The sequence below is a fragment of the Harpia harpyja genome, chromosome 22 (genome assembly GCF_026419915.1).
Source record: "Harpia harpyja isolate bHarHar1 chromosome 22, bHarHar1 primary haplotype, whole genome shotgun sequence".
NCBI classification, from domain to species: Eukaryota; Metazoa; Chordata; class Aves; order Accipitriformes; family Accipitridae; genus Harpia; species Harpia harpyja.
In genome coordinates, this window is record NC_068961.1 from 15,736,787 (window position 1) to 15,807,567 (window position 70,781).

Consider the following 70,781-nt stretch of genomic DNA (forward strand, 5'->3'; position numbering starts at 1 on the left):
TCACACACACCAACAGGAACAGAAATTTACCCATTCAGCTCATAAAGGGTTTTCTCCCCCTTTATATGATGAGATAAGCTGGGAAACATTTCACAGCTTTCCTCTCTGAGAGCTCCATGGCTCAAGCCAGCTCTTCATCCTGATGTTGTCAACACGGAAGAAGGCCAATATAAGAATCCCTTCTTTCCTCCAATTAGTGTTAATGAACCAAGAGGGAAGCAAGCTAGCCCTTCTACCCAAAAAAGCCTGAGCTTCCCACTTGGGAAGGAGTAAAGGTTCTGTGAGTCTGGAACAGAGGATCTCTTCTACCATTTAATAAGTTAAAACATGCCTTCCCACATTTTTCCAAACCCTTAACCAAGTTGACAGTCCCTTCACATTGGTTTGGAAAGTGTTCAAACCCCAAGATGAAGCATCTTCTTACATGACATTTTTATAATTCATATTAAAATGTATGTTTACTTCAACCGGAATGTAAATAAAGTTAATGCATGTGGATCTTGAATAAAAGCAGAGATGGGGCTAAGCAATCACTCTGAGTACAGTCATGTCTTTGAGGAGTGATTAAAAGTAAACTTATGGGAAGCAAAACGAAGGAGGGGAAGGCAAACTCAGGGAGGAAAAGGGACTGAACTGAAAACTATGGACAAGGAAACAATTCCAGAGAAACTTCTCCCTGTCTGGAAAATTTTGCATTTCTATGTTTGAACATGTTTAATTTCACCATCAAACTAGAGAACGAGAATGATATAGAGCTACTACCCAAACCCTAAAGGAAGAAACTATCGTTTGAACCGAAAAAGTGATACTCTGGCACAGTGGAAGGGACAGCTGACCAAACCAGATAAAAAGTAAACACTTACATGACGGAAAGCAAACAAAGCTCTGCTCCAAATAGAGCGGCTGAGAACTTCAGGTGATGGAATACGGGAAAGGTGGCACCAGCTAAATACCAGACAGAACTGAGAGTCCCCGCACTCACTTCATGAGCGGGGTGCTGGATTCGCCAGGGCTGGTTTCACTTGTGCTACACGGGTCCCCAGGGCAGGTACGGTTATGTCCGGCACGTCCTGGATGCGCAGCGGCGCACGGGTAGAATCTGGTTATTTGAAGACATGGGATGTCTCCGCTCCCACCGGGCTGCCAAATGGCGGTCAGTCCCGCCAGGCGGCAAAGCCGGCACACCGAGCTGGCCACAGGGCTCTCGCGCTTCCCAGGATCAGCCCGGTCAGGGCTTGCCGTGAGCCCCGAGGGCAGCCTGAGGGAAGACCGGTGTCCACACGGCGCCGAAGTCGACTCGGCACCGCAGCCTGAAGGGGAACTAAACCCAGGTGTGGCGGCTGAGGGAAGCGGGCCGATGCCAGAGAAAAGAGGGTTAGCGCAAACTTCGGGGAGATGCCCCAAAGCAATCCACACAGGAGGCCGCCATGATGGCCAGCCTGCCCCGCGCCAGGTGCTCGCACGCCCTCAGCCCACCCTGCAGCAGCCGCCAGCGGGCGGTGCAGGCGGCGGGGCGGGCCGGCGGCGGACATGGGGAGGGGTGAGGCGCCGGCCGCGGCCGGGGCGAGGCGGGGCCTGCTGCCCGCCCGTTCGCCCGCTCTGTGGCGCCGGCCGGGGCGGTCGGTGAGGCGCGGGGAGCGGACGGAGGTGAGTGAAGGGCGGCGGGAGGCGCGGGGGCAGCCGCCTCGCTCCCTCCCGGGGCTCGGCTGCCAGCGCTCGGCGGCCTGACGGGGAGGGCAGCGGGGCGTCCGGCTGCGGCGGGCGGGCTGGGCTTTTCCGTGGCCGCGTTGTCTCTCCCGCGGCTCCGTGGTCCGTTTGCCTGCGGTCTAGGCAGCGTGGGGAGCGGGCGGTGGCGGCGTGCCCCGGCCGGTCAGGGTGTCCGCGGGGATCAGCTGCTGGGCAGGTAGAGTGCGGTGCTGATGGTTTCAAAAAAAAAAACAAAAAAAACAATCCCCCCAACTGCGTTTCTGCTCATTTCTGGCGTGTTTTGAGGGCGTTTGTTTTGATGCGTGGTGTGTGTTAACAGTCCCGCTGCCTCTGCGTGTGGCTGCTGGCTTTCCGGCTTTTATGGCACCAAATAGCTTCCTTGGAAGTCATATTTTTTATTTTGCATTTGTGTCTGTTGCGTATCGCGCTATACAAACCCAGGTAGGAATTACGATATAAAAATGAAGACTGGAGGAGTGCTGAACGCTGCCACATTTTTTAAAGTACTTGTAACAGGAAGCAGGGCAAAACTTGGCGTAAATCTTCTGGACCCTACAGAAACTACTTATTGCATAACCGGCATCAAACAGGAGCTCTTTTTTAACTGTTTGCACGATGACAAAGGCAAGGCTTTGGGTGGAAGAGACGCCTGCAGAAGTATCGGTATCAAACCTAGCGAGGAGCTGCTCTGACAGACCTGGACCTGTGCTGGTCACAGCCCAGGTGGTGCTTGGCAGCAGCCTGGGGAGCCACAGCTTGGTAGGAATGAGCTATCCATTATTCCAAAAAATCCATTATCCTACTGAGCTGAATCAAGGTTCTGGTTTGTTTCCAACAGCAACTCTTAAGTTTTCAGAGCTTTCATCAGGGACTCGAGCAAGACGCTGGATGTGTGGTGTTTTTCTTCTTCATAAATTCGACAGCTGTGCGCTTGTTTGACTTGGACCATTTGTATGTGCTTGGATTCTCAGAAAATGGGCTGGGGTTACTAAATGAACACTTTTCATATAGATTGTGAAATTGGAGTGCTGTAAAAGCTGAGAAATTGGCATAAAACTCCTGCACAAAAATTGTTTTATAATGCAGAATCCTTAATTCAGATATTTTAATGAGAAATACCCATTACTTTTTTTTGTAAACAATATTACTGATTTCCCCCCCCCCCAGAATAATACATTAATTTTTTTAATACTTTGCATCACTGTATTTTTGATACATACAGTTTTATCTGCATGAGCCCATCTGGTCCTTTTAAATGCCCCTTAACTGTACTTTGAAAATGTTAGTGGAAAAGTAATAACTTACTTTGGATTAAATAAGAAATATTCCACATTGAAGTCCACATTACTTTATATTGACAGGTATCAGGAGTTGAAATGACATAGCAAAGTCTTCAAAACGCTGACTGCAAGATGAGCTCCTTCCACTTGATGCTCAAAGGAGGTACTGTTTTCAATTGATTTGAATACTAGTAAGATCACTCCTTTCAAGGCAGTTCCGTTGCTCTCATTGCCTCCAGTTTGAGGTGAGGTGGAAGTGTGTGGGTAGGTAGCTCTTCACTGTACTAGAATGAACTGGTGGTGGCCAGTTATGTAGAGCTCCAGATATCCATCTTTTTTGGGGGTTGGTTTTTTTTATTCCTCATGTGCTTTAGTGAAAGTTGAGCCAGTACCTGTAACAAACGCTTTGTTCAGATTTAGAGCGGTTAATACTTTTGTCTCAAAGTTCAACTGGAATTTAGCTTTTAAAGATGTAACTATTGTAGGCTTCTTTGTGAATATTCTTCTTTGATTTCTGAGACTTTGTTTTGATGTAGCTTGAACAGAATGTCTTATATAATGGGTTTTCCTTAAAGGTATGACTGTTCTGTGGTCCTGCAACTTGCAGGATTGTCTGGAAAGGAGGCATTTAAGGACTAAAGTTTGTGGTCATCACTTCAGTGTCAGAATACCACAGTGCATAGCCCGATCCTCTTCTAGAGGGTGCTTGTGCATCGTTGTGTGTGACTCAGCGTTCATGCATGCCCCTGTAAAATGATCAGCTGCATTTTGTTTATATATTGAGCATGTTAGACAGAAAAGTTGGGACCTCAGGGAAGTGGTAGACTGGAAAGAAGGTATAGTCTGTTAGAAATTTTATCTTGCTTTGCTGTCATGGTTTAACCCCGGTAGGCAGCTTAACAGCTTACTCCTGTTGACAGGAGTAAGTGCAACAAGGAGCAAGGTGTGAGTTGTATGAATTGTTGTGGTGGGTTGAATCTTGTCTTGGTTGTTCTTTGGAACAAGTGGTCATACATGGGTTTGGTTCTCCCCCTCCCCAATTTCAATTAAACTGTATTAAAGTTTTACTTTAAAAGTTAATGCAGTTCTTTCATATAGGTATGCCACTAAATTGGGGCACTTCACACCACTGCTATTATGTTGTTTGCAGAGATGATAATGAGTTGCCTTTGAACCACGATTTCTGTGTTCTTCTGTATGGCTGAAAGGCTAAGGATCTGTTGGTCCCTTGCTGTAATGAGTCCCCATAGACAGTGATCAGTACTGAAGGCCACTTAAATTAACAGTGACAACGTTACTGATGCACAATTGAGGGGCTTAGATGCTTTCTATGCCACTGTCTTGAGTGTTTTTTCATCGTGTTGGCCTTTGCAAAGATCTGTCATGTCCAGGTATTTATAAATTATTTACAAGTGAAATCTTTTAAAGATTGGAGACAGAAAATTTGGAAAACAAAGATACAGTTATGTGTTTTGCCCAGCTTCCTGAAGGACAAGTTTGCTAATTCCGCTGCATGCAGACTTAGGGACCCAATATGTCTCTAAACCTGTTCTTATGGCAGTTAAAGTTGGCAGTGTGCCTAAGGCAAGTAAAAGGGCAAGTTCTGTGAAGATGGACATCCTGCAAAGAACAAAATGTCAGTATCTTAAATTAGGTCCACATGTTTTCTATTTCTGTTTTCAAGATGGTAATTTTAGAAATTTGAAGGAGCAGTAGTAAGTTGTATTTTAACTATGGGACGATAAATATTAGGAAAGTAACTTGGAAATGAAACCTTTTCTTTTTTAGTAGCTCGAACCACAAACATGATGGGTTGGTGGTGTGGGGTTTTGTTTGTTTGTTGTTGGTTTGTGGTTTGGTTTTTTTTTTTCCCGTAAAAGACTTCACGTACATTTTTCCTTTAAGCCCAGCAAGCTTTGAGCTGAAACAGTTTACCAAACTAAGTTTGTAGCCAGTGTCATCAGTGATATTGCTATTCTCGCTACATAAGTGAGATTTTTGAGCTTCTGTGGTTGTATCACAGGGGCGTTTCATATTGCTGAGACTGGGATAGAAGGCACTACGAGGCTTAAGTTGTTAGGTATGTGAACAAACATCTGCTTTTTAAACAAAGTTTGCTGTTTCACATTTGTGGATTTTGGATGGAGTTTCTCTGTGTATTCCGCTTAAGAAAAAGCGTAAAAACCTTGTGTGGTTGCTTGAAACCATACTGACCAGAATAGAAATGCTCCATATACTGTGAGGTGTTGCAACTGCAAAAGCTAGAGGCTTCTTCCCTTCTTTCCAGAGTTTTTAAGCTTTACCACTGCAATATTTGAAGGGGAGGTATGTGTGAATTTTGAAATAAAGTTGAGCTTTAGCATACAATATTAGAAAGACATCCACCCTTGGTCCTGGAGACCAGTAATGGGTGCAAAATATAAAGCTTAACCTGTTGGTTGGATTGCTTAGTTATTCTTATCTTGCCCTAAATTTAAGTATTCTTTGTTTGTTTTTAGTAGTTAAATCTGTCTAACAAAGTGGCTACTTATGTCTGGGTTTTTTGCTTGCTTGACACCTGTGTAATGTTTTCTTGGTTTTGACAGAAACTTCCTTTTCCAAAGGTCTTTGCTAGAATTCTTGGTCAATCTTTACTGCAAGTTTTGTTGTTGCTCTTTTAAGTCATCTCTCTAGTGTAGGCAGAGGGATGCTCTTGCTTTTACATTTAGGATGTCTGTAGAAAATTTGGGTTTGTATGTGTATGCTGCTGTCCAAATGATGTGTTCTGTAAAATCTTTTTTCCCCTTCTCTACTCTTTACAGGTAAACTGAAACTCCAAGAATGATGATCAGCTCATTGGCAAGTTACAGGAAAACCACATACAAAGCAACTAAATAAAGACTATGGTATGAGTGCTTTGTCAGATAAACCGTCCAAAAGTAGTACATACTTGGAGGCTGTTGTATTAAAGTGTTGAACTCTGCTCTGTGTGTCCCTCTGCTACCCCAACACTTCTGCGTATGAAATGTTTCAAAAGAAGGAGCTGGTGTGGCTTATTTGTTGCTGAAGTGAACTACATTGGATATAAAAGTAAGTCAAGGCCATGTGTGTTTTTCAGGGAATACCATCTCTTCTTCCAGCCATTTCTAGCTGGGTAGAAGGCAAATATTAACTAGGACCTGTGCAATGAACGTTTGGTAATGGGGCTGCTACATGGGAAACCAGATTGCTTTAGAGTGAGAGGCAGCAGCACGCAAAATAGTCAGGAACTGAGGAAAGGCAAGACAGCTAAATGCAGACCTTAACCTACAAGGAGCTGTCAGAAGGGAAAGAGGTTAAGTGTTTGCCAGCTGGCTAATGGTAGAAGGCTTGGCAAGGGCTCTGATGACATCTTGCCATGAAAAAGCAGGCACATCTGAGAGGGGAGCAGGACTTGGTTAAGATTTAAAGGTTTCATGGAAGCCACTTGCGGGCCACGAGGGCAGTGGGTGTCTGTTCAGTCATGTCTTTGTTGGAGAAAGCTGCAAAGAAGACCTGAGATGTGAAGTGAAACTACAATTTTTGAACACTTTGTTTTGTGTCTGACCACAGCAATTCATATTAGCTGCAATTTCCACACACATTTGATTTTCGATGCCAATTTAAGTGCCAGATCACACTGGAGTTACAGCACGCTTGTTCTCCTGTGAAGAACTACAAGTTCATCTGGTCTTAAAAGCAGTGCTGCCTCAACTGTACAAGAACAGTTCAAAGAATGAAACGTCATACATCTCTATGATTGTGTGTCTCATAAACATGTGGAAAGAGGAGTAGCTTAATCAAGCTTGGTTTCTAAATTAAACGGTATAGCTTAAATCACTGTATGCTAGCATAACTTGTCTGTGCTAGAAGGTTGGGGGGGTTTTTTTGGGCTTCACTATGCTGGCGAAAGAAAATCACACTTTATGCAAGAGTTATTCCAGTAGAAACTTGGAAAAATTCCAGTAGAAAGCTGAAAAGTGAGTAGCCTTCTGTGGAGGCCAATAGCTGCTGTAGATGAAATCTTCGAAGGCTGGGGTTAAATTACCAAACTTATTTTTTCCCTCCCCAAGGTGACTAATACTTGTCCTGATTTTTTTAGAGGAGTAATGCAGGGTGCAGAGGACAGTGTAGCTTGAACACTCTTATCACACTAATGGAAAAAAATTCTTCTTTGCAGCAAAAGATGACATCTACATTTTTGCTGATTGGTCATCTCATTCTACTCATACCTCTGTTCAGTGCTGGTAAGTTAAATATGTTGTTGAAATCACCATTTTAAAAAAGAAAACCTTCAAGAGATGAGTTGTGTGTATTTAGTAGAAAAGAGTTACTGAGAACAAATAGTGGATTTAGAGTTTGGTTTTGCTTCAGTGTATTGAAGGTATGCTGAATCCCTCTTCTTGGATTGAAGTTGCACTGGGGATGGAATGGACAAATGGACATAAATATTTTTAAACCTAGCCACATAAATTGACAGTACTGAGGCTTTGATTAGCCTCTCCCTGATTCCAGTGAAGAAAGTCCAAAGAGATTGGCTACATTAACTTAAAGTTAGCTGTTGAACGCCTTCTTTAAGAGACGTCCTGTAGCTCTGGTCCTGAAAGCAGTAGGGCTTGGTTTCCTTTACAATTAATTAGTAATATTTTTAATGGTAGATCTAATTTTTCAGTAAAGTTTAGGACTACATAAATTAATGATGCTTGTCTTGCTGCTCTTGGCATAAGCAGTCCAATACTAATGTCTCTTAATTAGTTTAAGCTCCGTAGGGAAATCTTTAAATTAGGTGATAGGAAGGTGGTGGGACTGGAAAGATTACTGAAGACTTTTTATTTTGAAATTGAATACATTAGCTTTGTATTTATACAGTCATTCAGCAAGATTTGTAAAATCAGTTCCGTCAGATGTTTTGCAGTTTCATAGGAATTCAGTGTTGCACATGTATGCAAAAGTTTGGAAGCTTTTAAAATCTGCTTTATAGCCAAATGGCCTGCTCTGTTTGTGCTAAACTGGTGTTCTCCAAGTAGTTTTTGCTTGCAGATTTGGGTTCTTGGTGACTTTTTGCAGTATCTGCCCTTCTTTCTCTGGTTTTTTTTTTTGCTGATGTTCAAAAAATGGCTTGCTAGGCTCTATGATTGTGTCTTGTCAACTTGTTACACAGCCATAATTATAAAAATTCTGTTTATGCTTGCCTTTTATGTGATGTTCAGAATAATGTTCATAATTTAAAGGGCCTTCTGGATAAAGATGACCGAAATTGCAAATGTAGTAAGGAAATAACACATGATAGTCAGGACTTCTTAACCTAAATACTGTGCCTCTCCAAATTTCATTTGTATTATGACATGTTGGTTCACAGACTTCTTTGATGTGTTGAGGTCTTGATCTCATTCCATACTGCCTTGTGCTTCAGGTCAAAAAACATCTTCCCCCCCCCCCCCCCCCCCCTTTTTCTTCCGAATTTGTTTTTGGCCCCACAGTCATAATGGCCAGAGTCCTGTTAGGAGCTCTGCACTGCTACTCTTTGTACCATGCTTTTCATAGATAGTATCCACATTAAGAATCTGGTAATTCTGCAGAAGTACTAACAAGCTCAGATAACAAGGACACGACAGGCGAGTTGTGAAGCTCGTGTTGCCTGGTGGATCCCGTGTATCTTCTTATACCCTGGTTTGCACTGAAGCTATTAGACTTGTATGTGCTTGTTGCTGACTACCTTAATAGAGTGAAGTTGTGGCTTAAGCTTTGTAAAACGTATAGTTTAGATCCTCAACCAGAAGGTGCTAAACAAACAAAAAATGGTAGCCTTGAGATGTTTTAATGGTAAATTGTTACAGAAAGTTTATTTTCTAATTCTGTGTACTTGGAATGGATATTAATACTTCTAAAACATGAAAGCATACAGATTAAGTGTTGATTTTTTTTTTCTTTTTTTTAATAGAAGAATGCGTTATATGTGATTACTTTGTACTTGTTGGAGAGCCTACAGCTATTAGTTGCCCAATAATTACATTGCCAGTACTTCACTCTGATTACAATCTGACGTGGTATAAAAACGGTACTGCTACACCAGTAACCACAGAGAGAGACGCCAGGATTCATCAGCGAGAGGGCTTGCTTTGGTTTATTCCTGCAATGCTGGAAGATTCTGGACTTTATGAATGTCATGTAAGGTAAGGAAGGCAGGAGGGAGACAACTGGGTTGCTAACGCTTAAAAGTGTGGTAATGTATTTGTGGAACTTGAATGTACAGTATTTTTTGTTTTAGGTAGAGAGCTTAGATCAGTTAAAAGCACTGTTTTGACCATGCTTTTTGTTTCTGTGCGCTGCCTTTTTTTTCTTTTCTTCCACACATGTAGCATTGCAAAAGTGGTTCATACAGAAGACTCTTTATCTTAAAGCATGATAAACTTAACAATGGTCTGTGTGGGTTGTTCGTTTGGTTTGTTTGTTTGTTTTGGATGAATTGTAAGGTCACAGGGAAAGGTCTTAACTGCTTCAGCTTGTCTTGTGTTCAAATTGCTATTTGATACTGACAGAAGAACATTTTGGTTTCTTCATTGGACATGGTTAAACAGAAGAAGGATCTAAGAGGAGCAAACTCTACGTGTTATGCAGTATCACCACGCGCAGACTTTCTGGAGAGCTGAGCAATTTTTTGGGAATCCTTTTAGGAATTTACAAATTAAAAGGCAGAAACCCATTCTTCTGTTTTATTTTAAAACGTGGCCAGATGTTACTGGTCAAAAATGAGAATGCATGTGAAGAGCAAAGCGATGTGCCAGACAGCTTTAGAGACAGTGAAAGTAATGTGTCCCCAGTACTGCTCAAAAGATCTGAGTGCATAGAGAAGAAGAAGAAAAAAGGAATAGATTCTTTTCACTTCTTTGGTACTTTAAAGTTCTTGCCATATTTACAGCTCAGACTAGTGCACTGATCTTAACCACTGCAGGTGGTCCAATCCGATTTATAATGGCTGAAATTCATTATGTGCTGAACAGGAAGTTAATTTTGGGAAGGCACACAGAAATTGTTCTTTTCCTCATGGCCTTGCCACAGCACACTGAGAACAGCCAATGCAGGCTTTCGGGTGACCCAAAATTTTAGTAGTGTGTAGTTATGTGTACTGGTGCGCATAGAGCACACTGGTTATGCTGAAGGGGTTTGGGTTGTGAATGTAGTAACAGTGATCAGCAAAAACTTCCAGTGTAGGCACAGGTCGCAGGCCAGAATCAATAATGAAGCTAAAATTGGAAGTCAGAAGAAATGTAATCCTTTCAAAGCTACCCAGTTAAATAATTTATTTCATTCTTTCCTGCTATGTTTCTAGTTACTCTAGCTATGAGATGTGTTCCCGTGGGCACCTCACATCCCTGGCTTGCATAATGTCAGCAGGACAAAAAACTTGCTAAAGTTCAGTTGTGTTAACTGTGGGCTACATTTTGTGCATCAGTCACTTAAACCTTAATTACAGAGCTTGTCAAGGTGTAGTGTATAGAAGTAGAAGCCAGGACTGTCAAAACATGCAGTTCACTCTCCTGGAAACTTCTCCCTTAGCATAGTATTGAGAAATGAAGAGTTGAACAATGAATTAGTAGAGAGTATTCCTTTGCTTCTGGCATAGGCTTCTGGTTTCTAGTGCCATCTCTTCTCTGCAGAGCTACTGTACCACCGGTTCTTGTGAGCTCTTGGTGTGAAGTGGTTTCACATCGGTATTGCACCTTGACGTATATGTTATTCAAAAGCTCTGTGTCTCCTCTGCTAAGAGTTACAGCCTGTTTTTCTTGATACATCCCTCCAAGGAACACTGAGATGAACCTGTCTTCTGTTCATTTGGCACCGAGGGTGTTCCAGGGCAGATATGTTTTGGGTTACCCTGCAGTGTTGTGTGTTGGCAAACGTAGCGCTGAAAATGGCAAGGCTGGGTTGGTGCCGTGGGCTCCGTAGAGTGTCAGCTCTGAGAAGTCCTGGCATCCCCGCTGGTGCTTCTAGAGCAGACCTCACTTCTGCTCACAACACAAAATCAGAGCTTATTCCCATCTCAGTCTGGAACAGGGGGTGAGGAGCTGGGGGGTGGTGTTTGGGAGCTGGGGGGCTGTAGCAGGGGTGTTAAAAACAAGCCTGGTGGAGATGCTGAAGTCCCTCTCCATAAACTCCCTGACTTGCTGGAAACAGGCAACCTTATTGTTAATGACCTGACTTGTCTGCTGTTCTAATTACAGGAGCCTTAACCACTCTAACAAAAAAACTATAAATTTAACAGTTTTTAAGAATGATAATGGTCTGTGTTTTAATGGAAAAATGAAGTTTGAACAAAAAGTGATGAGCACAAATACTGGCAAGATTATATGTCCTGATCTAGAACATTTTAAAGATGAAGACAATAATCAACCTGAAGTACACTGGTATAAGGTATTGTGCACATGTATTTCAGTTATACAAGATAAGAAATATTCTGTTTAAAATGTGTTATGAAGTAACTGTGAAAAGCAGCTTTTGGAAAGGAAGGTTTCTTTTCTCTACAGTTTAATGCATCTATCTTGCTACACTATCAGGAAGGCGTAGGGAGCTATGGGAGGCGTATTTTAAAAAAACAATTCTCCATTTTTGGATTGCAAGTTTTTTCATAGTCAAAAACATGTGTTTTAGTTTGCTGATTTGTGAAAATCTAGTTTGTCCTTTGATTATTTTAGGTAGATAAGTTTAAAAACTTGTATGTTTCCTTAAATACAAGGCTCTGCATAATTATTTCAATTTTGCAGAATATTAGGCTTGTCCTATCTCATGATCATAGTGTGGTATTCTTGTGCCTCTTGCTCTGATTCTGCCAAAATACTCTGTAGACTATGCAAGCTTAGAGACATGTATTTTGTCCGTGTTAAGGTAAAATTGTAAAGTAGTTCCAACTCTTAATTCTGATGCAAGTACCTACATGGGCCTGTACGTGTAAAATAATCTTGGTGCTGCACCTATACATCATCTTTTGAGATGAAGTGATTCTAACCTGCTTATAAGTCAGGGAAGAGAAGGAAGTTTGTCACTCTACTTGCATTGCCACAGAAACAGTAATACACCCAACAGCACAAGGCGCTGCTACAGCAGCTCTCATTCATCTCAGTGAAGTAGGAATGCAGGCATGTATTCTCATAAACTCTGGTACGTGCGTAATGACTCCTATTACACCTGAGATAGGTAATTGTCAAGCTATTAAATGAAGGCAGTGAACTAGAACACAGCATTTGAAAACTTAAAGAATTGGCTGTAGTGATTTTTGAAAAGTGCAAATGCAGCAGGATGTCATCAGGCTTCATGTTAGAGCGTAGTGATGCTTGGATAAGAACCCACATCATGACTTCCAAAAAAATCAGTATTTGGCAAGTATTTTAATGATCAGTAGAGTTCAGTAACTTATTTAATTATGAGATTATTAGTTCCCTTAAATCACAGGTACTTTTGATATGTTTAGGAGTGTAAGCCTGGATTTCTTGAAGACAAGCGACTTCTTTTGGCAGAGGGTGAAAATGCTGTCTTGATTCACAATGTAAGTCTAGAAGACAGAGGAAACTACACGTGCCGTATGGTATACACATATATGGGAAAACAATATAATGTTTCACGAACCATGAGTCTAGAGGTTAAAGGTGAGTGCACTGAGGTTATTCTCTTCTCTTTTTGGCTCTGCTGTAAATATTTGTATGTAGGCATAAGCTATTTGGCATGTTACTTTTCAGCTCTGTGAAATGAGAATTGCAAATCTTCTTTTAATTTTTTTTTCCTGAATGTAAAATTAAAATACAATAATGCATGTTGCTACCCTTGAGCATTGCTTCTGAGGAAGGATTGTCATGGGGAAATGAGAAATGTGGGGTTAGGAATGAGAATTAGAAGGAAGCAGTGGTTACTGGGGTGGGGTGGGTTGTTTTTTCTAAAACAAATAATGCACCATTAAATTAAATAGATTTTTTTAAAACAGAGGAATTTTTGCTGAGACCATCACAGCAAAACACCTGCTTGTGGCCCTGTTGGTGAACTTGCTTATGAAGTTCACTAGAACCTCAATTGATGGGAAAAGATATGTGACAATCTCTATAAATACTATAAAGTTAAGCAGCCGGTCCTTTCTAGAGGAATGCTTACTGTTGGCACTTGGTTGTGCTTTTCTGCACACAGGACTCATAACTGCATGTCTCACTCTCCCAGTACTGTTATTTACTGCTGTGATCATTATGATTGCGTGTTTGTAGGCAGCATTGCTGATGACCTGACCAGTACTATGGTAATAGTCCTATCAGAAAAGTTGGCTGGGGGTAGAATGTCCATCTTTTTAGACTAAATCAAAATTCTGACTTTAGATAGGTGACACAAGAATAGTGGGTTGTTAGCAGCGAGTCTGTACATCGTGAAGAATGATACAATTCCAGCCCCATTTAAGTGCGTGCTTGTTTACTCTTTTACTTAAATAGATAATCACCTGATCTAGGAGGTCATTGATACAATCCCTCCTTCTCTTCCTTATCCATCTCTCTGACAAAGTTAATCGCAATTTTGGGTTTGTTTTTGTTTTCTAGTTTTGTATTACTTTTATATCAACTGCCAGTAAATGTGAGTTGTGGTTTTTTGTTTTTTGGGTTTTTTAAAGTCTTTTTAAGGTAAGCTAAAGCCTTTTGTTAACTTGGAAGCTAAAGTAGAATAATTTGGGTAGCGTACAGCAGATCTTATGAGATACTTTCCATTGTAAATTTGAAACTGGTAGTAAGTGTGGCACTACAATAGCACCAAACAAACAAAACCATTGTAAAACTATCAATTGAAGTAAGTTGTGGAACTCTTCTTGCCTTTAAGATTTTATTTTTCTCTTTCCTTCTTTTAGAAGGACCACTGCAGATGAGACCAGAGTTTATTTATCCGAAGAACAATACAATTGAAGTAGAACTTGGTAAGTAGTGACTATTTAAGAAATCATTAACATTGAATAAAACAAATAAGCTCCTGGTCTTTCTGAAATAACACGTGAATAGTTCCATTGACTTCAGCAAGACTGGGAGATAGGCACGTGGATTGAGGATATCTTGAAGACAGATAAGATGATAGAACATGATTCCCACAAGTAATTTGCAGGGGGAATAACTGTGTGCCTAAGATTGGAGTCTCTTGACCAGCAGTGTCAGGTGGGATGCATTTATTTTTTTTTTTTTTTATTATTGCCATCTGTCCTTTGTACCACTTCTCAGTGTCTATGTCTTGACATATCCTCAGTATCTGTGGAAATATAGTTACATATATATAGATATCTTTCCATATATGTAACATGTTAGGATAGTTACCAGTTGACCAGTTCAGTAGTTTTTCCACCTCCTGTATGTGTCCTGTCTCCCTTCCCTCTCCACAACCTGGATTTTGTTCCTTGTTCTAGCATATTAAAAGGTTTCAGATACTGATCTTATGTGAAACAGGGAGCTGCTAGTCAATGGATATCCCATGTATCGTTTATCTTAGAAATTTCTTAAATAAGATATTCTGGATATAAGGAATAACATCTTCCCAGTGAGGACAGCCAGGCAGTGCAGCAGGCTGCCCAGAGAAGTTGTGCAGTCTCCGTCCTTGGAGGTTTTGGAACCTGACTGGATAAAGCTCTGAGCAGCCTAGTGTGACCTCAGAGCTGGCCCTGCTTTGAGCAAGAAATTGGACTAGAGACCTCCCAAAGTCCCTTCCGACTTCAATTATTCTGTGATTCTATGGGCCAAATATATGGTATGCAAGTCTTTTCCTAAGCAAACCTATACATGTTTAGATTGCACCTTATATCAGACAGAGTTGTGTTCTACTGATGTAGTTCAGAAGAATAAGTTTTGGAGCTGCTTGAACTGTGGGTTTTTTTTTTTTTTTTTTTTCTTTTGCACCAAGAGGAACAGTTTCAAACAAAGTATTTGATTAAAAAGGGCATTAACTGATTTTGGAGAAGTGTGATTGGCTGTTTACTAGAATTTCCTAGTACAGGATCTAAACTGTCCTGTAACCTTTTGAGGAAGGGTTATTACCAATTAGGTCATTAGAGAAGCTCTGAGGAAAGGTTGTGTTGGGGCTCTGGCACCATAAGGGAGCTGAGGCCAGAACGTTGTGGGTTATTCTTATGTATGTCACACTGGTGGTAGTCCCAAACAACACAGCTACTTTTGCTGCTGCTTTTTCTGACATTGAGTTTGTAAATACTGTGTAAATCAGGTGTTCTTTTCTGACATTGAGGCTTCATGCTTCTTTTCACATCATGTGAAACATTTTGTCTGGCCCAAATTCTAACTTTGAGTATATGGTATTGAACTGAATTGAACAGCACTGAAATACTGGTGGGTTTTGTTTGTTTGGGGTTGGTTGTTGTTGCAGTTGTTCTGGGTTTTTGGTGGGTGGGTTTTTTTCTTTTCTTTTTGACCTCAATAGCTTGTGAAAGATACCTCATTCTGAAGTTGCCAGGTTCTGGTGAGGATCAGTAGGTTTTGACCAGAATAATGAATGAGCTTTAACAGAAATTATGTTCCTCCAAAGTCCGGAAGGCTTTGTTTTAAACAGTGGGAATATTCAGGACCTGATACAAACAGTATTATTTTATAGACTTACGGTCCTGCAGTCTTCAGATGGTTATTTAGTTCTGTTCGAACTACTCTGAAATGGCTCAGCAGCCTCTTCTTTTCTGGTAATGTCATCTTCTCTGGCTTCATTACAATTACATGCCTGAAAATCTTTATTTGGGCTCTTCCACTAATAAGGAAATCTGTTCACCAGGTCTTAGATTGAAATAGGGAGACTTTCCACAGTCATTTTTTTACCTCGCACAACTCTAATCTTTATGTGTGAAAACTTTCCTTTTCCTTTGAAATTGTAACTGTGGAAGAAATGTAGTAGCATTACGGTGGGGCTTCCTTGTACTGCATCTCCCACCCATAAAAATATCATGTGAATCTCATCCCCAGTTCTGACTGGTAATTAGTTATGACTTCCCATTTAATTCAGAAAAATTCTTACCAATGCAACCTCTCCTCAGAAGGAGTCTGCATAGGCCCTTAAAAGGCTCTTTAATTTACTGAAGACATCCTTTAGGATTTTCTTAGTCCTTGATAATACTTACTGAGAAAATGGAGAATTGAGCTATTATTAGTCCAGGGGCTACCAGTGACAGCCTATACTAAGATGTGTTACGGGACAACTTGTTTAGACTCCTTATTTTAGAATAGCATTTGGTCCATATTTGTTATGGCTTGGACACTGCATTAATTAAAAGTTGCTGATGTATTATTGGACGTGTTAGACCAACTAAGATGAACAAACCTTGATTGCCTTACAGATGTTAGGAAAGCAGGGACATGTGAGACTAAAAGGAGACACAAAGCCTCCACCCACAAGGTGGGTTTATTGTGGCTGCTGAACAACGACAAACAATTAGGGCAACCAAGTTGGTGAGGGGCCTTGAGCACAAGTCTTATGAGGAGCGGCTGAGGCATCTGGGGTTGTTCAGTCTAGAAAAGAGGAGGCTGAGGGGAGACCTTATTGCTCTCTACAACTACCTGAAAGGGCGTTGTAGTGAGGTGGGTGCTGGTCTCTTGTCAGGTGTCTGGAGATAGGACAAGAGGAAATGGCCTCAAGTTGAGGCAAGGGAGATTTAGGTTAGATATTAGGAAAAATTTTTTTACTGAGAGGGTTGTCAAACATTGGAATGGGCTGCCCAGGGAAGTGGTTGATTCACTATCCCTGGAGGTATTCAAAAAGCGAGTGGACAGGGTACTCCAGGGCATGGTTTGGGGGCATGGTTAATGGTTGGACTCGATGATCTTGAAGGTCTTTTCCAACCAAAATGATTCTATGATTCTATAATTCTAATTCCCTACTACAGGGGGACCCTTTAAAGGAAGTTGGTGAAGTTGTTTGGTTTAAAAGGGTACTGCCATTCAAAAGTAATATTCTCCGTCTGGTACCTTTAATGGGATGCTGGGGGGGGGAATCTTTGCTCCTATTAAGTCCCTGGCTGTGTGGCAGAACCTGGAAACACCTGTATGCTTTTTCAGTGAGAAATGGCAGGAGAAGGTAGTGCAGAAACTTAACAGTACATTCATGAATGTATGGAAATGGAGGGGATGGAACACTTGAGGGGTTTTCTTCCTTTTCGAACAGCTGTGCAATGCACTAAACCACATCTTTAGAAAAATTCATTATTGTGTGGAAAGACATGAGAGAAGAGATTGGGGAGCATCTGTGATTTCTGTGTGAACTCTTGTTCAAGTAACTGCTTTGCATGTGAGCTAAAGGTTTATTCCATACTTTTGATAGAGACTATCCCTTGGTGGAAGCATCTAGATCTGATGTGGTTCTAGGAAACGAAACACTGAGATCTTTACATAGGTGAACTGAGAGCCCACCTTCTCCTATCAAATCATAACTTCTGTGGGTAAGATACAGAAGGAAAGGACTCCAAGAAAGCTGCTTACCTTCCTGTAAATGGAGCTCTCTGAGGTACATTGGTGATAAATATATTCTGCATCTTGGCTTGCTTTCTTAATACTGAGGCATTCTGTAAGATCTGGACTCTTGGTGGCAAAGGAGCTGAGTGACAGGTGAGCTTGCTCTGGGAGCAGAGTATACAGAAACCATCCCAGTGGACAGTGTTGGCCAAAAGACTCTTATCTGGAGTAAAGATATGTGTGGTCACTAAGCATGGGGTTCAGCTCCATGGTGTAGTCGTCTACACACAGGTATCTGCATATGAGCTAGGGCCCTTAATTCATGCTTTTATCAACGGGGGCTCAATTCAGTTGCCTATACATAGACATCTGGTGCTGTTTTGGGTGGTCTGGCTACTCTAGTAGTGCAGGTTTCTTGAGGATCTGGAGTCTTCTCTGCCAGTTCCATACGGATGCCTTGGATGCTGGAGAGCATCTCAGATGTCACCATACTGTGTACGTGCAACTGATTTGAGCCCTGGAGATCTTTCAGTGGAGTCTAGAGAGCCATTCAGTTGATAAGGTCCACATGTCCACTTTAATGTAAGCGGACTTCAGCAGAACTGAACTCTTACTAGCTTAGACATATAGCTTACATGTAGATATGAACATTTAGACACCTACATTTAGGGTAGAATTTATATCCAGATCGGAGACACCCAAGTGTGAATTACAAATGGATGAGTTTTAAGGACTCTGCTTTCCACAAGGTAAGTGGGTTTTTTGATATCCCTCCTTTTCCCAGCTGTTCCCCAATCACTTGATCCTGCTTCTGTTACAAGACCTTCAATTGCCGTATTTAAATGTTTTTTGTAGGCTCTCATGTAGTTATGGAATGTAATATATCAAGTGGCATAAATGGCTTGATTCCATTCTGGCAAGTTAATGATGAGGATGTTGATAGCTTTGATAGCACCTACAGGGAACAGTTTTATGAGTAAGTATCCTTATACATTGAATTGTAAGTGCATTTGTAGGTGAAGTAATCTGCAGTAATTTGCAGTGAATTCATGATAAACTTGACTACTAGTCAAATGTCAGTAGTCATTAGAACACTGATTAGAAGTCTGCATCAAGTACGTTATATTCTTATTGCTTGGTTTTAAAAAAAATACATCAGTATTTATAATAAAATGTTTATCTGATACAAATGTAATGAAGCAATCATATATAGGTTTTTATAATGCTGTTGTGAAACATATAATTTTGTAAGACTTATTTCTTACGCAATCCTTTTGCTAATAGATTAAAGCCTGCCCTCTATCATTAATACGGGAATGATAGATGGTTCCAAAACAAAAAAATCACCTAATTTATTTTTATTTGTGAATTTGGTCCTTTTCTAAGTACAGACACAGCTGCTGATCCTCAAGAACACAAAGCAAAAGGTCTTGTTGCAGGACAGTTAGGGGTTTTTTTTTTTATGTTCAGGAAAACTAAATGCAAATTAAGCTGATAAAACCAGCAATTATTTCGAGAGATTAGGACCTTTGCTACTCAGCAACTGGTCTACACTGTAGCACAGTGTGGATGTACTGTTTTCTTTCTCATTGTACCAATCACTGCCGTTAAATATAACCCTTAAAATGTAGTGCAAAGAAGAAAGAGAAAAAAAAATCTCAGCTGATCAGTTCACACTCATGCAGAAGCATTGCTGTCTCCACTAAGTGCCATCGTCAGTGCAAAATACGGCTAGAGAGTTAGGTTGCAGACTACTTCTAAAATGATCTTTTTCATTCATCTGTGTCTGGCCTCCAGAAGGAATCTTAGTTCTGCTTTGTCCCCAAGTTCCTTTAGGGGGAATTATTACTTTCATTATAGAACTGTATACTTGGCTGTTTGCCTATAAATATTAGGGCCCCAGCTTATGGTCTCTAAGGCACAACTAAGTCCATTATTCTTTAGGGCATGAAGTTTCTCAGCCTCACCGGTTAAGACACATATGTAGCTCTGTGTAGCTATGTTTGAAGTTATAACAACTGCATTTTCTTCTGAAACCAACTTGCTGCTGCTATTAAACACATCTTCCTGAAAAGCATTTAATATATTTAACTCAAAGCAATTCTTTGTTAAGATTTTTGGCTTGCTTGGAAGTGATCTCCATTTCTAATCACTACCCTGCCTAATAATTTTCCCATGCCAGAGATGGAGATGTGCAAAATACATCCTGTGCAAGTTCTAATTAGGATTAATAGTTCAAAGCAAGTTTTCCAGTATCAGAGAAATGAATCTAATTGCAATAATAATGTTTTATTTCAAAAAAATAGTAGCAATTTCTCAGCAATTAAATTTGTGGAGCATTTGCTAGTAGCAAAGCATGCTGTAGGCATGGCCAATATCATGAACTTTAGGGCTTATGCCTGGGAGGTAACTCTTTCCTCTGATGGGAGGAAAGTTAAAACTGACTTGAACAAATCTGAACATGTTGCAAAATGGTGAGGTTTGTATTGGCATCCCATGACAGAAGTTGCTGGCAATTATTTATGCAATAGAAACTGGTTCTTCAGGATGTTCAGCAAAATGAATTTTCCTCCCTGAGTACATAAGGTGACGTCACTTTGGTACATATAGAGTAGGACGCCAGTTTGTAGGTACCTTCCTACTTGCGGCCCCTCCCACCTGATACTTGTAAATCTACCTAGAGCAGGATGGTATTTAGCAGGATAGTATATTATATCTCTGAGCTGCTTGTGGCAGTAGATACCAGACATAAAGGCAGTATCACCACTTTTGTTGTCATTTGATACCAGGGTCACCCAGCTTTTGTGAATTTTCTTCATCATTATTTTCCAGGTTGGTTGGCACCATTGACTGTGGACAGTGTGGGCTCGGGGAGTCTGTTAGTATGCTTAGGAAGGTCTCTGCTTCATCATCAGTATAAAGAATCTTGGAAGATTATTTTTCTCTTGACAGTTTTATTACTAGTTATTACTGGTTTGAATAGTCTTTCATTCACAGAATCATTTAGGTTGGAAGGGACCTCTTGAGATTGTCTAGTCCAAACCTTCTGCTCAAGCAGGGTCAGGTAGAACAGGTTGTTCAGGGTTGTGTCCAGTTGGGTTTTGAATATCTCCACAGGTGGAGACTTCACAACTTCTCTGGGCAACCTGTTCCAGTGTTTGACCACCCTGACAGTAAAAAAGTGTTCAGATGGAATTTCAGATGGGAAAGCGTTTCTGTTTGTGCTCATTGCCTCTTGTCCTGTCAGTAGTCACTACTGAAAGGATCCTGGCTCCCTCTTCTCCATTCCCTCTCATCAGGTATTTACATACATTGATAAGATCCACACCCCACCCCCTGCCCCTGAGCCTTCTCTTCTCCAGGCTCAACAGTCCCTGCTCTCTCGTATGGCAGATGCTCCAGTAAATCCATACATCTCTTGTACTGGGGAGCCCAGAACTGGCCTCACTACTCCAGGTGTGACCTCACCAGTGCCGAGTAGAGGGGAAGGATCATCTCCCTCAACCTGCTGGCAGTGCTCTTCTTAATGCGGTCTGGGATGCCTGGGGACTGGTTATTCCTCCTCAGGTGGAGGATTTGCATTTTGCTTTGAACTTCATGAGGTTCCTGTCAGCCCATTTCCCCAGCCTGTCAAGGTTCCTTTGGATGGCAGCACGACCAGCATGGTTTGGCAGCATGGTTTGGCAGCCATCCCTCTGAGTTTTGTATCATCTGCAAAACTGCTAATGGTGTGCTCTGTCCCACCCAGCAAAAAAAAAAAAAAAAAACAACAACAACCCGATGTGTATGGAAAATGCCAAGTCACCTCTGGTCAGGAAGCTGTTTGTTACAGGGGTGATATTTACTGTGCTTCACTGGCTTCTTACGTTTATAGAGGTAAAAATTAATGTTCTTGTATTTGTGGATAGATTAATCTATCCCATATTAAGCACTGATACTTCAGTTTCTCTACAGATTTTTTCCTTTTTACCCTTTTTTAATGACAGAGAGGGGATGCCTCATGGACTTGCTGTATCTGGAACAAAATTCAACATTTCAGAAGTGAAAGTAAAGGATTATGCTCATAAATTTTTCTGCCACTTCATATATGGTTCTGAACAATTTACAGCCTACATCAAATTGGAACGACCAGGTAAGAGATCTCATCTTGATAAAATGGTGGTCAATGATGCTTACTTCTCAGTTAGTTTGACAGTACCCTACTTAGAGCTAAAACTGTGTTATGTACCATTGTGCAAAGTGGGAAATGCAGCTCAATACCTTTGTGAAATTTTTGTCATATTCTTAGCAAAATTAAAGAAAATAGTATTTTTAATTTGCTTTGTCTTCTCTCATTCAGTGTCTTAGGAAACATTAATGAAAGACTCCAGTTTATTTGAAGCAAGCGTGGAATACTGTGCTTTATTTTACACACTTATACTTAAAGCAGCATGTGGATCAGAGGAGATTGTGTGTCTAAAAGAGCAGCGAAAATGGCCAATTCTCTAAAAGAGCTGGGGGGAAGACATAACTAAGTGTGGAACTGACTGTCAAGAGGACATGAATGTATATGTGGACCTGGTTGTCCTGTTCTTCAGTAACAAATAATGGGCTCAGATTGCCAGAGAAAAAAAAAAATATTTATTTATATAGTAGGAGAAACTCTAACAGTGATGGTAGTGAAGGAATGAAATAGATTGCTTGGAAAGGTCATGGACTTTCCATTATTGACGCATGTGCTGTGTTATCACCTTCTAGATAGGCTCATGCGTGTGGATTGGGAGCATCCCTTGTTGGAGACCCCAGTCTTGTGCTTAGAGACAAGGATAAGTTTGACCTATTGCTGGCTAGTGTGAAATTTTCTTTTTAGTAGATGAACTTAAAGATAAAGTGAGCTTGAAAAACTCAAATGCAAGGCTAAAGAAATTAATTCATTTTATTTAAAAACAGATACACAGAAAAGCAAATCACCAGATATTATACGTGCCCATTTTTTTTAATTTAGCTGCAGAAGAGTCTCTGGTCTATTGAGCTTGTGTTGAGCTGGCTTTGTCAACTGTGAGCCAATCCTTTGACAAATGTTATTCTCAAACCTACCTTTAACTGGCTGCATTGTAAACAAATAATTGACTGAAAGTGGATCTGAGCTCTAGCTTGTTACATAATTGTAAGCTCTTCATAAAGATTTTCAGGGTAGGATTTAAACTTGGAAAGCCTTTAATATGGATGAACTAAAAAATGCCGTTTGTGGAGGGTGTGTGTTTGTTTTAAGGACAACAACTCTATTAAGAACAACAACTTAGTGGGTTCGATGACAGATCTTTGAAGAGGCTAGAGACAATGGAAAGCTGGTTGGTCTGGGGAGAATAGCATGATCAGGAAATCACCTCCCCACCTCTGACTTTCTTGCTTTCTGACTGATAGAATTTTGTACAAGAATTCTCACTCTACTGCTGCACTGGGATATACGTCAATATTTGGTGTTTCAGCTGAAGAGTAGCCTCATTTGTCGCATTGCTGAAGTACCTTTTCTCCGAAAGATAAAAGCAGGCTTGTCAAATAACAGTATGTGCAGAAAGCATACATGAAAAACTTTCAGTCGTGTTCATTCCTCCCCCCCCCTTTTTTTTTTAATATTTTAATGACTAAACAATTTTGAACATCTCTTTCATCCTTCTCTGGTTCTAGTGTATAACTGAGTTTTGTTTGTTTTCTCTCTTATTCCACTCTACTGCAGCTTGGAACATGCAGGGTTACTTAATTGGAGGAGGAGTTTCTTTGGTATTTTTAGTATTTTTTACTCTCTTTATCTACAAGATTTTCAAAATTGATATTGTGCTTTGGTATCGGGACTCCTGCCATCGTTTCCTGTGTAAAAAAGGTATGTTTGTGTAACAGTGCTGTGTGTTGTAATGAGCCTCCACCTTCCCTTGCAAAGCAGTGAGTTAACCTCATGGAGTGTGATTGGTTTTCCTTGGGATTTTTCAAAGGATAACATGTTTTTAGGATGTTTAAAATTAGTTCAGGTAACAAAAGCATCTACAGGGGAAAAATCAGCAGCTTTGCAGGAATCCAGTACTATCATTCCTTTCCCTGAAGACCCACTTCAGTGGTTTGAATGCTGTTCTGACAGCAGTTGTTCAGATTTGTTTTAATTACTGTTCTTACAGAAAGCAGTAATACAGTGGAATTGTTGGGTGGTTTTTATTTTCTATAGACAAACCAGGACAAATTTCACTTAGTTTTGTTTTCTATTTGAAGGCACTTCTGATTATTTTACTTTCTATAAATTCCTGGCATTCAGAAAAATGTAGATAGGAGTGCTGTCTATGAGAGTATGCTGAAGCGTGGGTCATTTCCAGACATCTGAGAGGAGGTACATGGCTAGAGAAACAGAAAATATCTTCTAGAGGTATTGAGGTTCTCTTAGATTTATTTGAAGTCTTTTAAACTTGGTCTTTCTGAAAAGTTTGTTCTGAAATATCTAATACAATTCAGACCTTGAAATTTGCCAAATACTTTGTTTCCATATCTAAGTTGTTGCTGTGTTTTGAAACAGCAGGCTACAAAAAGGACCTATGAATTATATGGCAGCTGGAATTTTAAGTATTCAGTTGTACTGCTGGAACTGCTATTTTCTAGATAATTCAGTGATAACGTTTTTTTATTTAGAATTCAAAAAAGAATATTCAAACCTACTTAATTTTGCAGGTTTCTTTTGCCTGTTCTGATCCAGCATACTGAATTCTAGAAGGCCCGATTCTACGAATATTTCAGGCTTAGTATAATTATACATGCTTAGATAATAGCAGGTGTAGGACCTAAAACAATTATTCAGATGGGGGAAAAAGCGGTTTAGAGATTTTTTTTGTTTGTTTGCTTGCTTGCTTGCTTTTGTGTCTTTAGAATCCATTTTTATATTGCTCCTATTGCTCACTCTTTAGTTTCAGATGGGAAGATCTATGATGCTTACATTCTGTATCCAAAGAACAGAGCGAGCTGCTTGTATTCATCAGATATTTTTGCTCTGAAGATACTGCCAGAGGTCTTAGAAAGACAGTGTGGATATAACCTCTTCATATTTGGGAGGGATGATTTACCAGGAGAAGGTAAGCTATCTGAAGACAAATTACACTCGAGTTTTCTCATTAGCAGCTGCAAATACAACTCGGAAACAGGCAATCAATCAGCTGTGATTCTAAATGTCTCCTACCATTGAATGAGCGATGGTTTTCTTATTCTCTCTGGAGAATGAGAAATACAGCACTGGGTGCTCTAATGCAGTCTGTTTATCTCAGCCTTTCCCTTGTCATTATTTAGCTCTTCCAGGTTTTTTCAATGTCTGGCTAGCCTAGACATCTGGAGATGGAAGGATGCTGAGGGAAAGAGGAGTTGAAATTGTGGTTGTGAATGATGACTAATGGCAGGAAACATGGAAGAGTAGGTCTCATGAGTGGTGTGAAAAGAGCCCATTGCTTTGAGGTGCCATTTGACAGGACAACCTCTCTACTGTTTCATTTTTGTTTGCTCTGAGAATTGCTGTCAAACCAGCAGGATGCAATAAAGGGTATAATGGATGCTTAAACAGTGCAGGTGGGGAAAAAAAAAAAAAGAATACAAAGCAACACTAAGTTATCGGGAAAGATCAGCTGTATCAAAGACTACTTGTCCCTAGTGAAAGTTCTTACAAAGCCTTACCTTCCTTGCAAGGCTTTAAAATCCTTGTGGAGGTTTCCTTTGTTCGCATACGTGCATCAATTTTACATTTCCAGCATCTGACACTGAAAATTGCAAAGTCTGTCCCGCTGATTGCTTATGTGAGGTGAAATGATGAAAGTCTTTTGAATCATTCCTGGTCTTTTGACTTTTAAAAGATAATACGGAGACTGAATAAATTGGCAGAGTAGGCCTTAAATAGAAGGTTTTGTTTTAAAAAAATTGGGTATGAACAAACCTACATGAGGTGGTTCATGGATCCCTTTTTTACATTTGAAGGCTTTTGTAGTGGTTTGAGAAGGAAGGTTTCCCTGAGAAGTAGAATCTAAAGTGCTGCTTTATTTTGCCAGCTCACAAAAATGGAATAGTCTGTTCTCAGGGTTAACCCATATGGTTTTTTGTGTGGTATTTACCATGTTTTGCTGGTTTAGAATTAATTGTCTGGAATGCCATTGAAGGGAGGATTCTTTGCGTTCTCTTCCACTTACATGTAACAAAAAACAGTTAAGCATATCAGAACAACCTCTTTAAGGAAAAAGGTCATAGTTTTATCTAGGCCTGTGGTTTTGGAACTTGGGGGGTTTTGGGGGGTTTTTTTGCAATTGCACCCATGATGGTAGTGAAATGGCATTAGTGAGATAAGTAGTAGGTAGTTGGTAGCTCTTCTCTGTTTATGCAAAACAAGAATATAGACATGCAGTCTGATGGGGTCAAATTGTGTTGCATTGACCAAATCTCTACTTGTTGGTCAGCCCAGTGTAACTGCTTGCATGCTCTTATCCTATCCCTATTTGTGAGGTAAAGTGTGTTGGCTCAAATACCAAACAGTGAATGAACCAGCTGCAACATGTTGGTAACAAAAAATAGAAACATACAAGCCTTAATTTTGCACAACCTTTTTCTCTACAGCTGTGGCCAGCATTGCTGATGAAAAAATCCGTCAAAGTAGGAGAGTGATAATTGTTTTAGTACCAGAACCCTCCTGTTACAGTATCCTAGAAGATGTGTCTGAAAAGCAGCTAGCCATGTATAATGCTCTTATCCAAGATGGCATTAAAGTAATACTCATTGAACTCGAAAAAATACAAGATTATGGAACCATGCCAGAATCCATCAAATACATTAAGCAAAAGCACGGGGCTATCCGATGGAAAGGGGACTTCTCGGAAAGGTCTCTCTCAGCAAGTACCAGATTCTGGAAGAAAGTGCGCTACCGCATGCCATCCAGACAAAGTGGATCTTCCTCAGGATTGCATTTGTTACCAAAAGACTTTAATTCTCCCTAAATAACAAAAGATGACACTTAATGACTAATTCAGTTCACATAGTTGGTGATCGACTGATTGAAGGTCACATGTATCTGTTTTGTGCAGACAATCTTATCCAAATTTTCTGGATTGAAGGTACTACGACCTCATCTACAGATGTGAATCATTTTTTCTTCTGGCCAGACCAGCAGAACGCCTTGAAATGTTGGCAGTAGCACAGTGGTGACATGGAAACCATGTAGGAAGTACATGAGGCCTTTTCCAAGAATTGCACAGTGACTTGGTGGAATTCTTTTGATATTAAAAATGGAAGGGGAAAAAACTATCAAAGAACCAGAAAACTTGTTTTTTGCAATAAAAGGTTGAATATGAAGGGAACTATATTAATTATAATTGTGATATTATGTAATGGGCATGGTTGATGCCAGTAAATGTTTTTGTTTCATTTTTTTAATGATATGACACAAAACTTGTAACAAAAGTTCGTTATTTGCCCTGTTCAGTTTGTTGAAAGATAAATCACTGTGTTACTGCATCAGTGTGTTATCGTCCAAGAGAAAAGGTAAGAGACAATCCCAGCCCCCCAAAAGTGCTGTTGAACCTGACAAAGCATAAATACTCTTCCCTGATCTTTTTTACATTTTAAAGAACTGTACCATTTTTAGTCACTTGTCCCATGCAGACATCATAGAAGTACCATTGTAATGCTGTGCTGAGTCAAAAAATTAATCTCAAGAGAATTTTTTTTTTTTTTTCCCCCAGTTAAGTAGCTTAGTATATTTGTTCGTATTTTACCCAAGTGGAATGATTAGCTAATGACACAGGTGCTCTCATGGGGATTACAGGATGGTTGGCTTCATCTGCCTTACCTTAAAGACCAGATCAAGGGACTTCAGGGCACCCACTTCTTGTGGGTCGCTGTTGCTGAAGGAGAGCAGGTCTCCCCTCCTGTTCCCAGCCAGGGTGCATTTGTCAGCTTTGAAAGCTGAAGCTGGCTGAACAGACTAATGTGGCAGAAATAGTTCTTTTCCTTAGGATAGTTTTCTCCCAGATTAATGAGTTTATGTGGTTCCTGAAGGGTTCAGAATGCAATGGGAGAAGAAGAGGGGTGGTGGGACCATGATTTTTGGCTCCAGATGTGTTTAGAAAATAGAGCTAAAATAGCATTGTTGCCCAGTACTCCTTCAAGTGAGAGAGAGAGATGCCCTCTGTAACCCCCTGCAGCTGCTTGCTTTTCTCATTTCCCCCTGCCCTGATGATCTAAGGAATCTGAGGTGACTGTGTATTGAATTTGGCTGGGGCTGGATGAATTGGGGCTGGAGTCACAGCTTCCAAACAGCTGTTTGGGAAAGAAAGTCGTTAAAACTTACTGTGCATGTTGAATCCTTTCTCTTTCCTTTTTTTGTTTATTTTTTTTTAACAATGTTATGTATGCCACAGTTGTTAACTCTGAAGTTATGTTTGACTTGTGTGTGTAGGCAGTGATGTAGTTTGTAATGATCAATTCTTTTTTCAGGGGAGGGAATTGATTTGATTTTAAAAAACTGTCAAATCTGTTTAATGCCATGTTTATAGCTATGAATTTTATAGGAGCAGGAGACGTGAGAGCCGAATTGCCTGTGCTTTTCAGTCTGTCCTTGAAAGTTACCTTTTTAAGTTGTGAGAACTAGTTGTATATGGAAACTTCAGGATTTGACTGTTGTTGCCTTTAACTGCTGCTTGCAGCTCTGAATTCCTGTGTGTGCCCTATCAGCTTCTCTCTTGCAGCACCTTTTGCTCTCTTCCCATTCAGACTCCAGCCTATCTTTTCCCATGCAGCTCCCTTATCTTGGAACAAGCAACTTGCTATTGTGTCAAACTCCATCACTTTCCAAGCTGTCCTTTCAAGGCTGTTGCTAATACAATACAGTATTGGGCAGAAATTTTCCCTTTGAGTTGGTCCTTTGAAAGCTCCACGTGTTCATCTGAAAAAACTCATGTTCTGCATCCTTCAGAATTTGTCTGCTCATTTTGACACTGCAGTGTTGGCTTTTTCTTCTTTCATGGCTCATGCCTCCATCCTCAACCAAACAAAACTGATAGTGTGAGATACCATCCCACGGAAGAACTGCCCAGTGAACGTGGGATGGTGTGACCCTTGTGTTCTGCCTGATAAGTGTCAGAACCAGTGGAAATAGGTTCCTCTCCCACCTAAAGTGCTTTGGTTACCTTGGTGTATGCTGGAAACTTGAAACTCTGCTTCTGAGAGACAGTGCCTTCTGAGCTTTGTGTGTTGAGTGTGTGTTTGGCCAGAAGGGAATAAGAATCTCTTCATTTCAGGATAGGAGGGGGGAAAAGTGCATTTGAAGCATCAGACTATTTCGAACTGTCATGGTACTGGAGTGTTTTATTGATGAATGTCATGTATGTATAGACCAATGCGCATGCTTATATTCTGTTCTCCTTCTGTGTTTTAGTCAAGGCAAGTGTCAAGGGAGGATGAGTTCTGGTTATGAAGCGCCACATTCACTTAGCTGTTGCACACAGCCTGCTTTTAAATGTGGTGTGTGTTCAGCGACAGCCTGTTGTAGGGTAAAAGAGCCTTGAGATCCATCTGAAGTTACTGAAATTGATCTAAGCAAGGCTAATTGTTACAGTTCACATCAATAGAAGAATTTAGTAGGACAGAAGCTGTACGGTTTGGTCACAGAACTCTTCTGTAAGAAGATTCCTATATCAAATGTGAAGACTAGACACTGGAAGTACGGTATTTGTACTCTGAGGACTAGGGTATAATACTGACTTTGTGCTTCCACCTTGACAGCTCGCAGTGTGCAGGCCAGCCAACAGAGTTCCAGCAACCTGGGGCCTCTTGAATTATTTTTGCTGACTGGAATAGATTGAATGAAAAACTGCTACTTGTCATCCCTACCTTTAGGGATAGGAAAGTTATTTTACTGAGCCAAAATACTGTTTTTAAAAAAATATTTGTTCTTTTTGATGTATTTATACAAATGATGCGAAAGTTTTCATGTGTGTTATGTAAAGGCACTTTGAAGAAAGGTCCATTTTTTTAATTCAATAAAGGCACTACATATTTTTTTCTTACAGCACTTCTGGGTTTCTTTTCCTCATTCCTCCACTAAAGCATGCTGAGAAGGAACAACAGCAAGCAGCAGTCTTGAAGTGTCTTCAACAAGACTGCTATATTAGATCTTCATTCAGGCTGCTGAATGACTGTGGGAAAGGGTCTTATTAATCTGGTCTAGGCACAACATGAGCACCGACCACCTCACCCTGCCTGGGCAAACGGGAGCTGCGAGCTTGGCTCTGCTCTGTCCGGTACTCCCCTTGCAGTGAGGTGAAGCTAGAGCAGCCCCAAGGCTGCTGCCTCGCTCTTGGGGACCAGCACGGTCCCCAGCAGTGCCCCAGTGAGCAACCTTCTGCTGCAGCTCCTCAAGAGCTGGGAGGGAATGCAGGAGACCTCAAATGGAGGAAACACGAAGGGCTTCTCAGCAGCAGTGGAGAGGCAGCCTTCTCTGCTTGTCCCTTTGGGCAAGCCCTGACTCTCTAATCTGCTCTGGGAAAGCCAGAGCCTTGGCAGTGGGGCTGGAGGGGCTGGTCTCGAACAAGACCTCATGTTGATTTCAGAGGGGCTAATGTGCTTAGCATAGGGTTTACGGAATAAATTTCAATCCTAATAGATAAAAGGAGCTTATAAAAGTAGGAATTTTAAATTTGGTCTGTGCTTTTCACATTCTGATGGTTTTGAACTTCTTGAAAGCTGTTACTGAATACCATTTCTGACCCTTTTTCTAGTACAAGTAAAGGCAGCTCTGTTTACTTGCTAGTTTAATCCTGGGCTTTTTTTTTTCATGCAAGATAGCTAAGCACATAAGAAATTCATTAGGGGACTTCTTTTGAAATGAGTTTTTATATACCTGTGTAACTCTCTCAGTAGTTGTTTTTCAGAATCCAGGAACTTTTGTTAACTTCTGTATAACCAGCACCAATAAGTCTATTTCTATATTTAGACTGTATCAGCATTTTCTTGTGAAATTTCCCAAATGAAGTATTTTCAGGACCTGTATTGATAATGCATTTGCTTTTTTTTCAGGCCTAATCTATACTACACACCTGTCTAAAACCCAGGCAAAGGTTCAGGCTGTAAATTAATGTGTGTTTGAAGGTCCTATGCATTTGTTGCTTCCCCTTAGGAAGGGGATCACTGTAAGCATCACTTCCATGCTGACAGCAGCACAGCACAAATTCTTTTTAAACAGGAGGTGGTGAATGATTTGCTTCTGCTAAGGTGCTCTTTGTTCCCCACCTCTTCCAAGACACAGCACCTTTGAACTAAGTCTGTGTACTTATTCCTGGCAAGTTCTCTATTGTTCTCCTACTTTCTAAAAAGCCAGGAAGAAGGTGATGAGACTGTTACAAGCATTTAATAGCATACAGGAGGTTTGTGTCCCATTTGGTGAGCATGCAGCTCCCTGGAGATTCCTTGGGAGCTGGAGCTCTCTTAGCTCCCAATCTGCCAGTTGATAGACTTACATGGTAAGCTTCAAATGAACGCGATGGATGACTAGCAGACTTATCCAAAACACCTTCCAGTCATCAGCAGCCCAGAGAAGATAACCCTGATATAAAGACCATCGTTCTACTGATGCAGGGGACTGTAGGCTCTGACTGACAGACCAGCAGGGACAAGCAACCTGGCCAGCTTGTCCTTGCCACCCACCAGCTCGAGTCTCGCACGAGCTCACGCGGCGTGCGCAGTGGCTCTGGTGCGTAGATGTGGAGCAGTGCGAAGGAGAGGGCTGCTCTGCTGCTGCACCTGCCTGCTCTGCAGAGTGGTTTCATTGCAGGATGCGGTTTTTCAGTGGGCACGAGTGGTTTGTCCCAGGTTATGTCTGATCCCGTTTTTCTTCTTTTGCCTGAAGTTTCTTACACAATAGAAGAAAAATATGTAGTGAAACCAGAAAAATGAAAATGTGAGAGGGAGGGGAGGATGGCAGGAATGGTAATTATTCTTTTTTATAAGATTGCTTGTCTTGTGCTGGTACATCAGACAGCCCGGAATTTGCTTTTGACTGCAGTGCTACTTCCCTAACCTTGTGCACTGATTTCATTAGAAGTTAATGACAAGGTAGTATTTAGGAAACAAGGATGAAATAATATAAATGCGACATGCCAGAATGCTTACTCAATGGTTTTATTTTCATTACATGACAAGCTGTAACAAAATATGTTTAAATGTCTTAGTACTTAAAAATACTTCTGGCTGCTGTTATCATAATGGATTTTATTATGATCAAGTGATACCAACACTGACAAGCTTGAATATTGTGTGTCCTTAGTACTGTTTCAGATATGAGAAAGAATACTTTGCCCATTCACTGATATAGGGTGTAAGACATTACCGTGACTGCCCCTACTTAATTGTGGGATTTATTTTATAATGTTTAAAACTCAAAATGGGGACAGAAGGGGAAATTAATAATAATATGATCTTTTTTAGATACAGTAGTGTAACTACAATGTTTTTAATTATTTAAATGCATTGTGATTAAATAGAAACTAAAGCCATTTTCTCTTCAGCTTCTGCTTAAATAGTAAATGCATCCTACTATAAAAGGCAAAGGTGTTGTTTATGTAAGAGGGGACTTTGTACGTCAAACTGTTATATCTCTGGTTGTGTAGATACGCTCAGTTATTTTCTCTGCCCCTCTTCGCTTTCTAAATTACATTTCAAAAGGACACCTTAATTATATGTACATATATCCACACAAATGTGGGTGATAAAATGATACTTCCCATGGCTGGAATGGCTTTAGAAGTGAAGACTGCTCAGTGCATCTGGGGCACATCACTGAGCCCCAGTACCCTTTCCCGTATGCCTTGTATTGATGGAGTGCTCCGACTTTGCAGAGTTTGTAGCAGGCTTGTTGGCCCATCGTAGGCAAAACCAGCAGTTATCTATGATACGCAAAGAGGAAAATAAAGAAAAAAGTTTTCAGAGATGTCTTAATGTGAAAGGAATTATATTGTTACCAGCAAAATTACTTTCTGTATTCTTGAGAAGGAACATTATAGATTTTGAATTAAGTTCTCTGTATTATCTATTTGTATTATCTGTCCATGTTTTAATAATTAATTGTTACTGCATTTAGGAATGTAATCCGCTTAAAGACAAAAGGTTTCTTAGGTTGAGAGAGGATCTTGTACTAATATGACTGTAAAAGGAGTGGAGGGAATGACTTAGGCAAAAGCCCATATAATTGCTTGGGAAAACAATCTAACATTTATGTAAATGTTATTAGTCAGTCTAGTTTTCAGTCTTTTGTGTAACAAAGTGGTGCGATTCTATGGATTTTCTCTCATTTCTTTATCAAAATCCACAAGTTTGACGTGATGATTCTCTGTATTCAGAAGGAATGTTGACTTGAAACACCCAAGAAAAAGGTTTTCTTCAACTATAGTAATCTTTTCTAAAATATGAAGTTGTAATAGAATTATTAACAATCTGTCAATGGTTTTGTGTCTTTAGAAGCATACCCATTTTCAGATTCAGAGCCTAGGAACCCAGCCATTACCCTGTTACTCTTTATTTGGTGCTCTTGTCAGCAGCTACACCTTCCTAATCAAATTATGCTGGTTATGAGCAGAGAGTGAAAATTTGAGGTGAAAATCACTGGCCTGGAAGTTACATCAACACCTGTAAGTTGTTGGAAGGTGAGTGTGCCGAGTAACAGGCAGGTCGCAGTACGTGGCAGTTCATCAGGCTGTGGGGCATGAACGTGGGCGGTTTGGACGCCTACCTAGCACGGCACAGCACCTTCATTGCCTCGGGAGTGGAAGAAATGCAAGTCCAGGCAGGTAAGTCTTCTGGGGAGAAGCATAAATGAAACCTCTGAGAGCTCTGTGGCTATAGCTTTGTTACAGGACGTGTTAGTTCTTCAGTGCTGTTGAGCCTAGGTGCAGAGCACAGCTGTATCCTGACCCCACACCGGGATGTAAGGTGGATGCGAACCAGCTCTTTGGCTTTCCCTGGAAGAAAACCCGGTCTGCAGCTAGAAGGGAGTCATGAGCGTGCTCTGCCCAAGTCTCCAACAAAGCCCCAGCATGCATCCAGGTGTCGAACGGTCAGTGCTTCGAAGGGCTGAAATATTATGAGAAGTTCCAGTGCAAACACTTGATTAACATTGAGTTAAAGTTGCCAGCCCCCGCTTTCCGCTGACCCCAAAGGAATATGCAGCAAAGCCCCATTCTGTCAGCTGCTGGTGCTTCTTTTTTCAATCCCTCTTTTCAGACTCAACTATTGCTTTATTTACCCAAGAGCCCTGGATGTTGTTCCTTCCCTGAGAAATCTCTGTTCTGCCTAGGCTACCAGCATAAATATAAATATTGTTACAGTTCCAGTGTTGTGGATTTTTTCCAACAAACCACTGCTATGACTACAAACTTGGAACAGTTACTAACAGAAACCGGCTGTTTGCAAAAGTCTCTCTTAATGTTACAGAAAGCACTCATGTTTTCAGTTGGATTGTTTACATGCATCTGAAAAAGGCAACAGGGAGTTACAGAAGTCTGGAAGCTGTATCAGTACCATGCTGGTCCTGAAAACAGGTGATTATTCAAACAGTACAGGGTGATGGTAAAGGTGCTTGCTTGTTTCTGGCTTAAAAAGGAAATAATGGAAAGGTGCTAGCTGGGTTGAGATGATGATCTGATGAGCAGATGCGGTATTAACCAGCCAAAAGCCTATTTTTTTAGTTTTCTTTTTTTATTAACTGAATACTTTGAATATTTGTCTCCTACATAGGGTAGGTAATTCACAAGAAAGCTGTATTTTCATCTAAAATAATATAGTTCAGGTATTTCTAGTCACAAAACAATGCTTTCTCTTCTTTCCTAGTCCATAATACTTTTGTTAGATCTCTCGGGGAATTTTCTGGTCAATGCTACATTCAAACATAGCAGCGCAAACAAGTAGAAAAACACTTAGAAAATGGTTATACCAGGTGCAAAGACCAAGAATTCAGGTGCAGACCTGCTTTTTTGCAGTTCATAAGTGAAACTGAATATCACTCTTTCAGCTGCTAGTGATATTTCTAGGCTAGTGCTACTCCACTCATTTTGGTAGATATTTTTAGGCTAGTGCTTCATTTCAGATAACATTTTCTATTTGTGGCTACGTTTTTGGTTTTGGGGGTTTTTTCTTGGTTTATTCTTAGAAACCCTCCCCTCACCCCTTTGGGAAGAAAATGAGCTTCTTTTTCCAAAAAATATACGATTGAAATTAAACTTGGTAACTACTTAACATATCTGTTCCATTTGCACGTTATAAGTTAAATTTATCTATTTCAGTGATGCACTTGATGCATTTATTGTGATTGTTCAGACTTGTTCTTATTAGAAAACCTTTTCCACGCTCTCCACAAATTCTTGAATTTCCCTTTGCATTCACAGATAAAAAAGGGGTTCTTTGATTATGTATCCTGTGATACACAGACAAAGATAGGGGGTTTGTGTAGGCCTCCTGCACAGCAGAAGTAATTTGTAAGTTTTGCCTCAGTGGAATATTAGGACATTCGCAGTGAGGAGCATAAGGGGGAAATGCCAGAGAAGAGACATGTCTGATGGGGAACATGCAAAAATATTTCCATAGAGGAAAATTAGTACAGGCTGGCATCTGGTAGAAAGGAAATTAACAGATGATGTGCTGAAACATCTTACCTTTTACTTTCCCTCAACTCATTCTCCTCTAAACAGAGTTTTGCCTTCAGAAGTAGAGATATGCCAACCAATGCATGAAATCTGCTAGATGATTTGCTACAGCTCATGTGGGCACTGGGATGCTACAGTGGTGAGTAAGAAACTCTGGTCCTACAATAGGTAAAATTTATTTTTAAATTTTAAAATTTTATCAGAGCAGCAAAGGGTACAGGAGACATGAACTTTGAGTTTCTTAGACTACTAATATTCACAGTGACCATGCGTGATGACATATTTTTAGAAGATAAATTAAACTTTCTGTATTTCAGACTTTGCCTATCCTTAATCATTAAAAAACAGAGTGAGTTCTGATGCTACTGCTCAATTATTCTAAATCTGCTTCTTCCAGTTAGTAAAATTCTCTCACAGTCTCAGTCTTTCATACAACATACTGTTGTATGTTGGTATATAGTATTTGCTTAAAATCATGAAGGTCTGGGGACAAATCCAGACTTTGTTGCACTGAGCAGTCTGCTGGTTAGGGCACTTGTCTAAGACGTGGGAGATGTAATTTCATCCATCCCCTCATTACACACAGAGAAGGGACACCTGTGGTTTTTTAGCTTTTAAAAAGTAATTAAAAAAATATGAAAAAATGTGAACACACATCGTTGTAGCCATCTCCAAGATATCTTTCCCTTTACAAATCCTCTTTAAATCCCAGATTTAATACTCAAACATGTTAAATGGGCTTATTTGTGCATTAACTTCAAGAACTGGAGAATGTTTATGAGCATAGATACTAAACAGAAGCAAAGGTAGTGATTTTAAAACAGACCAAATGTATTAGATGCTGAGTTGGAGAACTTACTCATGTGAGTAATTCAGGTTGTGCTACCTATTATATTGGCCAGCCTTCCACAGGAACTACTCGTACTAGGATGCTCCTGACTGTGCGCAGAAACCCTGGGTTAGTCATGTAGGATTAAAGGATTGCAAAAGTTCCATTTAGAGAGTGTTGGGCTTTCTCATTGTCCCTTTAACACTTAACTACATAAATGCCATTGGCTCTGGCTTAGGCGCCAAAAGAAGCTTTCTGAATGTCATGTTAAATAAGAGAATAATTTGCAGGACTGAGGTCTCAAAAAGCAAACATAATCTGAAAAGTGAGCTAAAAAAGCCTCATATTTCTAAAAAATGGTTTCTTTATTCTGTCAAATTCCTCTTCAGCTTCTTGCTGTTTTCTATCACTTGAGCAGCTCAGACTATGTAAAATTAAATAATTTTTAAGGCCACACTGTAATGGTCATACACCACACTGTATCAAGCTTCAAAGATAACTTACTTGATGTACCCTGGAAAGTCAATAATACACTAGCCAATGTTTTGTAGAAAGGAGAGTCAGAGAAGATTTGTAGCTGTATTTGTATGTGGTTATCAGCTGTTTCTGAATAAAAATATTTTGCTTTTCACTTTTGTCTTGGTTCCATTTGGGTTTGCATTGGAGAAACACCATCTCACTGATTTATAACAGACTCCAGCAGAAAACTAACATGATACTTCAGAAGGTATGGCTTTATAAGAGGGCATTTCGTCAAAAAGAGGATGTGATGCCTGTGCATTATCTTTCTGCTTTGCCTTTACCCTTCCCACGCTGCTTCCCCCACACACTCTGTTAGGCTTTAGCAGTCTGACAGTCCTCTTCATTTCAGGATTTGGTCTGACATCTGCAGGTGCAGCTGCTGGGTGCCATGGGGCAGGCAGAACAGCACAGTATCACCAGTTCTGCTGGCACTATTTACCCATATGCTGGTATTACCAGCATGCAAATTATTTTTAAATGGACTTTAGAAAACCAAAAATGTTTATTGTAGAGTTGGATTTTTTTCTTTGTCTTCAGGTTAGTGAGCATCAGTTGTCCAGTCAGCTTATATTTTTAATTCTTTTTTTTTTTTAAAAAAAAAGGAAAATCTCGACACATTTGGTTGTTTTTGAAAGAGAGATGAAATTTGTAAAGGCTGGATGTGTGTTGACATCCCAAGAATTGTCAATGCTGTACAAAGCAGTTTCTCAGTCTCTTTCCTCATTGGACTATGATACCATAACGTTTTTGTCTATTTTGAATGCAGTCTGTTTGGGACAGTGGCTGTATGCAGCTATGGAGTACCTAGCCACAAAAAGCTCTGCTCACAGTTAATTACTCATGGGTATACTGCTGCAATATAAATATTTAATATTCATAATCTTGGATCTCTGTTCTCAGTACATTTTGAAGATATTTGAGTGACTTTCAAGTACTTATGATAAAACACATCTTCACTGCTGTGCTCTCAAAACAAAGCTATTTTCCTAGCATCAACTTCATTGCTTTCCTTTTCTGTACAAGATTCTTTTCTTGATGGATGCTTCTTCTCTGTAGTGAAGCTCAATATCACGAAAGTGCAGATAGAAGGCTACAACCATTGCTTTGTGTGACATACTGGCCATGTTGCAGCACACATTGCCTTAAAATGACTAAGTTATTAAAATAGTGAACACTACCCTAGTTAGGAACAACAAAGTTACCCCTAATTCCACTAGTGTAACTGAGAACAATTTGTGTGGAGACTTGGACAACTGAACCTCTAGAAGGAATATTAATGAAAGCCAGAAAAATTTAAGGCATGCATTAAATAATTAAGTATAACTAAAATAATACGTATAGAAGAAAAGCATTGAAGTTGTACCAAACACCTGAGTCTAAGACTTTTTTTCCCCAGTAAGTGAACTGAAATGCTCTGTTCCTTTGCTTCTATTGAAGAAGCTCACATGTTTTAATGACCTACAGTGAAGTTCTTACAAAGAAGCTGGAATAGTTTCTTGACTAGTTTTAAATAATAAAAAACCCCACCACAAGTGGGAGATTTAACTCTTTGAATTGCCCAGAGAACTCCCTTTAGGCAGCTTAAGGAGACCTGAATTTCCGTGTTTTGTATTTGCTTGAAAGTTCCAGTGACTGATGCAATACTTTCATTATGTCTTTCTTTTCCTTTGCTGGTTTAGCCCTAAATTCTCGCAGTTGCTTCGTTGCAGGACTCCTTGCACCAGCATTTTAAACTGTTGCGAGATGGAAGTATTACTCTACACATTTTTAAAGACTGATGTTGTGCCTTGGCATTAAAACCCCTGTCATCTTTGCCTGCAGAAAGGGGGAATGCTTGCATAATCACGCAGCTAAAGTGCAGTACACACTCCTAGGACTGCTAAGAACTTTTTAACAAAGCAAGCAACTGTGAAGACTTGCAGGAGATGACCTCATGGGAGAATTTTATTTGGACTTTCCTGCGTTATCTCTTCACCAGCTAAATTGTAACCCCCCGCTCTGCCCACCAGTTTTTAGAGGGCTTCATCTCGAGCCCCCTAGACACAACTTTCTGCCAGTAAGTGTCACGTGTATGTAATTATAAATGCATTTTTTTCCTTGTCTGTGATCAAGAACTTGGTTGTGTATACCTGTGCAATGTATAGATAGCACCTAGAAGGCCTGAATTTGGGAAACACAAGATGGGAAGGGGCTTCCTCTGCCCTTGGCTAGTTCATTCCCATCTCAGGACTTCAGTTATGTTGTTCTCTCTGTGATTTATCATGCTTAATCCTAACAAAGTAGTTAGGTTTCTCATGTCCATTATTGCTGTTCAAGAATCTCATTCGATCTGATTCTTAGAAACTTAAAAATTTGTAGCTTTAATGTATTAATTGACAACTGAGACATAATCTTCTCCTTCATTGGTATCTGCTGGATGTATTATTTATAGCCAGCAGTTGTAGTCTGTCTTCAGTTTTAGCCTAGACAAGCCAAATTAACTTAATCCTTCCTGAAAAGTAGGCTTCTCATCTTCCCTAGTATACTAGTAGTCCTCCTCCCACAAGAAGTCTCTTCAAATTTGTTAACATGTTGACCAGGACAGTGCACAACATTTCAGCTGAATGTGGGCCAGTCCCCTCAACAGTGTTGTTGGGGTTCCTAAACAGAAGATAAGCGTGCACGGAAGAGTTAGTGATCCACGTGAGAGCTGATAGGAGTCGGCGCAGACCTGAGCTGTGCTGCACGTACCGCGTGGCTGCAGAACAACCCCAACCAGCTCAGCCTTACACAGAAGCCCGCCAGCAGCTCCCGCTTGGCGATGACTCCACCTGCACATCTCAGCTTACCTTGAAGAGAAACAGCCTGTTTTCATACAACATCCTTCGCTTGACAGTGGAAATGATGAATACAGTTACCTACTTTTAAGGACACCTCATAAAACCTCTAAAGGCTTCAGTGCTGGCAAATGTCCCCAGTGTCCCCACAGATGGGATTTGCACGGCATGCTGTGCCCTGACTGGAGGTCTGGCCGATGCTGCACAGCTCTGGGTTCCCAGCACTTGAAGGGACATAAGATTTTCTGTGCTATCTCCTTTTACCTTCTCGGGTTATCTCCAATAAACCGAATTTTTATCAATATCCCATGGAGTCCGAGTGCCTTTCTCACTGGGATCTATAATGAACACCTGCATCGGTACATTACAGGTGCCCTAGGTACTTCTCTAACTCTACTGGAAATACTTCGCCTGATTTAAGACAGAATTTGCTGGGTTTGGGGTTTTTTTTGGTATTAGATATAACATACTGGTGAGTCATGGGAACCTCGACACCCAATTCTTCTCCTTAGTCTGTGATTCTGGATGGCAAGCTGTTATTTCTGTTAAAAAAAAAAAAGTGGTGCAATTTCTGAGTGCAGGAGGAGGACATGAGTAAACATGTAAATATTGTTATGAGCCAGGCCTCTGGGTAACATACTTCTCTTCCAACTGTTGTGCCATTGGTAAATTACACAGGAAAACTTCAGGTTTTTGGGGCTGACAGCACTGATGGAAACATTGATATGAAGGCAATGGCTGATCCCCTGGTGAGTTCCCTCCATGACAGTAACTACTGCCACACCTTGGCTCTTCCCTTTTCAAGCATCTGCTGTCATCTTTTACTCGCTGGCTTCCCAGTCACCCTTGCAATTCTGGTTTTGCAGTATAACTCAGCTTTCTCCGCTCTACCATGATAATTGGTTTCCCAGATGAAGGCGATAAGGATATTAAAACAAAACAATAGACTAATGTGATGTAACCGAATGCTGCAACATTGCTTTTGTATTTTCCATTTCCAATTTTCCACTCCTATTTTAACCTTTCTGAATCAAAAGGTTTTGCATACCTTGCAGCTTACAGTTCAATTGTTTTTGAATATTTCTTCCTCAACAGAAGATTTTCTGTTCACCAACTGTATATTATATACATTTTTTTTTAAATACTGTAGAATGTTTTTTCTGCAGAAAAGCTTGTCTGTTCCTCCAACTATTTTAGATGGCCCAAAGAAAGATACTACCTCTTGCAGTGGCTCTTGCCATGCTTCAAAATTACTAGCTACTGGGTCTGCAACGTCATACACAGGTTACTCGGGAATTTAGGATAGAAACTGCTCAGCCTCCCTGAATTAAATATGCAGAAAACTTAAAAATTTTGCTTTCTTCTTAGCTATTGTAATTTCCCGGATCATATCTTGATTTCTATTAGCCTTGCCGCCTTCTCCTCCCGTAGTTGCCATTACCTTTCTCAAAAGAGATGAGAGGATTAGTGTGGTTTTGTGGCCACATGTAATTCTTTTTCTCCTTCTGATTGCACTGAATTCCTGTTTCATTGGCCATCTTTATAGCTAAAGAATATCTTATTAAATGTTTTCATTTAGCTTGTGAAACTAAACTCCATCTGACTTTTGCCAGTGCTCATGGTTATGAGCTTGAAAACAGATCTTTGTTTACCAGTCAATCCCATGTCCCATTTCTCTTAATGTTTTTTTGCCAAGACAGATTCCCCCAGCTGAGTTTTAAGCCTTCCAATGTGCAGGTAAAGTAGGAGAAAGTAAATTTGTTGGAAGCATGAAAACTGATGAATCATTTTCATTGGGGTAAAAAAGGCTAGATTTTGCCATAAAAATTGCACGTGGCTTTTCTACTAGACACCTGCTAGGAGTGCCGATTACTTCCTATGCTCTACTGGTGAACAATTTGTAACTGCAAGATGTTTGATCACCACACTTACAAGTCCCGAGAAATTCTTGTAAGATGGATGTCTGCAAGATGTATATGCTAAGCTAGTTGCTCAGTGTTAAAACTGAAAGTGGGATTGCTCAGTAAAATGGAATTACACATTCTCAGCACTGCAAGCACATTTAGATGGCCTTGACATTCCTAGTATTCTGTTTTGGGATGATAGGTATCAAAACAGACTGTTTTATGCAGCTTTAACTGTATCTAAATAATTACCTGCAATTACATTTCTTGATGTTTTTTCTTGGAGCTTTGAAAGTTTTGTATGTACAATAATACTCTTAATGTCTTCATCAAAGTTATCTTGTGCAACAGAGCTTAAAGTAGAAATGGCAGAAAAATATACATAAAGGGCTTTAAAATTCTGTTAGGTTTTTATTTGCCCTGTTCAGTTTCAGATGAGAAAGATATACGATGAATATGTATTGCAGCCAAAACCAAAAAATAAGATTGTGGTTACAAATCATGTGGTTTTGCCCTAAATATACTTCCGGATGTCTTAGAGACGTGGTGTGACTAGAATTTTTTCACGTAGAAGGGATGATTTACCAGGAGCAGGTAAAACACAAGATTACTGAATTCTATCATTTCCTTTACAAAAGTAGCAATTATGTTTGCTTGTCATTGTCACTTGCCCTAAAAAAATCAGGGCAATGCTTGCCCTGATTTTTGCAGGTTAAAAGTCAGCTGGTCTGGAGGACCTGGTGTCCAGACAACGCCTGTTTCAAGAGACATTATTTCAGACTAACTGCTGTCAGGTACTGTTGACAGCGTGCCCAAGTGGTTGGAGCTTGTCTTCAAGTTTTGCCTCTTCTGAAAGGAATCTGTTCCATGGGCTCCAGGATTGTTTGGTGATACAAAGTGTGGGGAGTGAAGTTGGGAGGGAGATCAGCTTTAAAAGCACTCTCCTGCTCCAAACGAAAATGCTAAAGGAGCCACATGCATATCCCTGAAGGAGATGAATGTATGTGAAAAGGGAAAGTCATCAGTATTACTGATTGGGGAATATAGGTGAGCCTGAAAAAAACCTACTGAAGGATGCAGAAAACCAAGTTTGTGGTAATGAAAAGCAATAGTCTAAATTCATCCCAGGCAACTTCCATCCCATCCCTACCTAAGTGAACACTCGCAGTCTGTTTTCCTTCTTACTCAAGAGGATTGAATTATTTATTCCAGGTACCTTTCTCCCTTCATGGGTTATATAACATTTATCAAATAAATAAAGCAGATGCATGTGGCCATCCAGTGGAAAAAGGACTTCACAGAGATACCTTATTCAGCAAATAATACAACATTTTGGAAAAAGGCAACATACCAAATGCTACTCCCAAGTCCAGTCTCTTCATTTGCACAGAAGTAGCCTTCTTTCAACAAGTCAACATTTGCAGAAAAATAAGCCACGTCATGATCTGCAGCGATCCATTTTCAAAGATGGCACTTACGAGTTGTGTTAGAGCCCTCCCTGTGCTAATTACAGCAGATCATTCTGTCTTGGAGCTTTATGAGACAAAATACTTCTGAGTGTTTGTGTAGATTAAAAAAAAAAAAAAAGTAAATTCCACTGCACAGATCTAATCAGGAGGATATTTGGAAAACTCTTTGCTTAGCATCACCTTCATTGCTGGAGCTACTGTTCTTGGTCTGCTTTGAAGTGTTCCCGGTGACCACATTCATGCAGACTGGTGTCAATGTCTGCTTTCCTCAATGTCTGCTTTCCTCGGAGAATGCACTTCTCTGCGATTTTTGTCTTTTGACTGCCATGTCCTGTATATTTTGCTGTGCCATGAAATCCAGTCATTTCAGTTGATATTCCTTCAGCTTTACTGTAACATGTTTTTTCTAAATTCTGATTCCCATCAATCACTGAAGAGTTGAACGATTGAATAGTTCTCATTTAACTATCCATTTTGGTAATGTTTTAACAATGTCTTTTATATCAGAAACATTTTTAGCAGAAACGCTTTTTCACTATTAGCGGTATTATAAGAAAGATACGAGGAAAAAAAATACTGCATACAGCAGAACCTCTAGCGTGTATTTCTCAGAAAGAATTCTTCAAAGATGATTTTTTTTTAAATCAGTGTTTCTAGAAAAACATAGTAGAACAGATTAGGGAACACTTGCCTTTATGGTAATCAGATTTAACAATTTAGTGGTGCCAAATAACAATACAGAAATGAGAAACCTTGCATAAAAATTATTTGACCTAATGCGGTGAGTTCATAAGAAACATTTCCAAAATGAAATACAGATATAATTGCTGACCAGAAGACAGACTAGCTGACTGCATAAATCCTGCTGTCTTTGCTGAGCCAGGAATGAATTCTTTTGCTGTGTTCCTCCCAACAGCATAACATCTGGAGCTGTTACAACGTGCCTCCAGCCAGCACTACATACCTTGCATTGATGGAGGACAATATATGCACGCATAGCATGGCATAATCTCTCATCTTTGCTTATCTGTGGCTGTCATATGGTGGGCAGGATGGTTGAACGTGTTTCCATTTGGTAGATACGATAGCACCAGAAAGTGGAATGAAAGAAGTACCAGAAGTAGAATGAAAAACCAGGATGGAAGGAGCTGGACATGTCTGGATTATTCTCCACAGTTTTTGCAGAATACTTGTAATTTGCTTAGCAAATGTGTTCATGATGTATTTTTAACAATAATGAGAACATCTACTTTCATAATTCTAAAAGGTCCACGATTCCTGCCTACTTTGGGAGGAACCTAAGAGCGAGCTTTCCTCTACCTTACTATCTATTTCAGTAGCTAGTCAACAAGTTAGCAAGTAAGTGACAATGCAGTCTTAAAAGTGCCGGTATCCAATTCTGCGTTCACCATGCTACACTTGAAGAACTTCTGCTTTGAAGAACTCTGGCTCCAGCCATGGCGTGCGAGTGAAACAGAGAACTAATAAACACCAGAATATAGTGAACATACTGTTCCCAGAACAGCCACAAGCTAAGTAACCTCTAAAAAAATGTTAGGGCTACTGAGCAGCTGTTAAGTTTGTGAGTAAAAACTGAGGGGCCAAATGGGACTAAACCTGCATGTTCAAGCTTTGGAGTCAAGCATCTCTGTGAGATGTGGCGGTCTGGGGAACTCAGAGCAAGCTGTCAAAGCAGCCTGTTGAAGAAGCAAATAAAACAGCTGATGTCCCCGAGATGCTCCTGTCAACAGCCTCCACAGGCTTGAGGGGATCTTTCTCTTCCAGTGACACGGTCTCTTCAACTAGGGAAGTCTGCGGCTGCCCGTAGTACAAAAAAAAACACAACAAAAAAAAGGTCAGTCACCCCAAATCTTTCAATCCTGACTCGGAGGGTCTCCTGCCGGCCCCCCCCGCGCCTGCCCTGGGGCGAAGGCCGGGGCGGGAGGGATGGCGGCTCCGGCGGTGGTTGAAGGGAGGCGGCCGCCTGGCCTGGCGCCCTGCCTTTTTCGAGAGAGAATAGCTCTTCCTCCAACTCCTTATTTTTCGCAGCCTGGGTTTAATCGGCACCGCCCGCCTCCGCCGGGACACCTGCCGGGGCGGGAAGGGGAGGCGGCCCGGCCCGGCCCGGCCCTGACGCGGGGGCACCCAGGTGTGCGAAGCGGCAGCCGGGGGAGGGTGAGGCCTCGCCGGCAGGAGCCGTCTGTGAGACGGGGGGGGAGGGCCGGCAGCCGCGACGAGGGCTGCCCGGGCTTTCTAGGAGACGGCAGCGGGGGCTCCCCCCGCCTCTCTCCGCCCTCACACCACCGGGCTGGGCCGGCAGCCGGTAGGAAGCAGCCGGGGACTCCCCGGGGCGCGGCCCCCCCCCCGCGCCCCGTCCTGAGGGAACCCGGGTGCCCGCCCTCAGCGCCGGCCGCCTGCCCGTGAGGGGGACGGCGGGGCTTCCCCTCACAGTGGGGCGGCCGTTTCGCGGCGTGGGCAGCGGGTGAGGGTGGGTGGAGGACTCCGTGGTAATGCCGGCCGGGGGGGGGGGGGGGGTGAGGGGCCGCCCCCGAAAGCCGGGGGTGGCGGAGGGCGGTGGCGGCGGGGGGGAACAGTCCGGTGTAGCGGGGACCGCTCTTCTCCGTCGGTCGTGGTAAGAGGGCGGACGGCGTCGGCCAGTCTGGGATGATCCAGGGGGGTAAATCCGTCGAGAGGCGCCGATAGCCGCTCTTGGCTCCCATGTCCCGTTTTTTAGGGGGGGGGGGGGGGGGGGGGGGGGGGGGGCTGGGAGGTGTCTCAGAGGGAGCTGGTGTCTCCTGGGGAAACCGCGGGCTGGGGACAGTTCAGGAGTGGGAGTGAAACCTGCTTCAGAAAGGTCAGCGTTTTCCTCTGCGAGCCGTGGGTGTGACGTGGCTCATTTTCTGAGAGAAAGCGTGAAAGTGCCTTTTCTTCGAAGTTCAGTCTCGGCCCCGGGGTCTGGTGGGTCTGCTGCCAGCGGCGGGTCGCCTCAGGGCGGCCGGGAGCGTCGTTCCGACACCGCCGAGGAGCTACAGCCCCTTCTTTCCAAGTTAATGTTGCCAGGAATACCTAAGAATTTAAAGGAAGAATATTGAAAAAATGATTTCCTGCCGTAGCTGGTGAGGGGTGTCAGCGATTCACGGGAAAAACGGCGATCAAGATTGTCTCAGTGCTGTAACTGCATCCCAACGCGGGGGCTAACCCAGCTCTTCAGCACCAGTTAGGTGTGCCTCGACACCAAAGGTATATATGCACTTGCTGTAATCATTTCTCCTAGAACAAAAGTGAGACACTCGATTAAGTTCGCTTGAAGAGGCATGGCATGCCTTGCAGTTAATAGAAGCTTTTAAGGTAATATGAATATATATTTTGTTATGATTTAAAATGTTCAGGGGCTTACGTAAAAGAAATGGTGTGATACTCTGAGTTTCTGTCAGTTCTCTCAATTCTGAGAACAGGACCATTGCATGTTTTAATCTGTCCATGTTCTTGAATAAGGCATTCAAAGAAAACGTGCCACAAGTGTGCAAAAATTAGTGAAAGCTGTGATTCTTCAAAGTTCTGCTGAGACTAGTTTGGTTTTTTTGATGGAGTAGATCAACTTTGAAGAGACTAGACAGCAGAGGAAAAAGTGGCTGTATCAATTTAATGACAGATTTTAATGAGAATTATGCTTTACTGTATGCTATGATGGATGCTGTAATTGCAATTCAGGTGCAGGTATCATTGAAGATGTCTTTCAGAAACTTGTCTTTTTTTTTAATCTTAAATTGATACAAATATTTCTTTTCAGGGTGAAACTTTATGGACATGGCCTCAGATACATGGAATTTTTTCCACTCCAGAAAATTTGGGCAAAGATAATTCCAGCTGAATTCTGTCCTGAGTGGTAAAGTTCCACAGGTCGATTGCAGGCTCAAGATGTGGACAAAATGTCTGGGAAAAGGGAGAAATTCAGCTGTTTATCATGGTGGAATGCGGTAGGAAAAACATATGCACTTGACTCTGCAGACATATGTTTGTTATTTTCATCATGAATTATGTGAATGCATGCACAGAACAGAGCCTAATTTTGCTGTTGGGGATACCTTTCATAGAAATGGAAGTTTTTTCATTGTGAAAAGTCAGAGACGAGAAGGAATCTCCTCAGAGCAGTTCACGTGTATGGTTTTACACAGGGCTATATATATTTCCAGGTCTTCAGTGTTGGCAAAAGGGCAAGTTACAAATTTAAATAAAACACTGAATTTATAGAGAAGCAGGATTCTGGAAGACTTTCCTTCAGAACATGGCAAAATACTACTGCTGCATCTACTGCTGGGGCAAAAAACTGCTTAAGAGAGTACACTAGAGTAAGGTAATGCTGTAACGGAACAAAGCCTATGAAAAAACAGCAATTCAGAGAAGTCGTAAAAAAAAAAAAAACAAACCTGTTCATAAGTGGAGTCTATTTAGTCCTGTTTTCTCTTTAAATTATTTTCATTATAATATTTTCATCTTCTTCAAAGTTGAAAACCAGAGATTTTAAGAGTTACTGTCCATCACAATTAGTGAAGAAAGTTGGAGCTTTTGTACTAACACACATAAACCTCCTCCCGTGATTTTAAAGTTTTGTGTCTTTCTTTTTATGCTCTGCATTCTTGATGGGACTCATTCCATGTTACAGCTGGGCAAGAAAAGACCTGCCTAGTAATTTGAGCGGAAATTTGCAATGAGGGAGGAGGGAAGTGAAGGGGAGGAAGGAAGAAAGCAGGCACTGCAAGAAGCAGTGTGGATGACTCAATGTATGGCAAGCTTCTGAGTCAGTTTGGTGAAGTAAGACACGGCAGCTGGAAGTGTCATCTTTGACTATTGTGGAAATCGGTGATCAGCTAAAGATTCTTCACAACAGGGATGGGGTTCTCCTATTCATCCTTCCGTTTGAATAATTGCATTTGTCCTTTCGCAGTGCTGTAAAAACTGTGGTAGGCTGAACAGAAAAAAAGCAGTAAGGCAGGCCAAGTTAAGGAACAACTTATCAGAGGCATGCAGCTAACAGATCCTTCTCCAGACACATTAGGGATAAGAAGAGTCCTGAGAGCCAATAGATCATTCAGGTATAAAAACCCCCTTTGGGATGGGCTATGGGAAGATACGAACATAGCAAGGGGAAAAAAGAAGAAGTTTTTGCATTTGTGTTCATCTTGGAAGAGCATGGATTTTAGTGCCAGTACCTTTTCTTATGGCTAATCTTCCATGGAAGGATCTGTCTCAAATTGAAAAGTCAGTAAAAGGCAGTAATAGAACAAAATGATCTGTAACAAAGCATCACAACTGGCTGGTACTCACTCTTGTGTTCTCTTGTTGTAAATGTCTTATTTAAAGCAGCTTTGGGACTGAAAGATCAGAAAGTGATAAATGTTTTTTTTTTTTTTTATTTTCCCCAAGTGATCAAAAGAGAGTCAGGAAAGTAGAGACCAGTGAGCCTGGTATCTGCAGCAGGCAGCCAGGTCGAAACTGCTTTAAAGAATAGAACCAGTGCAAATGAAGATAAATTAGGCAGGGAAGGAGTCAACAGTGACTCTTGTAAAGGGAAGTCATGGCTCTCAAATACTAGAAGTGTGTTAGAATTGTACACATGTATGTGAACATGCTGGATACAGGAGATATGGTTGATACAATCTGCCTTAATTTCCAAAAGGCATTCGGCAGAGGCTGTCAATGAAGCCAGGCTGCCGTAATATATTTATTCTCACACGTGTAAGTAAGTAGGTAAAAGATAAATGCTCAATTTTTCAGGTGGAAGAAGATCACTACTGGAGTCCCAAACAACTCTTTTCTGCTCAGTGTGTAATTTTAATGATCTGGACAGAGGGGAACTATTGTAGTGGCAGAATTTGCCCACAATACAAAGCTATTCAGGCTAGAATACAGAGGTGTTAGTTGCAAAGAGTGGCAGAAGGATGTCATGATAGACTGCATAATAATAGCAGAATAAATTTGTTGTAGATAAACATAAGGAAGATTTTAAATGAAAAGATATGGGCAAAATCCTAACATGTGCTCAGTGGCTGACTGGGTTTACCTGATTTTTAACACTCAGTGGTGAGGTCTTGGGATTTTACTACATAGGCTCATGGAAATAACAGGTCAATACTCAGTAGTACTCAAAGAACAAATAGAGTGTTAGAAATGATTAGGAAATTATGGAAAAAAAAAAACAGAAAAAAAATTCATTGTTTTAGTTTATAAATCAGTAGTGCACCTATGTTTTGAAGGCTGTATGCAAGTTCTGTTCTCCCCTCCCCACCTCAGACAAGCTGTAGCATAACTGGAGATGGTAAGAAGAGGGTGGCAAAGATGATCAGAAAAATGAAATCAGATTCCATCTAAGGGACAATTAGAGAGACTAAGACTGTAGCTTGGGAAAGCAAGAACTGGGGAGGAGTGTTCTAGAGATGTAAAAAATCCTGAGTGCTTGACAAGCTGAATAGGAAATGTTCACTCATTTTTTTTCTTCGTGGTGTAATAATTAGGAGCTGTCAGGTAAAACAAGCAGGTAACAGGCTCAAAACAAGCCAAAGACAATTCCTATATTTCCTGCATCCTGTATTAACTGTGTAATGCAAACATTGACTTTAAATTGTGGAAGTTTATGTTGGAAACCACTAATTGAAGGTTTTCTTTCCATTTCTGCAGGGAAACATGACAACAAAACCATTGGTTTTGTGTAATATCGCAACAGCATTTCTGTCTTTAATTATTGCAGGTAAGTTTATTGGTGGGTATGGAAAGTCTTGTTCTGAAACTTATTTTTTCACACAAGTAATACTAATTTTCTGTGAAAATGGCTGTAAAAGTCAAATTTATGTGCATGCCAATGAGTTCTTTTAAACAGTCCTAAAAGCAGGAGCCTATAAAACATACAATATGTGCTATTTTATGTATTGTCATATCACAGAATCATTTAGGTTGGAAGAGGACTCTTGAGATCATCTAGTCCAACCTCCCTGACCCCCCTCCAAGGGTCAGCTAGAGCAGGTTGCCCAGTATCATGTCCAGCTGGATTTTGAGTATCTCCACAAATGGAGACTCCATGACCTCTCTGCGCAACTTGTTCCAGTGTTTGATCACCCTCACAGTAAAAAAGTGTTTTCTTGTGTTCAGATGGAATTTTTTGTGTTTCAATTTGTGGTCATTGCCTCTTGTCCTGTCAGTGGGCAATACTGGCAAAAGTCTAGCTCTTTGTTCTTCATTCCCTCCCATCAGGTATTTACACACATTGGTAAGATCAACCCACATGCTCCCCAAGCCTTCTCTTCTCTAGGCTGAACAGTCCCTGTTCTTTCAGCCTCTCTTCATGTGAGAAATGTTCCACTCCCTTAATTGTTTTTGTGGCCCTGTGCTGGACTTTCTCCAGTAAATCCATGTCTCTCTTGTACTGGGGAGCCCAGAACTGGCTGCAGTACTCCAGATGTGGCCTCACCAGTGCTTGAGTAGAGGGGAAGGATCACCTTCCTCGACCTGCTGGCAGGTCCTAATGCAGCCCAGGACACCATAAGCCTTCTTTGTCATGAGGGAGCATTGGTGGCTCATGGTCAGTTTATTGTCTACCAGGACCCCAGTGTTCTTCTCTGCAGATCTGCTTTCCAGCTGAATGGCGTCCAGCGTGTGCTGGTGCTTTGCGTCATTCCTCACCAGATGCAGGCCTTCACACTTACCTGTGTTGAAATTCATGAGGTTACTGTTAGCCCACTTCTCCAGCCTGTCAAGGTCTGTCTGAAAGGCAGCACAACTCTCTGGTGTATAAACTGATGAACTGAGTTGTAGTTTTAACTTTACAGAGTGTGTCCTTAGGATTTTTCCATATTGGAAAATACAGCCATTTGACAATAATATAACATCTAGATTTTTGTAAAATTGCTAGGCTACTGGGTTGCAACTGCTTGTTTCTGCCCTTCAGCTGTCAACCAACAATCCAGTTCATGTTCAGAACATTTCAGATGAGTTGCTGTCATAATCCTGTCATTCCACCTGGAATCTTGCAGCAGTGCCAGACTGTTAAAAGAAAAACTTCATTAATTTCCATTCCTTGAGTTTCTAGAAAGCCAGGTCGGAAATAGTTTGGTTCTGGTTTGGTTTTGGGTTTTTTTGCCCATGGACGGACAAGCTGCAGGGTTCACCTGTCCATTGGATAGTCTGGTTTTTGGCTAAGTAAGTAATCATGTGGAAGGGTGATTATTTGGCTGCCCTCCCCCCAATATCAGAGAGTTCTGTTGTCTGTTTAGTTACGTGTGTACTTTGTAATTTCTTTCCTGCTCCATGGAAATAATAGAGGGCATTGGGGGAGGGGGATTTCAGAGAAACTGAGGCAAGCAGCGTGTAAAAAAAAATGACACTATTTAAGAATATTAGTGTTTAGTGGCAGAAAAGGGTTATCTGTTCCTGTGGCCACAGCATTTCATAACTGTCAAAGTTATTATGGGGCATTCAATACAGATATCTGAGCAATTCAATGTTTTGATAAGTAATTTGGAAAAGATTTATAGTGAGGGGGTGAGAACTATAGATGATAGAAAATTATCCCTTGGTGGTTAAAACTAATGCTCACTATGAAGGAGATGTCTGGATATTGAAAGGTTTAGTGACAGAATGTCAATAAGTAAAATCAAATGGATATGGAGGTCCTGGAAGGGTCATACATGTATAGCAGAAACATGTATACTCTGTGTGTGTGATGTGAGCATTAAGTCAGTTAACCACTTAGGAAAGATGCCACTTTGACATCTCTGGATGCTCTCTGGAAGCATTAGCTCTGTCATCAGTGGTGGTCAGAAAAGCAGAATTTTTGGGAAGCAGTAGAGCAGAAAACAGAAAGCTTTGTTATGCTACTCTGTAACCCCATGGTGAATGTGCATCAATTGAACTCTGCAGTTCTGGTCATTCCATCTCAGAAAGACTGTATCAGAAGAGGTAGAGAGATGAGTGACAGTGTTGTCTGATATGGTATGGCTTCCATATTAGAAGTCATTAAATGAATGAGGATTTTGACGTAAAGAAAAGAGGTGACTGAGGCAAGATGTGATGGAGGTCTATAAAATTGTAAATACCATAGACTAGGCAGATGAGGGAAAGTTTACTTTGCCATTTCTCATAACAAGAAATACGTGATACCCAGAGAAGTGATAAAAGCCAGTGAATGGCTTTTCATGCAAAACATAAGAGGAAAGAAAGAGGCTGAAAGCAAAGTATTAGTCTACTTTTTGTGTCCTACTCTCTTTTCTTACACGTTTGCCACTGGTTGTTATCAGAGGCAGGGTTTTGGGCTAGACAGAAACTTATGTGACTCTGTGGCTGTTCTTATATTCTAACAAAACAAGGAATTTTAGATAAATATAATACTGACTGAGGAGTGTGACCATGGTATCCAGAGTTGGTGCCTTTTTTGTTATGTTGATGAAAAAAAAAAAAAAAATCTCATGGTGTTGCTCTTTTCCTGTCTGAATGTCCTTGGGTCAGGAGGAAAGAAAATGAGCTCTTTGGTAAGTGCTTGTAATAATTCCTCTCTAAATGCTCATAAAATGAAGGGTTAGTTGAAATTTCCATAATAAACAATATTTGTGCAACAGCAGCTTTAACTTTGGTGTCCTCTTAGGACATTTGGGTACTGAAAGCATAGTCTGTCTTGAAGACTTACTTTGACTACAGTTAAGTGAAGTTAACAAATAAAGACATTAAACATGAAATTTGTGTGTGCATGTGTGTGTTTGTGTATATTCGCATGAAACAGGCTGGAGAAATACAAGTACTTTAGTAATTTGCATCTGAACTAAAACATACAAATGACAGTCTGCTGCCAACGAAGAGATTCTAGTGAGTGTAAAGTTTGCATTCAAAAACGAGCATTTCATTTCAGTTGCATAACTATATCTGTATATCACTAAGTAGTACTCTCAACTGTAAAGATAAGGGATTATAATTGTTTTTAGTAGACGACTTGCGAATGGAAGTGAAAACTCCAATAAACTTTCTAAATGCAATCAAGAAATGAGTTCAGTATATTCTTTTACAACGTTTGAGGTTTTCTTTAATGTTTATCTCTTTCCTTTAGAGAAATGTGAAGCCTATGATGTGATGTTGAGGCAAAGTCTCGTGCCTGATGGGCAGCCTCTTGCTATTAAATGTTCACTGGAAAAGAGCTTGAAAAGTGAAGACTACAACTTAACATGGTATAAAGTTGGTAACCAGACAGCTGTGCCTAGAGACAAATTTTCTAGAATTCATCAGCAGAATAATTTAATTTGGTTTCTTCCTGCAATGTTAGAAGATTCTGGAGATTATGAATGTGTCATAAGGTGAAAGTTTAAAAAAAATTTATGTTTTTACAGAAATGAGTTGCAAAGGGAATAACATCTAGAAAGCAAGTAGAATTTGATGGGTAAGAGAGATACTAATAGAGAAGGGAGAGTGCATTCACAAAAACTAACTTTAGGTTGGGGAAAGTAAGTCTATTTTTGGGTGCTTTTTCCTAGTAGGCAAAAGTAAATCTATTAGAGAAACTGTAAACTTCTTGTCCTCTCTTTCTTCTCCAAAAAGAATACCATATATTTTTGAGTTGGAAAATATGCCAAATAGGCTAATTTAATTATGTTATATTAATTGCAGGAATTTGACAAGCTGCAGGAAAACTTGTACAAAAGTAACAGTTTTTGAGAGGATTGATGGTTTATGCTTAAATGAAAAATTTGCTGTAGAGGAGGTGATATTCACATCATCATCTGCAAAGGTTGTGTGTCCACACTTGGATTATTTCAGGAATGACAAGAATATTCAGCCTGTTCATTGGTATAAGGTGAGAATGCTGTGTTTTGTACTGTCTTATAACTGTCCATTATTTAAAATATAAATCACTAATGTTTGTGCATTGTAGGAGAAAAACTAAAGATTTATTGTAAATGGGAGAAAAATGCTTTTAAAACAAATTGGAAGAGGATTAAGACTGTTTATCTTTTAAAAGTGTATATAGGTTTTTTGATTAACGGAGTAGAAATTCAGCTTAGATGAAGGAGAGACGTTGACCCACGTATCCACCAGGTGGCATCTTTTTACCTGCTAGCGAAACACTGTCGTGAATTTCTTTTGTGTGGAAACAGACTTCGTATGTTATTTGAGAGGTGGCATATCCATTATGTGCTCAATATTGTTCCATTAAATAAATGCTATTTCATATTGTTCCTGCTTATTTATAGGCTCATTCTGTTACAAGAACGTAGTGCTTTCTGCAGCATTCCTGCCTCGTGCCCATGCAGTCCATATGATACCAAGAGTATTTAAGTACTTTTAAAAAAAAAAAAAGTCTAATGATTGAGTGATTCTTAATTAATGAATACTTTTACAAATCCTGACACTTGCATTTCACTTTCTTATTTCTCTGATATTGCAAGTTGTTTTCTATAGGAAATGAACTGGCATATCTTTGAATTAAAAGCTCAGAGCCAAAATGAAGCACGTTTTGCTTCTTAATTCCACCACCCTTGCTCTTCCTCAGCCTCTGCAAGGCATCCGTCCTTATGCTGTGGTCCATTGAAAGTTCAGATTGCATTAAAGAGAGACAAACCATGGAAAGAGATAGTGATATGAATTAACAGAGTTCTTTACACACGTTTAGGACTGCCAGCTGCTGGAAGGGAAAAGGTTTGTCTTCTCAAACAGGGATCTTATAATTTTCAATGTGACTGTACATGATCAAGGAAACTATACATGCGAAACAACATACACCTACAATGGAAAACAATATAACATTTCACGAGACATCAGTCTGACTGTAGAAGGTAAGTAGATAATGTCACTGTGTTTGTGTTCAGAATGATGACTCCAAATTTTTGTCCAAATTTCTAAAGTCTAAAGCTGAAAGACCGAATTTGTGGATAGACGTGCTTAGGGCTACTAGTTTTCACCTAAATATGAGGGAAAGAAATGCTGACTTTATATATATTTTATATATATAGTTTATATATATTTGTCTGTCATTGCTACTGTGTTGAAGATTTGTTCCCTTGTTCAAACTTTTAGTATCTCAAAGCTTTGCTGCCCAGACCAGCTGCCAAGGTCCCTAAACAGGTGCCCTGTAAGGCTTGGTAGGCACAATACTTTCTGCTGTAGCTGCAGCCTCTCTCCTGCCTGTCTGCTCTCTTTTTACGTTATCCTCTGGATGCAAGAAGAACGAACTCTACAAGCCCAAATTGTAGCAGTATCTTGACTCTGTGTGTCCTGTCTGTTTCCTTCAAAGCTTTGTCTCTTCTGTTTTTGGTTTTAAGCTCCTCAGCACAAGAACTGCTGATCCCTGATACCGTGTATCTAGCTCAGTAGACCCTGATTTATGTCAGGGGCCCACCAGCACAACAAAAAACATAAAAGAAGGCCTAGCTGTAAAATGTGAACTCCTTTGCTAGCACAGCATTATGAGATTGATATTGGATCACTGAAAAGGTTGTGCTATATCGAGGTATGAAATACCAATAGTGTTTTTACATTCCAGCCAATGAAAGACATTTTTTCAGGTTTACTAATAGATTGCATACAAATATGTGTGTGTATATATATATGATAATGTCATATGTATGTGATGTGGATAAACAAAATACAAGGAACGTAAGGTCAGACCAGGTGAAATGATCATTCTGGTCTTAAAATCTGCCCCTAGAACTTCTCTCTTAGTGTCATTTCAGCTCCCACTACTCAGTTGAAACAAAATCATATCACTCCTTTGCTGTAAATGACTGAAGGCAGCTCAGTTGTTTTTAAAGATTCCAGCTGAGCAAGTCTACACTAAAATGGGTGATTTGGGGTCCAAGCAGTAGTGCAGACCCAGTTTTCAGAAGGGGAAGGGAAAGATATATGTGGGGCAGTCCTGTGTGCTTTGCTAGCATCTCAAACAAGATGCTTTATGATTTCTTTTTGTTAATTTGTGCTCTTGGAGAAACTTCCTTGAACTTTGAATATCTGATAGGAAATGTTCTAAAACATCCTATAGCTGCCTGAGACAGCTGGAAATGGTATGTGTGTTCAGTGAGGGACGCTCCAAGCTGGGATTCATTTAGCCGTACTGAGACATTTCTGATGTAGATGTCTAGATCTCCACCTGTTGATTACTCCCCCTTTGTAGCCTGTAGAGAGAAATAAGCTTTCCAGAGTGTTGCATATCAACTCCTAATGTAAATGTCTAAAGGGGGCCAATGGTGTTGTAATTCCTTATAGATGGCGCTGTGGGAAGAATTGTAAGGTCTTTAACTAGAGTACAGAAATTAAATTTCCCCTTTATAACAGTAAAAGTCTAAAATAGATGAATTGCACTGTAAAAGTATTTGGCTCCAGTTTGTATCTGTTGGGTACTGGGTGACAGGCTATCCAGATTGTAGAGGCGTAATACTGTAGATATTTACCCATATCCTTCTCAGCACCTGTGCATGCAGTATTACAAGATTTTTATGCCATGGAACAGCCAGTCCACCATGAGTGTGTGGAGATTTGTGGCACTACATTTTGAAAGAGGTGGGGCAAAGAATAGTTTAGCTTCAAGTCAGAAGTAACGACTACCTGAGATATGATACTTTCAGTATTGAGTGATGTCTGTTATAAAATTGCTGACAACCTTGCCCACAGGACAGCGTTTTTTTAGGTTGTAGAGCATAGAAGAGACTGCAAGTACCCTAGGTTTTCTGAAAAGCACTTTCTTTCTTTTGGTCAGTGAGCCCACCAAAAAAGCCCCCAGAAATATCTTATCCAAGAAACAACTCAATTGAAGTGGAACTTGGTAAGTAGTTTTCTTCATAAGGAAATATGATTTTGTATCCTAGTGAAAACTTCTACTCGAGGAGTGCCATATTCTGTGTTTTCTTGGTTTTGTTTTTTGACAAAAACTAGTTCAGTGACCAGCTCAGTTTCTCTATGATGATCTCCTGAAGGAGGTGTGTTTGGGGGTGAGAGGGAAAGAAACAAGGCATGCTACTTACAAAGTCCTAGGGAAATTTCTCAGATACGAAGAAAATTGTAGGGAACCCAAGTGATTCTCTGTCACATCTGTTGCTTTCCATCACTCTGAAATAGATCCTAAGAACAAATCCATCTTTGAATCTGCAGGGAAAGTGATGCCCCAGAGAGAGGCATCTTCTTCCTGGATTTAGCTTCTTCCCTCCTACTAGGCTCTTTATGAACCTGAAGATCACTGCGTATATAGACCCTCTGTTAGAGTAACTTTTCTGAAAGGGTGTGGGACCATCCTTAGCTGATCTGTGTGGGAATCTGTGAACAGAATTGTATAGACTTTAATTAGATTACGGAAATTAACTTTTCACTTTGTACCATAATTTTATAGGCTCACAGGTTACAGTGGATTGCAATACAACAGGTGCCGAAGGGTATGAGGTGTTTTGGACAGGCAACGGTGTGTATATTGATGTATTTTATATGAGCAGAATTTTTGCAAGTCCATATGAGTAAGTATGTTTTCAGATTAGAAAATGCTGTGTTGGCAACCCAAGTAGAACTTTCTCTCTTCGACATTAAAATATTTAGCAACGTTTTTCACTTGCTTAGATAGCTTTCTTTTTAAAAACTCTTCAACGCCTGCCTCCTCCAATTCACTTCCTGCTTTGAAGTAGAAACTTGAAACTTAGGAGACGCATGGCCTTCACATGTGATTGTGCTCTTTTTGATCATTGTAAAAATCTGTCTTAATTTTCAACCTTGGGAAAAGGTGTTTTATAGACTTACAGTTGCTGTTGTCATTTTATTAGTGTTATCATTATCATTATTAGTTTCTTCTTTTCTGTTCTATTAAACCATTCTTATCTCAACCCACGAGTTTTACTTCTTTTCCTGATTTTCTCCCCCATCCCACTGGGTGGGGGGGGAGTGAGCGAGCGGCTGTGTGGTGCTTAGTTGCTGGCTGGGGTTAAACCATGACACAGTCTCATAATTGTAATACAGTTTCTATTGAGCAGGCTCTGGCCTGGCAGAGACTTCTTTTAGTTGGATCAAGCATGTCCAAGCACATGATCTTCAGACTGTCTCTTTCTTCTGCATTCTCCTTTCCCCTCACATCTGCCTCTCTGAAAGGTTTCAAGAGGTCAAACCATGCTTTACAGGAGTAATTGAGACTTCCAGGTTTAAGAGCCTTGAGTTAGAGAAATGTAATTGAGATCAGCTGAAGAGCTATAATGGAAGACTTTGTTGAGGACATTTGTACTGAAGCTTAGCGGGGTGAGAGGAGAAAAGGGAGACGGATTTCCAGTGATGAGTTGGGGTTTGGGAGGAAAATGGACCTGGACTGAGTAAAGCATGAGAAGGGCAACTGGGAGATATGGTGATAGTGAAAAGCAGGTTAAATGGAGTGAGGAGGCAAGAAAGTAGACCTGACTTGAAAAAGCAACTAAAATTGGAACAGAAGGCAACCTGAAAGTTTCTTAGGTGTGACAGGTTGGGAAGTAAAAATTGCAGGTTTTTTGTCAGCCTTCATCTCATGGTGGTGCTAGGAAGAAAAAATGTGATAATTTTTGTAACTTCTCAAGCACTATGTATGACTAAGAAACTGATGAAGAAATGAGAATGATATCTTCAAAGTAAGAATATAGTTGTGGGAAACAGGTCTTATAAAACAAAGGGGGAAATAAAATGCTGAATTCTTTGAGTGCTCACCAAGAGAAAAACCTATACAGAAGTAATATATTGTAGTGTCAGAAGGAATTGCAGTGCCATAAACAATTGGGCCATAATGCAGAGGCACACGGTCACTGAATTGATACCATAAAAGCGGTGTTATTTTTTTGTACTTCCTAGCACTTATGTAGTTGTCTTTGCACCCATTAGTCATTGGTTGCATTAGTGATGTTGATTCATTTGTTCCTTGTACAATGTATAGGGGATAATCTGTGTCTCTTAATGGTGCAGCCTGACACTGTAGCTTTTACAAGTCTGTTCTGATCTGTGGGGTGAAGCAGCAGTTTAGACTCCACTCCCTGCAGCTGGAATCACACTGTGAGTTGGTGTTGTCTGCTGCAGGGTCACCACCTTTGATGTCTTCCCTGTCCCAGAGCTGCTTACCGCAAGATGATGCCCTTCTACCAGGGCCTCTTTTTGTGTCATATCACATTGTGGAGTTTCTCTCTCTTCACCTATTCTTACAGGGGCTGGGAAGCCCATAACAAGGGTTTGCTTAGGTTTGTAAAGTGTATTTTTGTACTTCAGCCTATAGAAACCTTATATTCCTTTGGGGAAACACAGCTTCAGGTAAGATAATGTCTTGATGTTTTCCAGTGTCTATGCTAAATGTCAATTAGAGGCCCGACTCTTGTTTGGGTTTCCTTCGTATAATGTAATTGCTCATCTATTCTGAAGTGTGGTTGATGTTTGCAGATGGAAACACCCATTGTCATGCTGCAGCTGTTAGTGATGAAGCCATTCCAGAAAGGGCTGTGGTTTTATGGCTCTATTTGTCGCCTTTTGGATAGGGAGGAAACTTCTTACGATGGACGCCCTATGCATTCTGTAAAGCTAATAATTTTGGAAGTGAATAGTGAAGATTATGAACAACCGTTTGTTTGTCAAGCTTCAAATGCCTTTGGGCAGGTTGCATCCTATATTATATTAAAACACAGAGGTAAGAAATACTGTTATTTTTGAGGCCTGTGTTTGTCTTGACTTCCTCAGAAGGGGTTTTGATACCAAATGCTCATATATCATGTTGATAGGAGGCAGATGGATTACAGTTTGCAGTATATATACATGTACCTGTGCATAGGGAAGGCGTCACTGTAGTAGTGTATTTATCATTATTAAAAAAAATAGGTAGATGGAAGTGAGAAATATGATACTCAAATTTGTATTACATTTGTGTGAAAGGAAAGATTTGGACAAATTTAACATTTAAAATACAGTCTTCTTGTATTTTTGTGCAGTTCCTGATATAAAAAGATGGCTGACTGGAGGACTTGTCTCTTTGTTAATTTTAACATTTATTACTTCAATAATCTACAAGATTTTCAAGATTGACTTGGTGCTTTGGTACCGTAATTCTGTCTGTGCCTTTGCAAGTAAGGAAGGTATGTGAGTGTGACCAGGTATGTTAGTCTGTAGTATGTTAGCTAGTGTAACTAGCTTATTGATTTTTTTTTTTTTTTCACTTGCCATTACTTCTAAGCAATAATGTGATTATTTAGTAGAATGTATGTGGAATTTCTCTGAGGAATTTTCAGATACACACAAAGACATTTTGGGGGGGATTTTTTTCAGTCATATGGGTAAAATATATAATCATAGTTGAGTTAATAAACACTGCATAATGTTGAAGGCAGTCATGGTGGGATAGGTCAAAAAGACCTCCAGGTTATTGCCAAATTAGCATGTTGCTTTTTGCTTTTCTGTAAAGTAGTTTCTTTACATGTAGATTTATGGTCACTCTGATGATGATCAATAGGTGTCAGCAGAGCTACATCCTGTAAACTAGCTGTTTAAAGACGTGCATTAAATATTTATATTGAAAATCAGACTCTCATTTTCTCAGAGATTAATTTTGTTAGTTTTCTTTTTTTTTCCACTTCTTTTTACTCAACACTTTTCTTTCAGTCCTGTCAGTTATGATGTTTACATGCCAAAGAGAAAAAATGCTACTAGTTCTCTATTATGTGATTCTTCTTATGTGTTTTGATTGCTGTGGTGTAGACAAATACATTGGATAGGTATGAAAAAATTGGAATAAGTGCAACATTATAGATATTATGCATGGCAGTGCTCAGAATTAGACTGTCTGAAGTTCCCCATAGCCTGAAAGTAAATGGATTATGTGCATTGAGATAGTTAATGTTTCCTCATGGCTGTTCTAAATGTTTTCACAGAAAAATAATTTCAACTTCCGGTTAAAATTTCAGTTTTCCCAGAACACTTTAATAGAGTTCTAATTAAAAAAAAAAAAATCAAAGAAACTTGAGCTAAACTTAACCTGTTGAGTTAAATCTGATTTTGATTTGGTTGCTTCATTCCTGTTTATTATGCAATTTTAACTCTCAAAACGTCAGCTGCCTTTTGGCCTTTTCTTCTACCTGCCTTTACCCCACAGAATTAGTACGAGAAAGAATTGCCATCTTCCACCTTCTCTTGTGGTTAGTCAGAAGTGGAGTTAACGGCTGTTGAGTTTGTTTCGGGAGAGGTGGTGAAGAAGGTCCTGCAACAGGACGCTTTCTTAATGTCCTGGCACCTCTGGGGTTGGGGGCTCCTTCCTCAGTTCCCAGGTGCTGCATCCAGCTCACTTGCTGGCACATCCGTCCCCATGATGAGAAAAGAAGTCCGGTTATGTGGCTGATGATCTTTCTTTTGATTTGTAGAGCATTTTAGTGCTTTGACATCATTCAGTCAGATAGATGAATCAGCCTCCCATTACTTATTTTAAACAGTCAAAAATGGAACCTTGCAATAAAGGCATGTTGCTGATTTTTAGTTTTTTAATAGAAACATTTGTGTTTGTTTTAGATGGGAAAATCTACGATGCATATGTCCTGTACACAAAAAGCAGTGGAGGTAGAAGTTTCTATCGTCTGGAAACCTTTGTTCATAGCATACTCCCTGATGTTTTAGAACAACAATGTGGATATAATCTCTTCATATTAGGAAGGGATGATTTACCGGGAGAAGGTATGCTTTAATGAGTAGAGTTATTAGGTTGTATTTTGGCATATTGTTCTCGGGTTAGAAGATTGTATATACAATTAAAAAATGCCTATTTTTGGAAAACAAAGCTGTATTTGTTTTTAATGGATAATTTGTCCATTTGTCCAATGGACAATTTTTTTATTTTGAAATTTTTTGGTTTCTTACCAAAAATTCTGTTTTGATGTTATGAGGGTCTGCACTTTTTGTAGTGATGAACAAAGGAGGATTCAGCAGCATTAATATTGTTGAGGTTTTTTGAACAATATCTGCCGCTGAGGACTGAAGAAAACAATTTTTATCAGTAATTTCATCCAATGGACCATGAATCATGAATGACAGTGTGGAGATCTTAAACCCACCAGTCCTCTGAGCTAGCCACTGCTCCATATATATGCAATTTTAAAATTAAGAAATATTTTACATCAGTTGTAAAGTTTCTATGCAAACTTTGATTGTTCCTTCATTACTTACAGCTGTGGTCAGTGTTACTGATGAAACCCTTAAGCAAAGCAGAAGACTGATGATTATTTTGGGATCAGAAACATCTAGCTGCTGCCTGTTACAAGGCACCTCTGAACAACAGCTAGCTATGTATAATGCTCTCATCCGTGATGGGATTCAAGTGATTCTTATAGAAATGGATGAAATACAGGACTGCCCAAGCATGCCGGAATCAATCAGATACATTAAGCAAAAACATGGAGCTATCCAATGGAAAGGGGACTTTTCAGAGAAATCTTGTTCAGCAAATACAAGATTCTGGAAAAATGTGCGCTATCAAATGCCGTCCAAGAAAAAGGTATCTTATTCTGAAGTATATTTGTTGCCCCTAACTTTGAAGAATTCTGCAGCAAAGGGAAGATAAGATGCACTTATGAAAATAATACTGAGAAGGTAATTCTGAAATGTGGGGGTTTTTTACACAAATTCATTATAATATAAAGTAAATCTTTTCTTCAGGGAGTAAAAACTACTCATCCTTTCCCCAAATTACACCCTAAAAGAAAAACTCTGTGCAACTTTATTTCTGTTCTGGGTTTTGGATAATGAAACAATTTGTTGTGTTAGTCTCACACAGATATGAGAAGTAAACGTTGCTGATGCTGGTAGACTATTAAATAGTCATGGTCGACATAAATGTAATATCCACTGAAGAAGCAGCTGTGAAGTCCATTTTTTAAAAATTGAATCTGCAGTTGATAAATTAAAAATCTGTTTCTGTCGTCAGCATTTTCCTAGTCATTCTGTTCCTCTTCTTGTTGCCTCTCTGTGATTGACTTCCTTGTTACTGCAAGAATCTGCACTGTGCAAGCTTTGGGGTCTGCTCCTGAGCAACGGGCCTCATCCTTGCTTATTGAAGGAGTTGGGGAAATACATGACATAGCAGGTATATTTAAAACTCCTCACAACCCTAAATATGTTTCAGCTGAACAATTGGTACCAAATGTGTTCAGCAAATGGAATGGAATCCATGGCTTTTTAGACATTTGTTGAATAATTCTGTGATACCTGGTCTGTGGCGTGTTTCTAAACTTAGCCTCTTGAAATGGTCAGGAAACTGAAAATACTTCAGATTTCTTGCAAACTGGAAGCTTTCTAGACTGTGCTGCTACTCTGGAAACCAGATGTTCTCATTCCGTGTCTCAACTGTGCTAACTACAAGCACAGAAACGTACTGAGAATCTATCAAAGGACTGTGCTTGGACTGGGTATCCTGGAAAGTCTAGAAAATGGCCGGTTCTGAAACATGACCAGGTGCTAATAGCAAGAAATAGTATCTTGTCTAGTTGTGAAAGAAGAAATTAGAGGCGTGTGGCTATATCAGCCTGCTTGGGAGTAGCTTGGTATTTGGACCCTGATCCGTTGCTCTGTGTTCAACACCATGAGAAAACAACATGCTGCTTCCTTTTCAGGGTGGTCTGAAGTGGCAAGAGTTCTCATGCTCCAGCCTTGAAGAACATCATCTGAATGCAAATGTGAATTCTGCTTGCTTTTTTTGTTCTTTTCTGAAGTTAAGTAGGTTCTTACATTATCTTTATTGGCAGGATAGCATCTGTCACTGAATTCCTTTCAGCTGGTTCTCAGAAGTGTGTATGCTGTAGAATATACTCTTCGTTGGGCTGTGTTGATGGGAGAGGAAGCAAGGTCCAGGAGTGGAATGTGTGTTTAAAGTGAAGGATTTGCAATAGCATTTCATGGTACCTTTTTCTTTGAGAAGATCTAGCAAATAATCCTTAACGAGCAGTGTCTCATTCTGCTGGCTGTGGGGTTCACAGCAGTGTATTTTTCCACAGCCTCCATTGACTAGAGACTTCTTCTGAGATGTTGCCATGAAACCTGGACAGGATAGATCCATCAGATGAGGTACTATTGTTCTAGTACATGTTGAATCAGTCTTCTTTGGAAATGCATAATGTTTAGGCTGGAGCCTTTAAAAAATAAATTTAGGAACTAGAGAGTTTAGATAATCATTATTGTCAAATTTTTACACTGTGTTTAGAATTAGACTTGCTCAGAAAAGTGTGGAAAATTACACTTTCCTTCAAAGATTTTTTTTTTTCCACTTGTGTTCAAAAACAGAACCCTCTTAATTTCTATGTAGAATGAGAGAAATAACAAAGAAAAGATGTTGAAACTGTGGTAGATTTTTTCAATGTCTTAATTTTATATAGTTTGAAATAAAAAAATACCAGTGACTAGGATTTCCAGTACTACAGATAAGTACATTGATTTGCATGGAGTTGTGCTGGTACTTTTTGTTCCTTCTGTGAATGTGCTGTTATGATTTCTGGCCACTTTTTTCATAGTTCTTTTCAGAGGTTTGCTACAATATTCAAGATAAGCATTTTCCTACTAAATGAGACTCCTAAAGACTCTTAAGTGAAGACAGATGATTGTGAGTCAGTATTTATCTACCTGATACTTTCTTTTAAACAACCACATTTAGTATGATTATGTAGGCATTTTAGTATTCTTATGTGAAAATGAGTGTGGGAGAAAGGTTTCAGTTATTGTGGTTAATTGTTAGCTAACTGCTTGAATGTAGCACAACATAAAGTGGCTTATCCTTTTATCATGGGACTTTATTCTGAAGCTGAACTTTGTGTTTTTTTCCCCTTGGAAACTTTTTTTTGCAAGTCACATAGGAAAACGGACTGTTTTTTGTGGTACAATAAAAGAAATCCAGTGGAGACAGATGTGCTGATTGGAGGGGTTTTTTTAATAAAGAGCACAAACGATTAGTTGGCTAGAGGTCTGCTTCTGGAAACTTGGTAGCTTCAGAAGGAAAAGGCAAATGCAATGTAATCCATGAAAAAGTATTTGTTCACCGCAATGTAGTAGATATATTTCAATTTTTGTCTATCTGTGCTGACAGAGAAGACAGTCTGAATGGTAAGTCTGTGGTGTAAGATACATTGAAAGCATACTCTGCACCATTTTTTACTTTTCAACCATAACTATATGATGTTTACTTCTATTGGCTTGTTCCTGTCAATTTATTTGGCACTCCACATTGCCTCTTCCCTTTCTTGCCTTGTGATTAACTTGTCTCAAATTTTACAATTCCACTGAGTCTTTTAATCCATACTGAGGCTAGTTTTTTCTGGGAGACTTTCCTCCTTTCATAATTTTCCTCCCATATCCCACTTTCTTACCTTTATGGCAGCTAGTGCCAAGAGATGGCCTGTTTCAGGTTTTAATGTACACAGCTATGACTGTATTAATTAATGGATAGAGGTTTATGTGATGGGGAGGAGCATGTATTCAGAGCCCAAATCCAGAACAAGTTGTTAAAACCTGGTGGAGTCTGTGGTGGCCCCAGACAGGACAGCCCTGACTGACTTTTTTCTTTTTTTCCTTTTAATTTACCTCTGTTTTGCCTCCTAGAAGGCAGAAGAGCAAAAAAGTGACTTTGCTTTTCCCCTTTATCTTGGTGCCTTGAGCTTCTGCTGGAGGGGGAAACCCATTCTGCCTTTTGTTCAGAGGCTCTGATAGTTTAACTACTATACCTCCTTCTATAGCTGCAGTTAGGTTGAAGATGAAGCAGACAGAATACAGTTAATGTTTATAAAATCTGGGCTAAGGAGAGGCTTTTTTTTCCTAGAAATACTTAAGGCTGTATTACATTGTAGAGCTTTAGAATACAGGTAAGTAAAATCAGTGGCTAGCAACTTTACTCCAGAGGACTCCCAGGTCTCTGGTTTAGTCATAGATACTACAACGCACGAACACAGAAGCAATAGAGTTTCCTCCTCTCATCCCTACAGTCATTATTCCTGAGAGTAAAGGCAAAGTACAGCACTTGTTCTCTTTTAAGATGGGATAATATTAACCAGGACCTGATGCATTTGTTAAGAGAAACTGAATATTAGTCACTAAAAGTGAGCTAGAAAGTAGTACAAACCACTTGTGTCTGCAGCCCGCTGAGGATTTCCCATGTTGAAATCGATTGGAAAAGGAGTCTGATGTCTGCTGGGCATCAGGGGGCACAGTTAAAAAGTACAGCTCGTGTGTGACTTCCTCTGAGAGGTCACTGTGGCGTTACAGCTGGAGCTAGAGCTCCGCTTGGCAATGATGGTGACTATGAGGAGTTGGTATTTCACTCTGAAGAAAGATAGAAAGCTCACCAAGTCATTAAGGTGAATTTTCTGCTGCAGAAAGGTTGGGTTTGAATTGCTGCTCCAGATCACATGACTTAGATACGTAAATTCTTTTTCTGGTTCGTTTTTGTCCCCAGCCACTCATTTGATCTTCCCTAAATTTTTTTTGAGCACAGCAGTGGCTGTAGTAGAAGGGGAGTTTTGAACACTGTCTCATTAGATTTTTTTTTTCTTTTTTTTTTTTTTTTTTCCCCAATAAGCAGTTTCCCTGATGGGCTTTATTTCTGTTGGCAATTATTAAAATCTATGTTCTCTCTTTCTGTTATCTCACCAGCAATATGTATCAGGGGAGTGCTTCCTTTTCCTGCATTGTCCATGGTAACACACCCCAGTGCTGCCTCATCTCTCCACCAGTCTCTAATGTTGATTTTGATCTTTTGCACTTTCTTGCTCAGTTTATTTACTGTGAATACACACAAATTCCCTGAAAAATGGAAGGGCCACATTCAAGTCCTTAAGAAGGTATTTTTTCTCTCTTTGAACACATTGTTTCTAATACCCATACTGTTTGTTTGTTTTGTTTTCTATTTTTCAAATATACTTAACTGTTTCTTCTGTGCCATGGAAGTGGGTGACTTGGACAAGCAGTTGGATTTGGAAAGAAATTCGAGTTATCTACACTTGTCCTACCTCTCACTCCTAGGGAAGCACACTCAGACTGTATCAACTAGGTCTCTGCTTTCTGGGTAAGGTGTGCCACAACCACACCATTGCAATGGAGCATAGGAGAAGTGGCAGGACAAATGCATATTTGTAGGAGTAAAGAAGTTACAGACATGTAAAGCAGGCTATAAATTCTCCCATTTCTGAAATGGCGAATAAGCAGGGTATTTGGGAGTTACAAAGAATAAGATTCATCTGTCCCTTTAAAACAGAAAAAAAATTGGCAGTTAACTCCCCTACATATTGCCTACAGGAACAAATAGTGAAAAAGCTAAAGAGCTGTCTTGACAGGGACACTCGCAGTGGGAAAGAACTTGTGTGCCATATGTCCCCCTGCCATCTGTGTATGCTCTCTTCTGGGTCGTGACATCTGGTTCTGCTTGATATCTGGCTCCGATTCCTGTATTTTTAGAGTAAACGGGACTTGATTCTCTTCAGAGACTGAAGAGAACAGACCACATGCTGACTTCTTCAAGAAAAGCCAAGTTTTTCATAAAAGTATGTCTCCTCAGCCTAGATCTGAATGGCTTGGTACACGTATGTATTTAAATGAGCCAAGGATGTGCCAGCACCGTCTGCTGTCACTTTTTAAAAACTGCTAACTTTGGTGTGTTTGACATTTTTGGAGGGTTGGGCCATAAAGTTAGTTGGCTACCTAAATTAGGAGATGAATTGGCTTATTATTGAGGAAAGGATCACGTCCAAGAGAGCAGACAACTGAGGATGGGAAAAGATCAGGGGTCCCAGGGTGAGGGCTGGTGAGGGAGTAGTAACATCTGCCATAGGAAGTGGCTGTAGGGATCCCGAAACCCCGCAGCAGTGAGCTGCACCGATGTTGCACTGTGCAATGCCTCCACCTACTGATGCCTGAGACTGACGCTCTCCCCTTTTAAAAAAAGCCACTCTGTTTACATAAGATCATAACGAAGTTCTGTTGCTAATAATGCCAAGCCACAACAGTAAAAAAACAAAACAAAACACCAAAAGGGAGTCAAAAAAGAAGATATTCTGACGGCTGCTGTTCTGAATTATACTGTAATTATTATTTTTAGTGCTTTCCCCACGTTGTTTCTCAGTTGTAGGAACTAGCAGGGAGTTTCGTGGAAAATGAGATTTTTGGCCTTTGAGTCTGTACATCTGTTAATTCAGTGCCTCAGAATAATTGGGAAATGGGGAGGAGTTGTCCTCTGTAGAGCTGTGTTTCTTTATCAGCCTCCAGCATGTGTCAGTTAGATCTGACTGCTTTATGTTGAGCAACACTTCACATTGATTATTCCAAGAAAAAGACTATGAATGGAGACCACTTCATCTGGGAGCTGCATTCCAGCAAATCAGCCGTGCATGATGTCTGGAGGACCGTTACCAACTGTGTGCTCCCCCGGCAATTGACAGTCCCACAGCTCACTTGACATGGTGAAGTATGGAGAATTTGTGCCTAATTTAACTATCTAGCCCCCTCAGCTGGAAACAAATGGATCCAATGGTCACATGGTGAGAAAATCTTGGAGTCTGGGATGCTGAAGTGTTTGTAGGACCCCAGTACCCAGAGGGACAGTAGGCAAGATTCAGTAGTCCTGGAGTCCTTGAAGAAGAATTGCCTCTGGGCTGCCATCAGAGAGGAGCAGTCAGGTGCATCACGATGACCATCTGAAACTGAATGTCACAATGTTCCTGAGAGCAGGAAGCACTGGCCAGTCCTCCCTGGCTCTGACGATTTATGAATCCAATTTCACAGGTAGTGTCTCTGCTACGTGAAATGATCAGTCCCCAATCCTTGCCTTGGATGGTGTGCCCAGGCCCCAAGGGACCTTGCAAACCCTCTTTTCCTTGGTGGTATGTAGCCTTTTTTTTTTTTTTTAAATGTCTGTCTTTTTTTTTTTTTTTTTTTTTTTTTTCCATTTAATCTACAGCCATATCGTTTATAAGTTGAAGAGAGTTTGCAAAATGGAAGTGGGTGGTTTCAAAGCCTATCTAGAACCTTTGCCAAAATCTCTGTGGAGCAAAATTTTGTACTTGGATTAATGCCTGTCTTTAATAATAATATGGTTATTATTAATATTACTATTAATGTTAATATTAACAATAAATGCAGCCAGATCAAAAATCCTGCCATGGCTCAGGCAAAATGATTCTTGGTTCCAGAACTAATGGTGAAGATGAGACTTTGCAGAAAGTGATTAAAGCAATTAAGACAGGATGGCTGGGGCAGAGTGGTTTGTAATGCTGTCATCAATTCAGGGAGCTCTCAGTAGTAGTTAGATTTTGTAGCGAGCACTTGGGTGGCAATTCTTAGAGTGTTATAGTAGTATACGTATTAGGATATATGAAGGTCATCTGATGACTGAAGGGTCCAAGAGCAGACCCAGGCATGCTCATGTGTAGGCCCTCAAATGCACAGTGCTGCCAAAACTGAAATTTTCTGCTCCAGCTGTAGGGAGGCTATGAGCAGTCGCTGGTATCCTGGGGGAGGCTGGGAGTTATGGGAGAGAGGGGCTCAGTGGCTTTGGTGGGGCTTCAGGAATCTGGGAGTCAGGCCATGCACTTGTTTTTCTTCTTCTTCAGTCTATCTCTCTCTCCCTTGAAACTCACCGAAAGAGGCTGCCTCTTGCTCACCTCATCTTCAGTGGCACACAGCTGCTTCTCACAAAACCCAGCCTTACTCATATGCCTGCACTTGTGAGTTACAACAGGTCCTAGCTGGAATTGGGCTGGAGTGCTTGAGAAGAGAGTCAGTATGTACATTTCTCTCAAGGATGTGAATAACACAGGGTAGTGGCTATTTCCATTTATGGAGTAGGGTTCGGGTGGGTAGTATGAGATGGCTTTTCATAGGAAACAAAATGAGAGTTCTTGGCCATATTGTAATGGGGGTTAAACCAAAGTGCATAATTTGCAAAAGAAAACATGTCATTTTCAAAAATAACCATATGACTTCTTTGGCAGCTAAATACCATCTCAGCTCAGTAAGAGGCTAATTAGAAGAAAAAAATCCTTGTAAGGCTTTAAGTGTTTAGCTGATTTGACCTAGAGCTAGCAGCATTATAAAGTCTTTGTGGCCTGGTCTGGGGGAGAAGGGAGGAGGTGAGGAGGGATAAAGCCAGTAGCACGCTATATAATTACTGATTAAGATCATGTGTAACATTTTGAGCTACTTGTGGGACGTGTGAAGCAGCAAAGTGCCGTTTTTGTAGGTACCTCTCTCTAACCACAAATGTACTTATTATGGGCATACTTCACCGCTCTTGGCTTTTCTTTTTGAAGAGGACTCCAATCAGTCCGATGATCTTCTTTTGATTTCCTGAGCAAGGCAACCTCCTGGATCACCATGTTCCTCTCACAAGACCCCGTGTTGTGGAAATTCCCTTGCTTTAGATGCAAAGCAGATTTTTTTTCTTCCCCTAAAAGCTCCTGTCAGCAAAGTATTTTCAAGTGGGGAGTACAGAGCACTTTTGAGGGGAGTAACTGGAAGCAGTTATTTTTGACCTACACTGAAAACCTGCACCTGTATTTCATAACCAAGTGCAGGATGTATCCACCTGCAGGTGATCCGAAATGCCTAGAGGAGGAAAACAAGCCTTTTGACATGCAATGAGGTTTGGTTACAGATGCTGTGAGTCTGTGTGTTCCTCCAGCCAGGGGCTTGTAAGGGCCGGAGGGAGACGCGCTGGCTGCAGCAGCTCCAGCTGACCAATTCCTTGGGCCAAGAGCTGTCTCGCAGCCAAAGGACCCAGTTTACTTACAAGGGCTGCTGGGAAAAAAGAGGAACAACAAACGCTGGAGAAGAGCATGAGAAAAGCTCTGCAGAGTCAGGCCAGCAGCTGACCGAGCCAGGCGTTCTGTCTTCAACAGAGGCACAAGGAACTGCTGAAAATCCGACCGATGTCTCAACAGCTGCCCCAAGCCGCTGGGCTGGCTCTCCAATTGCCGAGGCAGCCGAGCAGGTCGCTGCTACCTTCTTGCCTCGCTGCCCAGCTTCTGACAGGATGCTCCGTCATTGTGGGAAAAGGGTGACGTTCCCGAGGGCTCTGGTGGGCATCCAAGCTGAAGCCACCCTTGCTCTGGTGCTGCACCTGCATGGACAATCTCCCGAGGGTGCCGGCTCCAGCTGCACCTCTTGTCGCTGTCAGCTCAAG

At 40.5% G+C, this 70,781-nt stretch overlaps 2 protein-coding genes across 8 annotated transcripts; both read left to right on the forward strand.

Moving 5' to 3' along the window:
- Positions 1-1,564: 1,564 nt before the first annotated feature.
- On the forward strand, positions 1,565-29,475 carry LOC128135060 (interleukin-1 receptor type 1-like). 5 transcript variants are annotated; one of them, XM_052773507.1, is made up of 13 exons: positions 1,565-1,647; positions 3,069-3,178; positions 5,789-6,056; positions 7,165-7,231; positions 8,926-9,157; positions 11,207-11,396; positions 12,451-12,625; positions 13,855-13,920; positions 18,287-18,407; positions 21,418-21,563; positions 23,148-23,291; positions 24,355-24,519; positions 26,036-29,475. In XM_052773507.1, the coding sequence occupies exons 4-13, from the start codon at positions 7,171-7,173 to the stop codon at positions 26,410-26,412; spliced, it is 1,677 nt and encodes a 558-aa protein (XP_052629467.1). In that variant the 5' UTR covers positions 1,565-1,647; positions 3,069-3,178; positions 5,789-6,056; positions 7,165-7,170; the 3' UTR covers positions 26,413-29,475. The 5 variants fall into 5 exon arrangements, with proteins under 5 accessions (XP_052629467.1, XP_052629465.1, XP_052629468.1 ...); XM_052773505.1 differs by having other exon boundaries at positions 5,789-5,872; XM_052773508.1 differs by having other exon boundaries at positions 3,069-3,150.
- Positions 29,476-45,471: 15,996 nt separating this feature from the next.
- On the forward strand, positions 45,472-64,515 carry LOC128135274 (interleukin-1 receptor type 1-like). 3 transcript variants are annotated; one of them, XM_052774060.1, is made up of 13 exons: positions 45,472-45,817; positions 45,921-45,994; positions 46,437-46,623; positions 49,322-49,391; positions 52,734-52,977; positions 53,288-53,474; positions 54,291-54,453; positions 56,370-56,435; positions 56,997-57,117; positions 59,131-59,279; positions 59,578-59,721; positions 61,145-61,306; positions 61,798-64,515. In XM_052774060.1, exons 3-13 carry the CDS (start codon positions 46,576-46,578, stop codon positions 62,187-62,189), a joined length of 1,746 nt encoding a protein of 581 aa, XP_052630020.1. In that variant the 5' UTR covers positions 45,472-45,817; positions 45,921-45,994; positions 46,437-46,575; the 3' UTR covers positions 62,190-64,515. The 3 variants fall into 3 exon arrangements, with proteins under 3 accessions (XP_052630020.1, XP_052630019.1, XP_052630021.1); XM_052774059.1 differs by lacking the exon at positions 45,921-45,994 and having other exon boundaries at positions 45,472-45,886; XM_052774061.1 differs by lacking the exons at positions 45,921-45,994; positions 59,578-59,721 and having other exon boundaries at positions 45,472-45,886.
- Positions 64,516-70,781: the final 6,266 nt, after the last annotated feature.

Bases quoted from the DNA above. Each gene is read 5' to 3' on its own strand.
- LOC128135060 (XM_052773504.1), top strand. From the start codon at position 7,141: ATGGAAAAAAATTCTTCTTTGCAGCAAAAGATGACATCTACATTTTTG. The intron at 12,626-13,854 runs GTGAGTGCACTG...TCCTTCTTTTAG, and splicing joins CATGAGTCTAGAGGTTAAAG to AAGGACCACTGCAGATGAGA. The intron at 21,564-23,147 runs GTAAGAGATCTC...ACTCTACTGCAG, and splicing joins CATCAAATTGGAACGACCAG to CTTGGAACATGCAGGGTTAC.
- LOC128135274 (XM_052774059.1), top strand. From the start codon at position 46,576: ATGTCTGGGAAAAGGGAGAAATTCAGCTGTTTATCATGGTGGAATGCG. The intron at 46,624-49,321 runs GTAGGAAAAACA...CCATTTCTGCAG, and splicing joins GTTTATCATGGTGGAATGCG to GGAAACATGACAACAAAACC. The intron at 54,454-56,369 runs GTAAGTAGATAA...TCTTTTGGTCAG, and splicing joins CATCAGTCTGACTGTAGAAG to TGAGCCCACCAAAAAAGCCC.